Raw genomic sequence first — 72,089 nt, forward strand, 5'->3', positions numbered from 1 at the left:
TCTTGAGGACTTTTAACTGGCTTGTTTTACCCTTGTACAACTTCTTATTGTGCGTGTACATTGAGCTTAAAGTTACGTTAGCAGTGCCATTAATAAATGTCTGTAGGATGACAAGTTGATAAATCTTGCTCATCTCATTTCATGCATCTGAAACATGTTGTTCATTGTGCAAAGTAGTGTGTGTACTCATTTCAAACTCACACTGATTACTTGATTCATCCTGTATTCAAGGACTGAGTAATTGAAGAATATTATAAAAATTACCTTAACTCTCTCCCATTGCAGACTTTTCACTCTTCTTTTAATTTCATCATGTATTGACACAATCAAAACCTTAGACCTGACCTGCCTAAGATTCATCTTTCATCCTCTCTTTGTATAGAGATATCAGCCAACAATAGACTTGCAGTTCTTTTGCTGTCATCTTTACTGATCATCAAATGTAAGTGGTCTAGCTGGCATAAATATCGCCGTTCAAGAAATGTAGTTCTCCTGCCAGCCCTCACCCAGAGGGGAAATGACACAAGAGAGGATTAGACCAGAAGGGTAAAGGGCAGTGTCACGCTGCTTCACACATGATAACTGGGGAGACTAGAGTCTGAAAACGTGGCTGCTTGTAAGTCAGTGCTGGTTACACAGAAATGGCATACATGCATAGAGAGATTCAAATATATGTGCATTAATTCAATATGCATATGTATACACATATATATGAATCTCACTAGTGTAGGTATTTTATTAACAGTTTGTTTTGGATTTTATTTTTATTTTTTCCAAACTATGAAACCACTACTATGTTGCCCCACCCCATTTTATCAGTAGTATAACTTTATTTTTCTCTTTGCCTGTTACTCTTCAGACCACTCAGTACATTATTTGCCTTCACAAGAATGTTCATTATTATCCTAGAATGTATAGAAGATTAAGAATATAGTGTTTTTTTTTAGTCATTGTAAATTTAGTCATGGACACAATACACATGGCAAAAACATGGAAAAGCAATGTATAATGTAATGTTAGAAATTCAAGCAACTAGTGAGGTTTCAAATTTTGTCTATCTGTACATGTTTTTTTTTGTTTTGTTTTGTTTTTTGGCTTTTTTTGTTTGTTTGTTTGTTTTTGTTGGTTTTTTTTGTTTTTTTGTTTTTTTGTTTTTTTTATCCCCCCCTGGTGTTTGTTTGATTTATTTGTTTCTGTGGTAATCTGAATTTAACTGTGGTGGAAAATTTCAGTCCTTTTCTAAAATATAGGGTCTATATACTGACACAATTTCAGAGGTAAACTGTTGCAGGAAAAACTTCTTTGAAAGCAATTATTTCAAATTTTCATCATGGCCTAGTCTTAGTATAAAATATTAGAACATTCAATTCAATTTTTAAATGACCTTTCTTAGGAGAACACCACAGTAAATTTCTTATAAGCATCAAATTCAGTAATTCTCTGCATTGCTATGGCATGGATTTAATAGAAAGACAACATGTTAAAATAACCAGAAGTACAGAATTTGGATTAAACATATGTGAAATTCAGCTATACCATTTATAAGCTGTGTAATATGAAGTATGACACACAGACTGAACTGGCAATTAAAAAAATATATATCTATGATTGAGTTTTGGAAGAAAGAAAATATGTAAGAATTTTGTTTTCTGTGGTTTCACTAACTTCTAGGAGTAATTAAAAACAAACAAACAAAAAAAACTGTACTTCAGATATTTTCTAATTGTGGGATCAAATTGTTTAAAGCTGTTCCAAAGGGAAGAGCAAAAAGGAATACCGACATCTAGAAGAGATGCATAAGTACTTGAAAGAATTATTTAAAAGTATGCTCAGTAGGTAGCTATAAAAAATGACACAGAAAATATGGAAACAGCTTGAAATTAATCAGTGAGAATAAATCAAACAAAAACAGAAAATCCAGGAGATCTATGTAAATCAGGGCTGCAGGCAAAAAGGGAAAGTAAAGAGGGAAGAAATGCAAGCATGACATAAACACTAATAAGAGCTAGCATACACCTAGCAAAGGGAGGTGTGCTTTTACTGATGGAGGAAAACTGCTTCACAGTGAAAATTTAATTAATTATGGAGACCTAACAAGTGGCATCAATGCATTTTAAAAGATATAAAATAATAAAAATAGTATCAGTGTTCCTTTAAAGTACATTTTATATGTTACCACACAAAGGACACAGATACACATAATTAGAAGAATATGCATCTAGGAAATGATATGTAATGTAGAACAGAAAAAAGGAACAATCCTGAGAGCCTGTCAATCCCAGAGAGTAAGGTATTCTTAGTACCATAGGTAAGCATCTGAAAACCAGAAAATTCAGCTCTCAGGTCCAAACAAAATTATCTGGACCTAACTGTAGCCCTAAGTATATGATGTTCACAACATCCTAGTGTTTTTGAGATTGGGCTAGATCACTACATGTGAGTTAGTTATTTCTTCATTTGTCAAGTTAAATGATAGACCTTATGCCAGAATTTCCTGCTATCACTTTCTATATGTCATACATAAAAAAGTGTACTTACTTGAAACTGTCTTTGGAGAGTATATATTTTTCTGAACTTCCTGAGATGGCTGAGGTTTTATAACATACAATATAGTTTGTGCAAAAGTGTATGACCCCAAATTCAGTAAATTGCTGAATTCTCTTGAGTAGCTTCCTATTATACCTTAGTATCGAAAAACAAATCAGAGGATGTCTATACAGGTTCAGAATATTGTGTGGGTGTTTGAGGGACCATCAAAGTTTTAAGCACCGTTTAGACATGTTCGGTCAAGTATATTAATAGAATTATTCATATCTGCCTGGAATTAAGTAATAGTCCATTCCAAAGCACACTGGGAGCTTGAATCACCAAGTATACAGATTTTTTATTTAATTTTGTTTAAATATTGTTCAAATATGTTTTGTTGTTGTTGTTGTTGTTGTTTTTTGTTTTGTTTTTTTTCTATTTACACTTTTTTCCTTCCCCTGGTAGACATCTTAATTCTTTTAGATTGCTTTACTTAACTAATATACATACCAAAGCTCAAAGAAATGAGCTGCAGTATACGTCAGCTGATTTATACTGGATATATATCTGTTATGGTAATTTACTTATCTCTAACAAAAAGTAAAAATTGCTATATTTTCTTGAAGTATATGGAGAAATGTTAAATAAATAAATAAAAATACATCGATTGTAATGTATGCCTCTGCCTGGAGATCATCAGAGTGGCAAACTGATTAAAAATATCAAACTAGCTAAGTCTTAGATTATTGAAAAGGAAACTTCAGGTTTTGTATGAAATTATTAAATAGTAAAATGTAAGCTAAAAATAAGACGGTGAATACAGTATGAATAAATTGAAAATATTAATGAGCCAATGTAATAAAGGTGCATTCATTTTTAATGTTATTTTAAGTAAAAATATGAATACTTTATGTGTTCTTTTTAAGGTTTTCTTGAGGCAGCAGCTTCATTCCTATGTAAATTACAATGGAAACATTTTTCCAGGTCCTGTAGCAATAGATATGACTACAAATCTTTCTAATTCATATTGTAAATAATACTTCAGCATTTATCTTCACAATTTTTCTTTAAAACAAATCCTGCCTTAAGTATGTCAAGTATTTTATTGCTACTTAATACATAATAAAATATCATGTAATTAGTCCAGCAAAATCTTTCTGGGTCTGTGGAAATGTTAATTATGACTGTGTATACACTGTGAAGTTGTACATCCACTTATATCTATTCTGTAAGCTGAGATGGAAGAATAATAAAATTCAGCTTTTGGGGTCCCTTTTTTCTCTAAGAGGAAATGTATTTTAGATGAAATGTAATGAATGTAATGTGCTATCAGCTTACACTTTTCTCTGTCCTTCTTACATAGAAAAAGACATGTAGAATTTTTGAAGAAAAGTGCTTCTCTTTATCCTGTTACTGGAAACCTAAGCAGAGAATATTTCTTACCTTGATCTTTCCTTTCCTGTCACTTCGCAATGACAGTGCCACAAAGCTAATCCATTAGCTAATTTTGCTTTGCATTATGTTATTTTACTAGAAATCCAAAGCTGAATTCAAAGAAGTATTTCTTTATTTCATAAAAGGCAAAACTCTTCCAACTGTCTTCTCAGTCTGGCATAATCTAACAGTCCTTCTCTTAACCTTTTGTGGGAGAAATGTACTTAATTCTTTGGAAAGTCTGGCTTTTATATGTGGTGAGCAACATTTTGGAAGTGATACATATGCCAAAATAACAGATGCCCCAAGCCATTTTAGGAGTATTTTAGAAGGATCTGACGCTCCAGTACTGTATTGATTGTTGCCTGTGTGTCAGTTACATCATCTCCTATGAGTATCTCCAAATTGGTGCTAAAACTGTTGTTTATGAAACTTTATTCTCTCACCTTTACTTTCTTACAACTATTCTTTCTGAGTAAGAACGGCTCTTCTTGTAGTAGCTTTAAGATTTTATTTCCCGTGTTACTGTTATACCATGATCTGGTTGAAATTATGGAAGTTTTGTCATCACAGCTCCTTTGTATGCCTATCTTTTTTGTAGGCAGATGTGGATACAGTAAAGACTAGGATGACAGTAGTCTTCTAACTGCAGAAAAGGATAATAATCATCTCCTGCCAACAGACCAATGACCAACCAATCTCTTGAAATGTCTCCCCTAGTTGTTTTTTTGTTGTTGTTGTTTATTTGTTTGTTTGTTTTCTTTGTTTTGTTTTGTTTTTCTGAGAACAACATTGTATGGTACAGAGTACTCATTTTATCCACTAGGAAAAAATCTGTTTTGGTCGTGTCCCCTCCCAGCCTTTTGTCCACCCTTGCCTACTCATTGGGAAGCAGAGTGAGAAGTATATCTACAACAAACAAATTCAAAACACAACACAAAATGTCCTCCTAAGAAGATATTTAACTCCTTCCCAGTACACATGTAGGTATGTGGGGCAAAAATAATATAGAATGAATTGCAAGTGAGTATCATTTCTCTTACACCCCACTCTTTCCTGGCCTGATACTCAAGAGTTAAGCTATCAAACCTATAAGCTAGCCATCTCAGCCTCATGCACATTCATGATGAAGCACAAATGGAGAGACGTCTCCTCATTCCTTGATGATTCAATACGAATTGTGTAGAAGTAATAACATTTTTATATCTTGAATGAGTAGATTCATAGAATCCTAGAATATCCTACATTGAAATGAACTTACCTTGGTTATCAAACCCATCTGCTGGCTCTACATAAGACCACTCGAAAAACAAATTTTGTCTGAAAGAGCTGTCCAAATGCCTCTTGAATTCCAGCAGGCCTTGTACTATGACCATTGTCCTGGGGAGCATGTTCTAATGCCTGACTGCCTTATGGTGAAGAACTTTTTCTGAATATCCAACCTGATGCTGACCTGATGCAGCTCCATGCTATTTTCTCAGGTCCTACTGCTGGTTACCTGAGAGAAGGTATCAGCATCTCCTTCTCTTCTCCCCTTCTTTATCTCTGTACTCCTAGTAAATAAAAAACAGGCTTTATTTTACTTCACAAAATTCAAATCAGAAATACCAAGAGTAAAATTGTTAGGAAAATGCAAATATACTTTTGCTGTGACAAGTTTAGAAGCAAGTTAATGATTGTGTTTTAAATTATTATTATTATATCTATTTTTTACTTTTTTGTCCTGCTACCACTAATACTGGTAAATAAACTTGTTCTGAGATTGGGCTTTTCAAGGTAAAGAACTGAAAAATTACGTGTATATTTATATTAAAAAAATAAGAATTGAATTTTATCTTTCTGATGCTTCAACTCATATTGCTCTCAATCCTAAATGAATAAACTGACAGTTTTAGAATTATTAAAATATTAATTAAAAAAGGAAATATTAATTGATCTGTTTGTACATTATCTTTATTATTTTTATTTCTGCTTAGCTTAGTGGTTTACAATTTAGCTATGATTTTATAAGCCGTAAAGATACTCAAGGACCAAATATTTGCCTTGATATTATTTAAAAACTAATTATCTTTTCCCTCCCCTTGATAATCCATTGGAGTATGATTTCCTACTTGCCTAAGATGCATTATGGACTTGCATGTTATTAGCAGTTGTTGACAGCAAAAACTCTTGCTGAGTGAAGGTTCATGTAGAATAACTGCCAATATATGAAGGTCAAAAACATTGTCAGCGCTGTTACAAATGCATGATGAAGACCTAATTTGTCTTATATTTGCCAGTTTCCCATTTCCCCCATGATAACTACTTAAAGTAAAGTAAAATGGGATTATATTAACAGGGATCATGTAATGTCTGCCAAGCTGGACATTTCAGAAATCCTTCTGGACCAAAGAGAATGTTTAACACTAAGTGGCTTTTTTGTAACTACCACTTTTTTCCCTGTATTCCCACCTACCTCCAGAAAATTCATTCAATTACTAGATTTTTTTTTTTTTTTTTTTCCCCTTTCTGTGGATTTGTGCTGGCAAAAGACAAATGCCTCAGTTTGCTGGATGTGAAAAGTGAACTTTTGCTATACTGCACTGCAGTAGAAGTAAGTAAAATTAATTTAACTGCACTAACCCTTTGTCATATGGCTGGTCTGTCCTTTGTTTAAAGCCCTTGATTTCCTGGCTAGAATTAACTTTTGTCTGCACAGCAGAAAGTGACAGGATTTTTGTTGTTGAATAATCTGTAGATCAGCTGGATTTCCCAAATGAGCTTTACCTTCAACATTAGAGAGAGAAAGGAGATAAAAGAGAACCTTAAATCACTATATGTTTCCTGATAAATATTCAGTTAAGTAAGCTTCTTTTAAACCAGTGCATTTACTTCGTAATTTTAGCTTGTAAGGTAGAATCTGCTTTCTGATGTTTCAGGTCTTGTGAACCCTGACTTGGGAAGCGAATGAAGTAGAATAAAGTCTTAGGTATTCATAAGCTATTAAATTATTAGCTCTTGGCTTTGGCTTTCCTTCTGATACATAAAGAAAATGACAGTTGTAAATCACTCTAAATTACACCTAGGACATACATCACAACAGCTAAATGATGATCTGACAACTTAATACAATGTCACTGACACCATCCCAAGATGCATAACATCTCTGATTAGAGATCTCCATATTTGGTAATATTTAAGATAAAATATGTAAACCAATATCTCACATAGAGAATGTTGAAGGTTATAGTTATGTACCTGGCTTTACAAAGTGCTCTTGTTTAAGTTGATGGGCATCACAACACAGAAACTACTCACTAATTTGAATTCAGAAAGATCTCTATTGTTTTGGACTAACAGCACAGTACTTCAGTTTTTTTCTTCAAGTTATTGCATATTGTAGGGATACTTTTCTTACTGACAGGAAACAAAAAAATAAAGTCAGCACTTAGTAGCTGAATAAATGGCAAGGTTAGTGCCTCAAACTAGATTTAAATTAGTTCATATTTATTTAATAATTGCAGTTCTGCATTAAACTTATTTTAAAGATGAATATGTTTGATTCACAGTTCCTAAAGGCTAAGTTACAAGTGTTTGATGGAAGACTGTTATGCTTCAAAGCCTATAAACTCAGAAAAAAATTACCGTAACTTTGTAAGTTTTTTCAAAGGTCACTGAAGGGCTAGAAAGTTGCTTGATACCAGAAGAGCTATAAGCAAAATAAGTGGGACTGATAATAACCTTTAAACCAATGAAGAATGAAAATCATGAAATACTTATCCATGTGGAGGATAGGCTTCTCATTAAAAAAAAAAAAAAAAAAAAAAAAAAAAAAAAAAAAAAAAAACCTTCAATATATAAAGTAAAATATCTTATTATGACTGGAAATGATGGAGTAGAATTTCACCAAGGGAATAAATTGCTCTTAGGAATACTTTCTCTCTCCCACTCAAAATAAATAAATAAATAAATAAATAAATAAATAAATAAATAAATAAATAAATAAATAAAAAAGATAAAAAGGAAGGAAGGAAGGAAGGAAGGAAGGAAGGAAGGAAGGAAGGAAGGAAGGAAGGAAGGAAGGAAGGAAGGAAGGAAGGAAGGAAGGAAGGAAGGAAGGAAGGAAGGAAGGAAGGAAGGAAGGGGAAAAAAAAAAAGTCACTGAAGAGACAATGCATGTTTTCAGAATTCAGTTAAAATAATCTTTTTGAATTCTTCATGTTCTGATAGAAGGGTACATAAGAGGGGTAGCTTGAAAAGGTAATTCACTTTTAAGCAGACGATTATTGAATGTATGCTGAATAAAAACAAAAAAATGAAGAATTAATCACCTTGATTCTCAGTCATTCTAATTTTCTGTTGTTCCTTCAAAGGGAGAACAAATATAACGAAATATTCTGCTGGAATTTCATGCTCCTCCACTGCATGTTCTGAACAACCCGTGAAGAAATCTATAATTTTATTGCAATTTCATTTTAAGGCAGGCACCAATTTTTTTTTGGATTTTCAAAAAAAGAAGGTTGCTTGTTGAAAAGCAGCCATTAAAAAAACATTTAGATTTTACAGTTCCTTTCTCTCCTCCCACTCAAAAGTCACTTCCCATCTAATATATATGTGTATTTGGCTTTAAACTAGTCATTAATCAAATTCTTGCACTGTGGAGTATTATCAGATCATTTACAAGCTATTCCAGCATGGACAATCTAGTCCAACATGGCATGTGTCCTTGATGTGCAATTGTCTTTTCTGGGTACAGTCAGTTTCTCAAACTCTCATTATTTTATTAAAGTCTGCACTAGAAATTACAAATTATGCATTTCAAGAGAAGTGAACAGATGCTCTGGCACGTAATTTGTCCCAAATATAAGAATTCTGCTGCTTGATTAATGTATCAGAATAGCATCTAACTTGGTTGAAGGCTTATATGTAGGGGCACAGGTGCATATTTAATAGATTTTCTTATTTCATGAGTTTAATTCATCTCCAGGTGTCACCAGAATTGTGAGAGAGACATAAAATGTCCAGTAACTTTCATTCACAGTTTCACAAGTATTTGTTAGTATTTTTCCAATCCCCAATCAAGGACAGAGCAAAGTGTGTATATTTTCCACTAAGAAAAAAAAAGAAAAAAGGTGATACCCCAACTATATGATTACATTAATTGTTATGATGAAGTACAATGATTTAAAGGAAATCAAAGACTTTGTTTTTGTTTTCTTCCCCTATGAAGAACGGGAAGGACTGTGTAAAACAAAATAATTTTCATCTTATTCTTTATAGCAGAATGGGAAGTGTAATGATAAACCTGTGAGTTTCTGGTATTAAGAATAGTACAGAAAGGAACTTAAGGTAATGAGTTTTTTTCAGGAGGAGGGTTGACCAGATATAGATTAAATATGTATAGTATTCTTTGTTTTGCCATTTAAAAAATTAAAATTTAAAAAATTAAAAAAGTATAACTATACAAGAAACCTAACTCTGTAATCAACTATGTGTAGATTAAATAAGGTATTTAATCAGTTGAAAAAGAAGTTCTGTCTTTTTCACAGACGGAAGTTAAATATGTTTCAATATTAAATACTCAACTGTGAGACAGAAAAATCTAAATACAAATAGTTGCACATATTTACAACTGGGATGAATGAGGACCGGGGCACCTTCATCTAGTGGGTGGAAACCCTTTTAATGGCTGGGGAAAGCACTGGAACTGTATGTTCTCTAAAATCGCTTCCATTCAATAATCCTATGATCTGTGCATCTTTTATGGTTATAGAAATACGTGTACATATATATATATATATATACATTGGAACAATGTCTTAAATATTTTTTTCTCAAAGGGATGAAGCCTGAGCTATTGGCCAAGAAAAGATAATTTTTAAATCAATATATCTATAAAATGAATTGAAAAGGTTTATAAAACCATAATCAAATATTCATTTAAACATATTCCTTGGGCATAAGAGTGAATAAGATGATTACATTCTATAATCATTATCTTGATATCTTTAGCAGCATCACAAGATACCCTTATAAATATGTCTCTCTTAGAAAGGAAGGAAATTCATTATACTCACCCTCTGTAACCATTTTGTCTTTTTTAGAACTATTTTCACTGAGAACATAGAAACGTCTTTCATTTTCCTTTTTATGGACAGTTTGGTTCCAGCTCATGTAGAAGCAAGAATGTTGTTCAATTCTCTTCTCTCTGTCAGGTATTCACTTACCTTTGTCATTGCTCTTTATGAAGGTTTGCAGTAATATCCTGAGTATGTTACACAATAGTGTTATCTCTCACAAAAGGAATAGAGAAAACATTTTCTCACTAGCTGACACTACCATTGAGCAGGTAGCAGAATGGAAACACTAATCACTCCAACTGTAGTGGTTTTATATATTTTAGAAATTTTCAGAAAGATTACATGCAAATGTCATTATAAATGAGCAGTACACTTTAACACTTTAAGCATGTACACATTGCTGTAATTTTTTTTTTATTATTTTTTTTTTTCTTAAAGATCTTGGTTATAAGACCATTAAAAATAAATCTAGATTGTCATGGTTTTGCAATTTTGTAATTTTGCTATCAGTATTCCACATCATAACATCATGTTAAGCATAGATAATTTTGACGAATCTGCTGCTCACAGAAGGAAGACTGAATGTCCCAGGGAACACCACGGTCAGTCATATGACCAGGACTATATAATCTCACTTCAGTGCTGGACTCGCTCTCTCTTGGATCCTGCCAGCCATGGGGGAGTGTGTGGGAGCGTTCCAGCCATTTCGCCTAGAGTTACAGTAGGCCTCTCGGTTTCGGGACTCACTCTCTCTTATTTTACTTGATTCGTTAGCCTTAATTCCAATTATATTGTATTATATTGTGTTATTCTGTATTCCGATATAGTATTTAGTAAATAAGTGTGCCTCCTTAGATCGTTGCCGCTGTATTTATTTCCTTTTTCCCTGTTTTCTTTTCTTTTTGGGATAGCGGCCCTGCAGGACGTCTATACCCCTGTCATGGGTGCCGGTAGATTTTAGGTTAACCCTTGACACTAGATATAGTAATAAAAATACAGCATATCTTTTTCTGTATTGTAATTTGTTAAAATCTACCATTATTATTCGACAGCATTTCATTTGATCTCTTTGCTGTTAATAGAGATAGCACACTCTTGCCCTCTGCATAAGTGCTGACAGTGTATTCTGACCTATGATCTGTACTTAAATGTTGAGAATCTTCTTAGGAATTTTCATGGATACTGTATTAATCTACAATTAACTAAATTGTTCCATTTTATTTCATAGCTAAATACAAAACAATATAGAGGACAGAGAAGAACGGCCAAAATTATACCCGTTATATAATCACAACAAACAACATTTATCTTTCAATGCAAATGTAACTTGCAACACCATACAACTATGCAACAGATTCCTTCTGCTCTGAATATTAAAAACAAACAAACAAACAAACAAACAACAAAAAAAAAAAAAAGGTAGTTAACAAAGTCCCATATAGAAATGATTTTTTATTTTTGAAAGCCATTTGTCATAGCTGGAGTCTTGTCTTCCTTTTTATGATTAGTTTACCTCTGTTATATCCTGACTTTATCTGTAAAAACCTTGTCTCTTACATTTATATACCACTTTCTGTAATATTTGCAAGACAAACATATAAATCTACTCTGCAGACTAGAATATTAAAGTCTTAATCTATTTCATTTATGACACAGAGAACTGAGTTAAAGTAGAGGTCTAGGGGTCACTGTAACAACAACAACAAAAAAATAGAAATAACAATCTTAGTGTATTTTCACAGTAGAGATTAAACACCTGGGACAACATATGCATGAGCAGATAGGGGTAAATCTTAGTGCTTCAATAGCAATGAGTAGTGTGTGAAGTCTAATTCATGTGTGTTATTCCAGTCTGTACTCTTCTTCAAGAAACATAAACTTCAGTTTCAAGTATCTAAAATTAGAACATAACATGGTGTCCTATTCTAGTAAATAAACCACTTTAGTATCCTAATACAAAAGATGTGGTGTGTTTTATTTTATTACTCATTAATTATTAATAACGTAGACTGTCAAGAGCATATGCATGCTATTATGCATAATGTGTGGGGGTGTAAAGAAAACTCAAATGCTCAGAAAAAGATCTGTTTCTCTTTTGTTTATTTAATCCACTAATTCAAAGACAGAGTTTTTATCTCTGATCAGTGATTCTAATGCAAGCTCCAGCTTGTGGATTTTGCAGCTGCTCTTGAGGGACTTGCAATACATAAACTATTAGCATTATCACTTTTCATTTTCTAACACCTTTATCTCAGTATCTCAAAGCGCTTTTCAACTTCTGTGAAACACATTTTACAAGGGTTGCAAGCTGATATACATAAGGAATGCAATGGGAATTTGTTCAGTCTCCTATTCCCCACTGAAGTTAATATCTTATTGTTCTTTAAAGGTTTGTGGCAGTACTCTAGCAAAGTTCAATAGGCCACAGACTTGCCCCTCCTCTCATCTGTGTTCCAGTTTTGCAGCATATTCAATTGAAGTTGCTGGAATTCAAGAAAGCATGATGCAACTGAGATGAAATTGTGCAAAACACATGGACAATGTCCATAGCTGACAAAAAATGACATGAAATCTGAATTAAAAGAAATGGTCGGAAACCAAATTTTATATTTTTGCTGGAAGAAACATAAACAGATTAATCCAGGAGAGCAAATTAACTTAAAATTGTAATACACTGGGACCCTAGAGATGTTCCTTTGGGACAGACAGAAAGGTAGAAGATTAGCAGTTTTTCTAGTTCCTCTGGCAAATGTAATGTTTGTTTATTAAAATTCTTTTCACAAAGAAAAATCATATTTAAGTATATAGATGACTATCTGAATTTTGAAGTCCCATTTGTCCATGTAAGCATTCATGCACATTCAGCTATGTGTTTCTTAAAGAGAAAAGAAATAATGGAGTCTTTGACGTATTGTAGACATCATATACAGGTACACTCATAGGTGGTTCACAATGGAAATATACGGCTCTGAAATCCTTAGGTTTGAATTCTAATTACAAAATTTAAATCACTGATTTAAATATCATCTTGAAAGTAGACACATGATTATATGTCTATATATAAATATATATATAACACGTCAGTATTATAATGCTGCAGAAAGACAATCTTTTCTCCCCTGGTTCTCAGTTTTCTTCCAAGTTTACTGAGATCACATTAAAAAACTGAAAAGAATGCAATACAACACCGACTCATCTCTGAGTGAGCTGGCAAGCTAATGTGACACAGCTTATTATCATGAAGAGGTACTAACTGAGATAGTGGAAAAAGGTTACTTTGTGTTAATAAAATGACAATTTTAGCTCATTTAGTACTAAAGTGGAAACCTTGGCAATTTGTTACCTTCTACAATATAGACCTGACCAATTTATTTTGTTTAATTAATGGAATACAACATTAAATTTTCCCATTTGTATCCCTCTACAAGTCCATTTTTAACTGTCCTCAACACTGAAGTGCTGTTATAAGCAAAGGATATCACAATGCTGTCAGCTAGACATCAGTCTCTTCTTAATTACTCTGTACTAACATATTATTCCTGGTACAGAAATCATTAAGTACAAAGACACGATATTAATGCAAGTGACAATGGAAAACAAGATTTTATTTTCTTCTGGTTTGTGGTGTTTGTTTTTTGTTTGTTTATTTGTTAGTTTTCCTTCTATCATTCACAGCTCTCGGACAGATCTACTGCCTTTTATAGATTTTTGATCCCAAGCTTCCTGACCAAAGCCTTGAAATAAAAACAAACAAACAAATAAAAATCACAAAACAACCCATATATATTTCATTCAGCCTTTTAGGTAGTATAAGTGCATTCTTTGCATATATACTGAGAGCTATTTAAAAGTAGAGTTTTCAAGACTCTCTTTTCCCATATGTTAACAGTTAACCAACCAAATGCTAACCAATTATGATTGATTAATCTCTCCACTTCTTATGTAACCACCATGGTTTCCGGGATCTTCTTTCCAATATGAACAGTATTCTTTCCAGGACAAGAGAAAGCTGATCTGACTCCAAGGTTAACCCTGCTTTGAGCTAGGAACATCTTGTAGTCCCTTCCAACCCAATTTAATCTGAATCTTCGTGATTCTATGTTTATGTTTATTAGGAAATTTTGTTTAACAAAAGCAGACTCCAAATGTATATTCACATTTTAATAGCATCTATGGAAGTTATTCCAAGGAAAAGGGCAAATTACACCCATTTTTCAGAAGGATAAAAAGGATGACCCCGGGAACTACTGACCAATCAGTCTCACCTCTGTCCTGTGAAAGATCATGGAGCTTCCTCTTGGAAGCTATGCTAAGGCACATGGCAGGCAGGGAGGTGATACAGGAGAACCAGCATGGCTTCACCAAGGGAAAATCTGCTTGACCAATCTAATGGCCTTTTATAATGTTGTAACTGCATCAATAGGCAAGGTAAGAGTCAATGATGTCATCTATCTGGACTTCAGTAAGATCTTTGACATGGTACACCGCGATTTCCTTCTAAATTGGAAAGACATGGATTTGATGGGTGAATACAGAATGTGGTCATTAGTATTTGAGTGAAGATCAGTAACGAATGACATCTCCCAAGAGTCAGTGCTGGGTCTGATACTCTTTAGTAGCTTTATCAGTGATATCAACAGTGAGGGTTGAGTGCACTCTCAGAAAGTTTGCAGATGACACTAAGCCATGAGGTGCAGTCAACATACCAGAAAGATGAGATAGGACAAGCAGTAATGGCCTAAAACTTGACCATGAGAAAATTCCATGCTAACATGCTGTTTCAGTATATGCTTCTGAGATACAGGATGTCACGGGAGCAGAGCAAACTATGCACTCAAAGCAAGCAGACAGTTATTAGTTTTATTCAGTATACACACACACACACACACACACACATGTATCCATTTTAGATAATCTCAGAAAGCAGCAACCAGAAACTCCTTAAGCAAGTGCACTATTACTTACCAATCCTTGAGATGGCAAACCACCAAAGAGGAGAAAGAGGGAACATAAGATCATGCCAGTGGTGAATTCGATAGGTAGTGCCAGCAGGGCATCCCCTGCTTTAAAGTGCACTTTTCCTCTTACTCCTATGAAAGCCTCTCTCCTGTTTTTATTCTCCCAAGCTGGACATATTTCAGCAATGTGCCCTTGCAGCCCAGAAAGCCAGACATGTCCTGGGCTGTGTTAAAAGAGCCGTGGCCAGCAGATCAAGGGAGGTGGTCCTGCTCTGGTGAGTCCTCACCTGGAGTACTGTGTCCAGATGTGGAGTTCTCAGTACAGGAGAGACAAGGACCTGTTAGAGTGTGTGCAGAGGAGGACTGCAAAAATGATCAAATGGATGGAACACCTCTCCTACCAGGACAAGCTGAAAGAGCTGGGGCTGTTCAGCCTGCAGAAGAGAAGGCTCTGAGATAACTTGAAAGTGGCTTTTCAGTATCTAAAAGGGAACTATATGACAAGGGGAAATGGTTCCAAGTTTAAATAGGGTAGATTTAGTTTGGATGTAAGGAAAATTTCCTTTAAAAATGGGGTGATGAGGTGCAGGAGCAGATTGCCCAGAGATGTGGTGGATGCCCCATCTCTGGAGACTTTCAACTCAAAGCTGAATCAGTTCCTGGGCAACCTGATCTAGCTGTGGAAGTCCCTGTTCATTGCAGAGCGGATGAAATAGATGACCTTTAAAGTTTCCTTCCAACTCTAAGGATTCTATGTTTCTAAAAATATAGTGTAGATCAGATTGCATATACATAGTCAAAATAAATAGTTCCATAATTAATTTACTTCACATAAATAACTTTCCTCTTGGGTTAATATGGGGTTCTTTGCCTTGATTTGCTTGAAGAAAGATTTGTACAGGCTCCTTAGTTCATTTGAGAACAGTGTGAAGGAGATTTTTTTTCTTTTTTTTTTTTTTTTTTTTTTTTCTTTTTTCCTTAACTTTGATTTTTCAGTTTCTAGTGGTTTTTGTGTAATCTCTTTTAAAATGCTTTTTGTAGTACATTTGTGTTAACAACTTTAATCACTTTCCTCAGGGTCTTGGATCATAACTTTGTTAATCATTGCCAGGCTTGGGTTTACTAGATAGAATTAAAAATGTACCCATTATGTGACTTGTATGCTTTAACATTATCTGTACTCCTCATGGAGAAGCATTATTCCGTTAATTTTCATGTTTCTTCTGAGATCATGTAGCATTATTGAACTTGTACAAAATATACAGCATTTAGTTCCATAATTTGCTGGGCTGTACCATACCATCAAGGATTTGTCTACTACCATAAATACTCTCCTAGGTATAAATCCATATTTCAGATAAAGTGTGTTTATTAACAAATAATATTTTAAAAAGAAGGAATACAGATCCATTTTTGACAATGGTAATAATGAATTTGGGACAAATATGTACTGAATACACTAAAAGAGATACTAGCCTGCCTGTATCACTCTTTAATTAGACAAACACTTTGTTCCTAGTTTCACTATTCCTGTATTTTTCTTGTCGGCTTCTTTTCTTTTTTCTTTTTTTTTCTTACTTTCCCCCCCCCCCTATTGTTTGCTTGGGTTTATGTTGATTTGTTTTTTTATTTATTATTTACTTATTTTGAGGCAACTCTTTTTAGACATTTATTTATCCCCTAGTAGGTGTTAGAGAATCCCTACAAATGAAAAATATCACAAAATTTCCAACAAAGATATTAAATCACATCTCTTATTGTTATCTTTGGAGAACTTCTAAACAAAGCAGAAAACAGAAAATGATAGGAAATGAAGTATTATTCAGTTCTTCTCTTGACAGGTCTATGGCATATTTATTTGCTATCGTGGAATCTTAGGATTAGGGTTTTCAAGAATCATGTCTCTAATTACTCAAATATTTTAAGAAAATTGCTTATACATAGAAGGTATTTTAAAGTAGTAATAACCTCAGATGGCTATTTTGGCAGCTGTAAGACGGTTGGAAAATTAGCCGCTCATTTCTATTCTCTCTCAAAGAGATTTTGAAATCTACTTCAGCTATTTTTGTCCTTTCCTTCTCTACAGGTTGCATCATCTTGAAGACATCCTAAGCTTTTTAAAATATATCTTCACAGAATCACAGAACTGTAGAATCACAGAACTGTAGAATCACAGAATTGTAGGGGTTGGAAGGGACCTCTAGAGATCATCGAGTCCAACCCCCCTGACAAAGCAGGCTCCCTACACCACGTTGCACAGGTAGGCGTCCAGGCGGGTCTTGAATATCTCCAGAGAAGGAGACTCCACCACCTCCCTGGGCAGCCTGTTCCAGTGCTCCATCACCCTCACTGTAAAGAAGTTCTTGCGCACATTTGTGCGGAACTTCCTATGCTGAAGTTTCAGCCCATTGCCCCTAGTCCTGTCCCCACGCACTACTGAAAACAGAATAGCCTCGCCACTATGGCTCCCACACTTCAGGTATTTATAAACCTGGATCAGGTCCCCTCTCAGCCTTCTTTTCTCAAGGCTAAACAGACCCAGTTCCCTAAGTCTCTCCTCATAGGGGAGATGCTCCAGGCCCTTCACCATCTTTGTGTCCCTCCACTGGACTCTTTCCAAGAGATCCCTGTCTTTTTTGTACTGTGGGGCCCAGAACTGGACACAGTATTCCAGATGAGGCCTCACCAGGGCAGAGTAGAGGGGGAGGATCACCTCCCTCGACCTGCTGGCCATGCTCTTTTTAATGCACCCCAGTATGCCATTGGCCTTTTTGGCTACAAGGGCACACTGCTGGCTCATGGCCAACCTGTCGCCCACCAGAACGCCCAGGTCAAAATATCTTATTTTTCTGAAACAATTATCTATTTATTTATCTCCAATTGATAACTTACACACGTATAGAATGACAGAAGCAAAGAATATTCTAAATTAGAAGAAACCCATAAGGGTCACTGAATCCAAATCTTGGTTTCACACCGGACCACCTAAAAGTCAGACCACATGCCTGAGCGCATTGTCCAAGTTCTCCTTGAACTCCAGCAGCTCAGTGACATAACCACTGCCCTGAGGATCCTGGATGCCCAACCACCAACTGGAGAAGACATTTTCTGATATCCAACCTGACCCTCATCTGTCGCAACTTCACGTCACTACTGGTCACCAGAGAGCAGAGATCAGCGCCTGCCCCTCTGCTCCCTCATGAGGAGCAGTAAACTGTAATGAGGTCTTCTCTTCTCTGGACTGAACAAAACAAGGGGCTTTAGCCACTCCTCATACATCTTCCTCTCTAGACCTTGCACCATCTTTGCCACCCTCCTTTAGACACTTTTTAACAGTTTTATGTCTTTTTTAAACTGTGGTGCCCCACACTGCACACAGAACTTGAGATGAGGCCACACCAGTGCAGTATAGAGTAAGATAACCCACTTCAAATAAATTCTGAAAATATTAATGAGAACTGACTCTGAAATGGAGTCCTGAAGCACCCTACTGGTGACTCACCACCAGGCTGATGTAACCCCATTTACTAGTACATTTTGGGCCCAACTTGTCAGCCAGTTTCTCACCCATCACATTATGTTTTTGTCTAGCAGCATGATAATGCTAGATACTGTGGGAAATAGTACTGAAAGCTTTACTAAAATCCAAAAAGATAACAAAAGCTGGCTTCCCTTGGTCAACTAGACAGGTGACCTTATCAGAAAAGGAATTTAAGCATGGTAAACAGGATCTTCCCCTTATGAACCCATGTTGACTGTGACCAATGACCCTGTTGTCCTTCAAGCATTTTCAATAACTCTCAGCATAATTTTCTTCATAATTTTACCAGACAATGAAGTGAGACTGACAGGCTTGTAATTACCAGTCTTCTTTTTTGCCCTTTCTCAAAATTGGAACAATTTTTGCCAGCTTCCAGCCAACTCAGACCTGTCCAAAGTGTTGAAAAACACAGGTCTCAGAATGACATCAGCCAGCTCTCTGAGTATCATAGGATGAACTGAATCAGGCCCTAAAAACTTATATGCACTTATGTGGAACAGCAAATCTCACACAGGCTTGGGGTTGGCTGGGAGTTAATCATCACTGCAGTCATAGTGGTGGTGAGAGGGTAGGAAAACCCATGTTACTCGTGATGTGAGTGACTGATGAGTCTGAGTCAGGCTTGGTAATATGTGATTCCCAGGACATCTCCTTCTCCCTGATGCTCCTCAGCCTGCCCACCTCCTCCTGAAACTCTGACACCAGAGTGAGCTATTATAAAACCTTCCACAGGTGTACATTTAGGTACTTGCAGTGCAGAAGACCATCCTACACCACATTCTCTAAAAATATCTATTTACTTTCTCTATTAGTAGCTTTTATTTTGGGGACAGAAATAATATTTCCAACAGTGACTATTGGACTGCATCCAATTTAAAATGTCAAGATTATTTTTATCTTGGTGTTCTCTTTCTCTTCTGTTTCACCTTTCAGAAAACTCTCCAAAAAAAAAAAAAAGGAGAATTCATCTGTGCATGGAGTTCAGCTTTCTGTTTGTTTACACTGTGCATAGTGTTGCTGCCTTCAGAATTCTGGAAAACTGTATTCCTGTGCATCTCTGTGGAGAGCAACTTGTGTTTTTGTTTGCTTGTCTTTCTTCTATAATTGGTTGTCACACTGTAAGTACTTGTGCGCACCACTCCCTGATTTTGAGCTCAGATTTAGCTTGACCTTCTGCCTCCAGCTCTTTTTCATATGGTATTTGAAATCTCTGCAACAGAGTAACAGATGTTGGCTGCCCACAGCCCTGGAGATGGACTGAGAAACTTTTCGTGCTTGAGAAAGTCTAGTCACTAATGCTGTGTCTAACAAAATTGTCTTTCTTGGAGTTTTTTCTTTTCTTCTGATTTGTTGTTGTTGTTGTTGTTTGGTTGTTTTGGTTTTTTGTATTATTTGGTCCCAGACTCCAGTTCTAATATGCTCTTTCCTCAGGAATGAATAATGACACAGTCAGAGGACATGCTTCAGAGAATGAGTTCTGTGATGCATCATGGTCATATGTTAGTTGACTTCACACTCATACAGTGCTTTGGCACTCATTGTCCTTTAAGCCCTGCCTCCCATCCAGCAATGAGAAAAAGACCAGCTACGCTTGGTAGCAAGGGGCTTATTAAAGGGCTAGGATCGAGGCTTTGTCACACAGTAGCAAAAGTCACCTCAAAACTGTTTTCTTGGCTTCTCAGCTTCCACCATATACAGACTTTCCTATGAATGGTTTTACAGGGACCATTTTCTACTTGCACCCTGTGTGGACAGAAAGACCTGCAAACTTGCTTTAAAAGTCTCTTCAAGAATTTTAAGTTCTTGTAGAGAATTTTACAGCTCTGCTATCTCCTTTAGGAGGCAGGAATGAATAAGTGATTTTTGTCTCATAGCAACAGGTGTTTCTATGTGTAAAACAATAGGATATAAGATATTCAAAATAAGATTTTTTCCAGAACTTGGTTTAAATTAACAGTGTATTGCCTGAAGTCAGCACATGCAGTCAATAGAGGAGTTTTTTTTGTTTTTGTTTTTGTTTTTTTTTTGTGTGTGTGTGTGTTTTTTTTTTTTTAATTGTAATTTATTTATATATTTTTTAAGTTAAGTTAAATGCTCTCAACAGGGTTACTGACTGTTTTTACTCTCCCCCTTATTTTCCTCCTCTTGAACTTCTATTCTGACTTTACTTTGCATAAGATTATATTACACTATTTTTTCCCAGCTGTATAGTAGAACTTCAGGTACAGCACTCTGTCAGCTCCGATTCATATGACACTGTTATATGAGTAATCACAAGTTCTTGTCTTCGGGAGTTTCTGATAGCACTAAAGAGGGCCTTCTTTACTTGTGTTGTCTTAACAAAGATTAATATTGGAGGCAAAATCATTTATTTTTTTCCATGTATCTACCAAACCCAAAGGTGGGTCATTTTTGGCAAATTCTGAGTGTGATATGTAGCTGTCATTTAAAGGAGCAGTCTCCCCTCCTACTCATCTGATGATAATTCACAAGCTCAGGCACTCACTGTATTTTCAAGAGAGACAGTTCAGCTGAGAACTGCCAACAAAACAGCAAAGCATTGTTTTTTACCTGTTTTTTCCTCTGAATCAGTGTACTGTATGTGTAGATGAGCATCAGTGCTGAGACAAGAGAAGGAACTGATTTTGAGGAGCTAGATGGAGGGTGAATCTGCCCTTTTGGTTACTGCTCTGCTTTTCTTAGCACTGCTTTCTCGGTAATCTCTTCTCTCTTGGGTCTTTGACTCATACCCAGTTTTTTACTGTCTGTCTAACCTAATATTGGGACACATTTTTTCTTCAGTCTTTGCTCTTCTATTTTACAGGTTTGTTGTTGTTGTTTTTAAGCCAGGATGGCTGTCTGAATATAATTGATAGGTTCATCTGAAAACAGAGTCCGTGCCGTGGCTTATAACACTGTGTGTTAGAATGAATCACAGCTTTCTCTGTATTTTACTGCCTTCAATAGAGGTGATTTAGCCCACTAAAATTACATGTTAAATGATCCCAATAACAATGTTAATATCAAGTATCAATGAATTTTAAAACAGCCCCAATTTTGTCCCAACATGTAGCACTTGTCAGTGTGCGTCTATATAATATACAAACAAATAAACATTCTTCTTATGAAGGAACAACTCTTAAAAAAATGCAGTAGTATTCTAATATTTGGATAAGTTTTTGAGGAGTCTAAAATTATCCAGGAAAATAGTGTCAGGCGTCTGCATTCAAATGCCTTTGCTTATTTCTAAGAGGAAAGTGATATATTCTATAATATAGAATATTACAACATACCAGCGGCCTGGGTTTGAATCCCCCCTGTGGCACAAGTGGTAGTAGTGCCGCTCTGCTACACAGAAGGCTTGAATCCCGGGAGCTGGACTCGATGATCTCTAAGGTCCCTTCCAACTCGCACAATACTATGATACTATGATACAAATATAAAAAGAAGTCTTGAAGAGACAAGAATAATTTCCGATATAAAAATCGAAACCAAACTTTATAGCACAGTCCACTGCTCTAAGTGCTACAGCACTTAGTGAGCAAAAAGCTTAATAAAATTAACTCTATAGCAAATTGTTTTTGCCTTGGTGTGCTCTTCTATGTTCAGATTGCATGTGTATAATGAACCAACATTTTTTATGTGCATTATCTAAACAAGTTAAAATTTTCAGTACTGGTTAGTAAATGTTAGTTGAGGCGAAGAGTGTAGCCACCTCCTCCAGCCCAGGATCACTCTGCACAGCTGTTGGGGCCCAGCCCAGTTCCTGGATTCTCAGATGGAGGAAGCTGTTGTTATTTTCCCCTTTTAACATTTCAACCACTAGCAAAGCTGAGGAAATATCTTAGAGAAACCCAAAGACAGAACGTAGAGACAACCAGTCATACAGGCTGCCCAAGCCACAGCAGAGCCTTTGACAACATTTGATATGTAACACAAACACAGACACCCATATCTGGCTGTACACTTCTTGATGATAGAAACAGGAGTTCACTAGTACAAGCACACACATATATCACACTCTAGGTGCACACATGTATGTGGATCCCTCCAGTATCAGGCATGAGCCCCTTCCTCTGTCCGCCCCTCATCCCTGCTGCACTGAGGGTATGACTGCATTAGTTGCCACCAACCTTCACTCACATGCACAGATCTTTCAGGTAGCTGACACATAGTACTTCAGTACATGTACCTGCAAGAAAGAGTGCAAATATTCAGAGACAGAATTAAGAAAAGATTTAGAAAGAAAATATAAGAAGATAAGCTTATCAAGCAAAGGGCTCAGTCTGATGAGAGTACTGACAGCCTATTTTACATGCAGTCAACCTTTTACAGTTTTCTACCTGTCCCCACTTGTTCCTCTTGCACCCTCCCAATGGACTTGCAGAGCTCTGCAATCTCTGCATCCTCTCAGACTGGTGCCCCCGAGTTAATAATCTTACGAGCCGCAAGGCTCATCCTTCTTGATAATCCCTGTAGCTTGTTAGCCTTCAATTACTGAGGACTGGAGATTTGTTTCTCATGATTGTCTCACAATGTAGAAGCGCTCCATCAGGTAAATTTGCTGGCAAAACATTCCCACATTATCATACAGTCTCATTGATTAGTGTGATTGAGCAGGCTTGGCTCCTGTCTTTGCCTCTCGTTCTTATTATCCCTTGTGTTGGAAAATATACCCTCCAAGTAGCAGACACTTTTACATACCCTTGTACTATTGCCATCTAAAAGTAATATCAGAAGAATCTGCACCACTTGTCTCTTCTGTGGACCCTGAATGGGCCTCCTGTGGTAGGGGGGCACACAGTAGGAGAAACTTTTCTCCAGTGGATGTGAAGTTAAAGTTTTTGTCCCTGAACAGAGATTTTCTCTCTCCAACAGAGGTGACATTGCATACTGGGGCATATAAGATCAATACCACTTCTTTAAGACCAATTCACATAGAGGAGTCCAGGTGTTTTGTTGTTGGTGGTGTTTTGTTTTGTTCTGACATGTACATGTCTCCAGACACAGTGTCAGATATCTGTGGCAGTTTCTGTTTTGCTCTTCTACCAGGGCCGGGTGATCCATGTCAGTGTTAGCTCTGTGTTGGTTGCTGAATCACACTGCAGTATTGTAGAAGGTTAAGTTTCATTTTTAACTTTCAGGAATTAGTCTTAGTTTGCCTCTATGTTATGTTAGTCTATGGTATGCATTCTTTTTTTTTAGTAAGGTCAGCAGACTCCTCATGCTATCTCTTACCATTTAGAGTGTATCATGCTCAGGACCTGGGATTTAGAGGAATGTTGTGATTACAACTCCTATAGATTTCCTTATCTCCTCTAATCTTTTTAAGAATTGTGAAGAGTCAGAAATTGGAACTGAAGACGATCATAAGCCTCTTGATTTTCCACTATATTTTGTAGCTTTATACTTACTTGTTATCTTCTCCCCAACCATCATGGAGAAGCTATTCATTATTCATGTGTTGAGGGTTTGCACGGAATCATCATAAATATTAGATGATTATGGGATATTTTGCTAAACAAAGGACACAAGTACATTTTTAAAAATCATTTTTCTCCTTATGTTCTTATGTTCCTTCCCAGATAAAGTATTTATGAAGGCAAACTGTAACCATGTAGTTTTAGTTTTGAAACAGACAGGATTTATAATTTCATTTTAGCTATATTTAAACTCTTCCCTTCCTGCCCTAATGTTTCCCAGGGTGCATAAGGTTCTTGGAAACACTGTATGAAAACAAATAGTAAACAAATATCTTATGAATAATTAGTAGTATTTTGTGATTATCTGGACCCACACAAAATCTAAAAGATCATTTTAATAGTCTATTAGGATTTTAGGACCAGATCCTGTGCTAAATTGACTTGGAACTACAAAGTAATCTTAAATTAGTCCTATGGAAGCTGATGAAAATTCCGGTTATGCAACAAGGACATTGAGTTTTCAGCTTCACTGACTACTGAGTGTGTAGCCTTTACATTTGTCTAGTGCTGCACTTCTTAGTGCATTTAATTTAGTCATGCCTGCAAGAGCACCTTGCATTTACAATACTGAGTATATAATTAACGTTTGTTGGGAAGAGGGAAGGTGGCATTTTCTGAACTTTAAAGGGCCTATGTGACTTCATATTACTCATGCCTAAATATGCCAGAGTATGCCTGCACTCCAGGATTCACTGTAGTATAAAGCTATCTGAGTTTGCTTTAAAATAGGTTGAGCTGGTGCTTCTGGCAATGTAACTGTCACAGCATGGAGTCCAGCAGGGCCAATTCATGGTGCAGCCACAGTATTAAATAAAGATTGTTTGGAGTTAAACTGTTCAATTTTCTTTTCTTGAGAAACATAACTGTAACTCAACTAAAGCTAAAAGGGGAGAATTCAAGTAAATCGATTTTGGAGAATATTACCCATAGAGAGTTAGAGCCAACTACCCATAGCATGCAAACACACATTTTCAAGGACATACCCAGTTTTTTAGTTCATCAGAAAGTAACATCTCTCTATAAAAGATTCAAAATAAAGAAGGAGGATATCAGATCCTGTTTGCTATTTCTGAGAATGGTAACATCCTATGGCAGGTCTAGATTCTGACAAGATTACAACCTGTTACAAGCTTTAGGAAACACACACGGTCAGTATAAATTTCAGTAATTCTTTCTATCCTTCAGTCTTTGTACATTTACACACAAATGTGTTTTAAATGTATTAAAAAGCCTATGACATATCATATAGGGAAAACAAACGAACGAACAAAAACAATGTTATTTCCAGTATAGATCTTTTCAAGAAAAAAAATGCTTGTGTTAAGTTTAATGCAACATTGTACAATGTATCCTATTACATATTTTCAGTTAATTAATTTTAATTACAGTGGACTGCAATTCTCATAGAAATTTGAGGGGAAATGACATCATCTTACTGGATAAACTTTGGACCAAGTTGTAATAAACAGAGGATTTGGGTGATTCCTGGAAATACAGCTTGAATATCCCACATCCTATCTTTACTGCGTTTCCCCTTTATATGTATGTTAAATTAGGTGTCCTTTATGAATCTAGTCCAGGATTGAACTAGCTGTGTAGAAACATAATATAATAGCTTAGTAGAAATATGCTAGTTGTCCTTGTCCACTGATATGTGAAAACAATTGTTGCTTCTCTTCTTTTATGGGGAAAAAAAAAAAAAAAAGACTTTTAGGAGAGCTTCAGTTCAGAATTGTTATCAGATAAACAAAGCAGCTCCTAAGCAGCAGACAGTCACTGGCCAGAAGAATTGTGGCCCACAGGCTCTGCCTTAGGCTCTTCATTGTCTTAGTGTTTAACTTCCAGGAAGTGGCTGATTTAGAAGTCGTTATTATTCTTAAAATAAATGGTTAGAAATATGTCTAAGACTATGAAGGCAAAAATATACTGAGATGCACATTGTGATAAATGCAAGAAAATCAGTTTTGGTCTCTCACTAAACTTATGGTGCTGCAACTCCACTGATAACAGAAAAGTCATGTTTGATTTACAGTCTGTTTTGTTAGTATGCATTTTAACAGATTTTATTGTGATGTGCTAAGGACTCATTAGTATACAATAATTTGTTTGCATCTATCTTCACACTTTATCCAGGATCAGGGTCAAAGAAACCTAGAAAATTGTCATATATATAGAAAGATATATTGTTATGCAAAGTTTCATTTGTTTTGAACCATTCATTTTAATTTGAATATAATCAATAGAGGGGAAATTTAAAAAATTTAAAATTTAAAAAATTTAAAAAAAAAAAAAAGTAATTTCCTAATAGTTAACAGCAGATTCATGAACAAATAAGATAGTTGCTCAGATTGAAGTTCAGCTGTGCACAGTATGAAAAAGAAAGTCTTAGCCCTCATTGTTTGCTGCTGAACTGAAACACGAAGGAAACAAAACACTGGTAAAGTATAAAAGATGTTCATACTTCATGGAAACAGTCTGAACTGGAAGTGCAATTACTCTTCATGAAGGGAATAACTCTTGATTAACTTTTTCTTGATTCTGAAAAGATAATAAGTATATACTACTATGTCAGAGAGGAGGAAGCCTGTTACTTCTTTTTTTCCTTTTCAGTTATTTGAGGTATTTTCTTATTCTTTATTTTTCCTAAAAAAAAAAAAAAAAAAAAGCATATGCTCTGAGCTGAGCTTAAGTTTAGGAAATTATTGTGCTACCAATGAGGGCATTCTTAGTGATAGAATCATAGGAAGACTTGAACCTTAAAGACTATCTAGTCTCAACCAGGCAAAATTATTCAATTAATTTTTGATATGCTTTAAGCAGATATAGCCAAAATTTTCTTTGTCAGATAAACTTTAGCTAAAAACAAATCCATTATTGAAGGAGTAGTGACCAGGCATCTAATGTTGATTAAAAGGCTCTGAAAAGAAAGGATAGAACTGATAAAAAATTGCTTATCTCCTCATCAGATTCATGGAATTTATTAAGGATCCAAATTCAATTCAACTGGAAAGATTCTAATGAAACATAAATTACTGCAATCACATAGGTAAGTGATATTGCTGATCCTGTTACTGATGAAGACCTGGTCCCACTTTCCTGAAATAATCCCTTAGTATTAAGTTATTAAAATGTAAATAAAAATTTCAAAAAGTCTTTTGGCAGTTGACTATGTATATAGAGAGGATGGTATGCCTTGATGCTTTTACAATATTCTGGAATACTCTTGCTTCTATTTCAAGAGCTATTCTATTCCTATTTTCAGTGAATGAGAGTTCTATAATTTTAATCCTATTTTGCCTTATGTACCATAACAATAATATAGGTAAGTGAAAAGAGATGAACACATTAAATATTTTGTAGGGTTAGCATTTTCTGTGCATTTAATCTCATTCCTAGGATAGATTTTGTGCAAGAAAAGATGAAGTATGAAGTTGAAAAATGCTAGACTGTGCAAAAGGGACCTTTAACTGATAGAGACATTCATTTTCTTGTGCAATACTACTTATCAGTTCTGGAATCTACTTGTTTGAACTTGGAAGTCTGAGAAGAGACTATCTTCTGTTCTCTGTAACATATGTCAAAATGTAGCAGTAAGAAATATCTAAGAATCTTGCTGTTATAACTGAAACATTTTTATTTATTTATTTATTTATTTTATGGAACGGGAGAGACATCTTTAAATCTTAATGAAAACATAACCTGATTTTATTTATCTTGTTTTATTTTTAAGTGATTTGAGGGGTAAACCGAAACAACAAGTTATTTTCTAAAACACCAGAAAATCTGTGTAGAATATTTGTTTATTATAAAGGAAAAAAAAAAAAAAAAAAAAAAAAAAGTACAATCAATGCAACTTTCTTCTGCGCTGGAAATGAATTCAGTAATATAATGTGGCAAGCAGTGTGTACTGACACAGATACAGCATAGGAAGAATTAATGTAGATTTTTTGCATAGCTGTTATCTTTGTATGAGCTTTAAATATGCTGTAACAGAAAGGTGGTTCTTGGATATTCCCAAAACCTTTCTGTTCTAGATATAGTACCTGTTTGCTAACCATTGTCTGTCCAAAGAGTTTATATGTTAAATATGGAAAAGGTCTGAAAGCTAGTTTGTTTTGTTTTGTTTTGTTTTGTTTGTTTGTGTTTGTTTGTTTGTTTGTTTTTCCAGGGAGGCATGCTGCTTTTTTTGCTCTAGTTTCTCCAGTTAATTAATCCATATACCCCTCTGGCTTTTGTCTGATCATAATCAGGAATGCTCAGTTCCCAAGTAAGCAGTGATTCCTGGACTTTTTCTGGACTTCAAATCACGGAAAAAACTGTATTACTGTATTAGGACTCTCTTTTTCCATTCACCAACTCATCCATCACACACACACTGTATATTCTGAACAACTATCACTTTGGCTATCCCAAGGACCTTAGAGCATATATTTCAGTGTATTTCTGAAGGGCAAGATAGACGATGAGGTACAAGAATGTTTCATTAAGCCTGTTTTTTGTTTTGTTTTGTTTTAATATGAGACTAATGTAAACAGGCCTATTACTATCCATTATTATGTGAATTTAAAGTACAACAGTGTGTGATTTTTTTTTTATGATGACAGGAAGAAAAGTATTCACTACTGACTTGGAGCTTTTGTAAAAAGGACATCCAAACTTATTTCTCTTTTTCTGTGGTAATAACCTCAAAAGTAGCTTGTTTTGATTTATCTCTAACAGTGATTCTACTAATGAGAGAGTCATGAGATATCCTAAACTAAAAAACACTAATCACTTGTTTTTTTTGTTTTGTTTTTTGTTTTTTAATTATTATTTTTCCCTCAGTTCTTATCTTCAATATTGGATTTCAAATAATGGTACTTCTCTGACTTTTGTGGTCACATCAGTGCTGCATATCTCAGAAAAGAAATGCTATCGCTGGAGAAAATTCATAGAATCACAGAATGACTTGGTTTGGAAGGGATCTCAAACCCCATTCAGCTCTACCACAGTGCTATGGGCAGGGCTGCCCCATCCAACCTGGCCTTGAGCACTGCCAGGGATGGAGTATCACAGCTTCTCTGAGCAGATGTGCCAGCACCGCACCACCCTCTGAGTAACAAATTTCCTCCTAACATCTAACCTAAATATCCACTCTTTTAGTTTTGTTCAGTAGTCATTCTTCTTCTATTTATAAACACATCTTATGTACTGGAAGGCCTCAGTGAGGTATTCCTGGAGCCTTCCCTTCTTTAAGTTCAACAAGCCTAACTGCTTCAGCCATTCTTCTTAGGAGAGGTGCTCCACATCTATAGTTCTGGTGGCCCTAACCTTGGACACAGTAAAAAACGTTCACATTAAGTAAATAACAATGAAAAAGGAAGGAAAACAACAGAAAACAGAAAGCTGCAACAAGTGTTACTGAAAAACAAACAAACAAACAAACAAAAAACAGAAAGAATTGATTTTGGTATTATATAAATTAAATGTCTTTAGTATGTAGGGATCTCAAGGAAGAACTGGGGTTCATTATACTGGTATATGTTTGAGTGTAGTAAAATGTTACATATAAAGATTTTATTTTCCTTTTCCATGATAGTTAATCACAAAGTGATGAAGAAATTTGCCTTTGTAGGATCCTCCAGAGGGTTCAGAGAAAAAGATGTGATGAAACAAACTAACTGAAACCCCGCAGTAGGTAAAAAAGGGAGAACTCCCTCCGTTAACACTGTGGTATCCCACAGTCAAGATAATTCAGATGTACCGGAACAGTAGGAAAGAAAGCCAACACTGAATCCAGTTAACAAATACCAAATTTACTAAATGAAAGAAATGATAATAGTAGGAATGAAAGTAAGTAGAGAATTTAAAGCTAAATATATTTTATTTTCATTCTACAAGAAGCAAATTCCAAATGATGAGATATAACAGAATTTCATTTAGAAGATCCCATTATCTCCTTTTGTAAGTATTTTAAACTGATTTAACTTTTCAAAATGAACAAACAAACAAAAACAACCAAACAAACAACAGCAAACAAACAGAAAACTGTTGTATTGTAATATCAAGGTGATTGTGATCCAAAGCATCATTTAAAATTCAAGTACTAAACCAGTAAGAGAAATTCTAGCAAGAATATGCTACAGGCTAAATATGCTTCAATAAAAAACAAGAAATTTAATATAAATAATGGACACTTTAGTAGGAAGCTATTATAACTAATAATCAGTGTTTTCATGCATTCTCTTCCTCCCCTACCAAATAAATATAAAGATCTACATCTTGACAGGTAAAAATATATGTTTAAAGTAGGGAAATCATGTAACAATTAGGTAAAAATCAAGTCTGCATTTTGGTCATGACTCCCAGGATGCAATGACTGACATATCTATTATGTGAACCACTAGTGATAAACTATCTTTTTAATTCAGGTTTTGCACAAATCTGCTTTGATAGAATGGAACATGCTTACAAGGCATATAATTCTTTCTTTACACAGAGTATAATTACTAAAGGAATTACTGATCTAAATCTACATAGTCATTAATTGAAAAAGCTCATCTTTCAACAAAGAACATTCTAATAACCTTCAGATGCAGATGACAAACTTCTTTAACAGGTTTCTATTTATTTATTTATTTATAATACTTTGTAAGTTTAAGTTCTTTGGGCATATTTGCTGAAGTTGCCATACCTTTATTTAATGATAAACTTTTATCTCTTTGTTGTAAGGCACAGAGGGATTTTAAATACAATGTTTTATTCATTTTTCAAAGACCAAAGCTCCTTAAAAGCATCTGAAGGTGTGTTCTTTTGTTGTTCTTTTTTTTTTTTCTTTTCTTTTTTTTTTTTTTTTTTCTTTCCCCTTTCCTTCTTTCTTGCTCTCCCTTTCTAGCAGTCAGCAACAATAAGACTCTTGTGATCCAGTGTTAGAACAGAACAGCAGACTATCTATTCTTGTCTCCTATGAAGTTTTATAAAAGTTGGTTTTATTTGTTGTTGTTGTTTTTATGTACAACCTATCTAATACAAAATGGGAACTACTTAAAGGAAAGCTGCTAGAATGTATCATCTATCGCCCTACTTGAACAGGCTTGGAGGTTCAGCCCAACCAGCACAGTGCTGAACAATGATCCAGGAGAATACTAACTTTCTGGAAGATAATATCTCCCTTATGTCTATATGACCATCTCTAGTCTCAAAATAATTCAAATTGGGGAATCATTCTGGGGAATCACCTTTTTACATAGGTAGACAGTGATAGGAGAAGGGGGGAACTTAAAATGGTCAAGAAGGGAAGGTTTAGGTTGTATGTCAGAGGGAATTTTACATAGAGAGTGGTGAGGCACTGAAACAGGGTGTCTATAAAGGCTGTGGATGCCCCTTTCCTGGAACTATTCAAGACCAGGTTGGATGGGACCCTGGACAACCTGGTCTAGTACCAGATCTGGAGGTTGGTGGCCCTACCTGTGGCTGCGGGGTTGAAACTTGATGATCATTTCAGCCCAAGCCATTCTATGATTCTACGATTCTATGATGTGTCTACTTAATGAAGCATTAAACTCAAATGTGCTAGATTAAACAGGTTTTCCAAAATCCATAATGCTAGCCTTAATACTACAAGAACTAAATTACATGTCCTACACAAGAGGTACTGTACAGGTCATATCTGAATATTTCCCCAGGAATTAGAAATATTCAAGACAGTGAAAAATCATCTTCCTGCTTAGGAGAACTGATCAAAAGGTACAAATAAATGGAATTCAAGTTTGCAGCAAGGATGTTAGAAAAGACTAGTAGAAACTCAAACATCAAAGAAAACTAATTCACTTTTGCATTAAGTAAGTCTAATCAAGTTGACAGAAGTGTTTGTATGGTGAGATTACTTCAACTCCAAGCACTGGTTCATAGATGTGTGCATAATTTATGGCAGGTAGAGGGGTGATTGAAAAAAGTATGGTGGCAGAGGAGCACTGAGATCAATAAGACCTTTGTAAAAATAGATTATAAATACAAAAATTTTGAGTTCAAAAACAGTTTTAGAGACAAAATTCTCAGCATTATAAAGAAATACTCTGCTTTGTTATAATACAGTAACTAGACTTATCTCCCATATTAAATAATTTCATGTTGTCTGTGAATCTAACATGAAACACTTTACTGAAATTTTGTTTACTTCAGTGGACCTGTACAGGTCCAAGGGCATGTTTACATACATATACATAAGTTTCAAAGGTGGAGTGTATTTTTGCAAGGATTTATAACTGATTCTCTATTTCACCTGTGTAAATAGGATTAATATCTGAACATAGCAGTCTATGCATTCAGAACTCAATCATATCCACATCTTAAGACTCAGACATAGGAACTGTTTTGCCTGGAGATGCTACTCAGTCCTTCCTGATGGAAACTGTTAGAGGAAAATACATGATTTTAGAACTGATGTTCTAAGGGAAGTGAAGCTGCCTAAGCTCCATACTCTGTATCAAATCAGTAGCAAAGCATCAAGTAGATTTCCAGAAGGCACATATACATAGAGCACATGTATACAATAGATGCATATACATGGCCAGGCACATAGATAACAGATGGACATATAAAGCACTCAACATGCACAGCTCTTCACTCACAAAATTAGTTAGAAATGGAGCAATGGAACAATGGATCCATCAGACTGGAGAGGCTGTGCTGACCAGATACTGGCTGTGGGCAGTCAAACATACAGACCAATTAAATATTTACTTGTCACCAGTCCTTTTAATTCTCTTATCCCTATCTCCTATGCTTGTTCCCCTGAAAATCACTAAAAGCCATCTCCTACCATATAAATTTCCTTTACATTCACATCCCTTCCAAAGAAAAGCAAATCTTCTGCCATTTATTATATTTGTTTTTATAGATAGATACAAACCAGTAACCAATATAATATTAAAAGAATGAGATACTTGAAAGAGGAAAGCCTTGAAGAAATGGTCTGTAGTCAAAGGAAAGGATTCTATGATATTGCATTCCATTTCTCCTGCTCCTTACTTCCTCCCTTTCAGAACTCATTTTCTTCCATAGTGCTGCTGATAATAATGGAGCAGAATAACTCAGGCCCTTTGTTTGCCTGTTTTATGTCATTAAAAGTACAAAATATTCACATTGCTTGTGTTAATAGTCTCTTGGGGTAATAAAATCTTACATACAATTCTATTTTCTCATAAGATAGAAATATTAGTCTTCGGTTTTATCAAGCATTTTCCTGATGTATGGAAAAAAGGATATGGAAGACTGATTAGTCTTCATGTGCGTTCCTAAAAATTTTCACCAACCTCACTCAGATTCCCTCTAGCTCTTGTCCTTTCAAATAATCCATGTCTTCACAGTTTCATGACAGGATGAACTGATGAAGAAAATACATTTTATTTAAATAGCTTCAATTATATAATGACCTATTTGCATTTTAATAGAGATTTTGAGAAGAACACCTGAGACTTCCAATAAAATAGGGATTTAAATTTGAAGGTAATTAAGGATAGAGCAGATTGTGAAATTTCTGTTTGATCTATTTAATAAACCTGTTTACTGTCATAGACAATAATGTTGCTGACCCCAACTTGTCCCAAGCTGTCAACAGAAAAAAATCTTCCTTTGACTGTACTAATTACTCAGAAAGTGAGTGTTATCCATGTTACGAATATCCTCTTTTAATGGAGATGCTATTTTAGCAATGATATCTGTAGTTGCTGATGAGCTTAGCAGAATAATAATTGAAGATATACATCCACAAAAATGCTGAATGTATCATAACCCTAAAACTGTATATAAGATCCTATATCCTTTGGGCCAGCACTTATTTATTCTGGTCATCTAACAGTGCCTAGAGACTAACCCTACATACATTCCATTTACATTAATAAACTTTGTCCCCAAAATCCCATGAGCACTGATAGCAGATTGAAACTCTGCACGATAATTAGAAATGGGTCAAAAAAGAGAAAATTCTAAGGCAGAATCTCTCCCAGAGCATGATGGAAGTGCAAATAATGTCCTTTTCTTTAGACATGCCTAGAAAAGAAAAGATAGTTTTATATTAATGGACCCAGAAAAGTCAAATTGCTCTAGCATGTAGTTAGGTCTCTGAAATTTACTGGGATTTGTACCTAACTGGCATACCCATAGTCCACATCTCTCTGCTTAAGACTGCAGTCTGTACATTTCATACAGGTAGCTTTCCCAGCTTCATTTCCAATGGAAGGTAGTAAAAGTTCCACAGTAGTAAAAGCATAGCTCAGAACAGCAATGAGATCAGTGAGAAAACTTATGCAGACAAAAGCATTGTTACAATAATGTTGTTTCCCCACTATGTCCATGAAAATATACTATTGTATTCTAACCACTGTTAATCTCTACTCAAAACATAAAAGATCTCGAGAATAAAGCTTGTGGCATGTACCTTTAACTGTGAATGGGAATTAACCCTTGGGAGGCAAGGAATTTTACTGAACTTCATCAGGAACAAAGTGCTTTGCCTAAGGAAAACAATACAGAAGTTTATATCATCCCCTCTAAATATTTTTTAACTTGTAAGAGAAGCACTCAGTTAAGCTAGAACTCAAAACTGACTTCAGAGTGACATACTAGTTTTTACATAGGTAAAAGTTAGCTTACAATAGATACGACATAATTAAATTTCTGCTAAGATCTGCTTAGAAAAACGTGAACATTTAATAACTTACCGAATTTAGTATTAAGAATGAAAAAAAATGATCTTTAGAATTTCTCATCAATTCTTATTCACAACTGCTTGAGTAATCTCATACAAGTCTTTTCCTTAAACCTTTCAGCATTAACTGTAACAAAATTTGACATGTAGCTTTTCAAAAATAAAAGAATATACATTATATCTATATATGCTTATACCTGCCTGTATTTCAGTATATAGACATACTTTCTTCTCTACTTTGTCAGTCCAAAACTTTTTTTTTTTTTTTCTAACTTGTTTCACTTTAAAAAAATACAGTAACTGTATATCAAAGATAATTTTTTCATCTTCTTCCTCATCCAGATTTTCAGTAAAGCTTTGGATGCCCATTATACAAAAGTCCTAGGAACATATTGTCGATCATTGTGAAGTCCCAGTTCAAAGATGATTTTATTCATAACACAAAAGAAATCTTTCATCAAAACAAAACAAAACAAAGCTGCACAAAAATACCATCATCCACCACCATCAACAAAAATCACTAAACACATTTTTGGATTCCTTTTAACTAAAGAAAATAGAACTAAAAAGAAAGGTAGTTGAAAAAGGCTATTTAAAAAAAAAAAAAAAAAAAAAAAAAAAGGAAAAAAATACATAGAGAATGAAATATCTATCGACAGTCTCCACTTCAATATTTTAGAAGTTTGGAGATAAAAGGTTGTTCTTCCTTTTACAGCAATCATTGTTCAGGCTGTTATCAACCAAATCAGAAATTTCATCACAGCAAATGCATAATTAATTAAATAAATAAATAAATGGGGAGGGGGGGGGGGGGGGGAAAGGGAATGCAGATGAATCACATTCTTCAGAGTTGAGGGTGTTTCTAGTATAATTGCAGCTAATGCAGATAATACCTCACAGTAAAAGAAGATAATGCTTACAGAAGCAAAGTTTAAAATGTCCTGAATGAGAGCAGCTTATAAGTAGCATTCACAAACTAGTAAAGTCATGGAAAATATTGGTAAAGTTATTGAAAGCTAAATTTGTTTTTATTTATTTTTAATGCTTAAGAAAATTTAGATTCCAAATGTTTAGCAGCCACTGACGGGCAGGAAAAGAGACAGATCTGAAAACAGTGAAAATATTCGTAATTTTTAAAATGCATTTATGTAATATCCTCCATGTCAGTTACAGTTTAAGTGGCTTGGTATTTCTCTTACTGGATTATTCCTCAATCTTTTCACACAGGCTACTGGGTTCTTGCATCTTGTAAGGAGATACTAACTGCACCCTACTGCCATGGCTTCCCACCTAGGCAGCTTCCTACACACAGCTGTACTGATGAGATTTACATAGTCTGTTCTTCCTGTCAATCATTTTTTCCTCTCTAGACATTTTGGGTAGTCTATAATGTACTCTAATTATAACTGGACAACCTTTGAATTTTGATTCACATAAGATCCTTTGACATTCCCTGCTACAATTATTTCCTAATTTCAAAATGATGTGAAATTAGCTAGGAAGATATCAGAAGTCTGATTTCACAAGAGCTCCATTTTTATGTGTGTATCTATGACCTCAGAAAACATCCCCATGAAGTTTAATTCCTTCTCTTATCAGATTTCCCATTTTTTTCTCTATCTCTTTTCTTAGAGACTGATAGTTTAATGGAGTTAGAAATGAGTTTTTGTCTTTTTGCCATCACATTGTTTGTCCAACTGAGCTTTGGTAATGCTGATATCAGAGGTGAACGATTAACCACAGTATAAAATTGCTATCTATAATTAATTACCACAGTGCTTAAGAGAGTGTCATTGAAGTTCAAATGTGATAGTAATGATTCATAGGGGAAATCTGGATATATTCTCTCAATCTTGCTTTTTCGAAAGACCATAAGATAGTTATTTTATAGTACAGTGACCTGTCAGTCAAGTCTTCTTACAGGTCTTTCAGAGCTGACTGATGTTTTCTGACCATTCATTTCCAATAGAAAGAGGTAGTGATCTGTATGGAAGAAACTCCAAAAAGTAGTTGAAATTTTCAATTTCCACTTCTTTGTTTGTTTGTTTGTTTTGTTTTGTTTAATATAGATAAGTCGGTAAAATGATGAAATAGGATCATAGAATTTTTATTAACATGAAAGGTAAGGAAACATACTTTTCAAGTGAACATTGAGGTAGATGTCTTCTTTTTCCCAAACAGCTGTGGTAGAGGACTCAGAAAATCTGCTTAATTCTTGTCTTTGCTGAATATTATCTTATCTCCATATTATCTTAGGTTGTTCTGTGTAACTTACACCCTTAGATTCTCCTGCAGTTCTCTGATTTGGAAGGATACAAATCTAAGCTGATTTGAAAGTCAATCAACTAACATTAGTAGTGTTCAAAGAAAGTTTCAACCTCACAACCATGACTCTTTGCTAGCATGTTGTATGGGAGATTGGTAATCACAGCCTGAACCTCTGATTAATCAGCTGAGGCAAGTATGGGGTCAGCTGTGGGAGCACAGGTGAGAGTGATGTAGCTGTGCTCCTGGAAGGGGTGGAGCTCGACTCCATCCCCTCTGAGACCTCATTTAAGGGCTGACTCCCACTGAGGCAGCATCTCTTGGAGACTGCTCACCAGTGAGGACTGCCCCAGCTTCTTCAGCCAAGGCACCACCACTGGTGAGTTTTCCTTTTTTTATTCCTTCTGTACATTTGCTACCATCTGTATACTAACAACCAATACACGTGTCCTGCCTAAAACTGAGGCAAAGATATAACTTCTTTCTCTGTCCTACCAGTTTCAGATGGTGAAACTTCTAAGACAGGACCACAATTTCTTACATTCATTAAAAAATGCATAAATTGAGGTACACTGATATTGCAGATGGTAAGAGTCCAGATCCAGTAACACTGAACTTTAACCATGGACCGTTGACCATTACCTACCTAGAATCAAGATCACTGTAATTTCCTTAGGCCTAACTTCAACAGAAATAAGATTGGATCACATATAACTTGTAAGAATTTATGAAGATTTCTATAATGAAAAATTATAATTATCTACATGTTATAATGAAGTTATAATTAGAACATTATAGTGTTTCAGAGTCCTACGGTACATTGTGAAAAACATGCACAACAGTTAGATGACTTTCAGGTTTCTCAATTCTTCCATCCTTTAGATAGATAAAAGGTTAATTGATTTGTATTTAACTCCTAATTGGTTGTTAAAAACTGATGAAATCATGTCTTAAATTTGTTTATCTACCATGTTTGATCTGTTTTCACACACTGTATTCAAGCTAGATAAACAGTTACCTTTTGAAAAGTGTTTGGTTTTTTTTGTTGTTTTGTTTTTCTTCCTCCTGTTAATGGAGATGGTGATCTACATGTCTAGTCAAGAAACTGCATAAAAAGATTGAAAATTATTAAAAGGTATGTCTCAAATTAATATATTCCAGGTAAAGAAGAACAAGGTAAAACATGTTTTGTAATTAGGTGCTTTTTTAGTTTTGTTTTTCTTTTGTTTTCTGCTGGCTCCAGATTATGCTTATTAACAGTATCTTGAATATTAAGAAGGATATTGTGAAAAGAACAGTAAATTGAATTTCTACCTAGCTCAATTTAGAACAGCCTTTGATTAATCTGTCAGATGTTCTTAAGCCCTTACACACTTGTTAAGTGCATTCAGCTGATAAGAGAGATTATTTATTGCTTTGAATATTTCACAGTTAAAGGAACTGTTGTTGAGATGAAACTTTTAATGATCTTAATTAAATGCATGTTCTGCACTACAAATTTAATTAATGATCTGAATTTAAAATGCACTGAAATTTATTTTGACACGATTGTGTGTTTGTGTCGGAATATTTCAGAAGTGTTAGTCTCTCTGTTACTCTGTTGTTATTTGACTGAATTCCAGTGGAAAATAAATAAATAAATAAATCAAAATCCTTCAAATTCATTGGCTAATAAAACAGAACAAACAACCACCAAAAATAGGATTTTTCTGATTATTTTCTATGATCTAAAAGCTTAAAAGGTAACTACTTGAAAATCAGTGGTGAAAATATTTTTCTTTTGGAAGGCACAAATTAATTAGAGTGCTTTTTATTTTCTATAGAGTAAACTAATATCACACCCTCCCCAGATCTGCCGATTCTGTACACAGACACACAAAACTTGTGGCTTCTTAATACACATTTATGTTATGGGGAAATTTGCACAGAATAAAATATACACATTCTGCAAGATCTCCTGCATTTTATATTTTAATGCATGAAGAAAACAGTTCTAAGGATTCTAAATAAACTATGCAGATATTTCCAGACTCTATGAAGCATGTTTCATCACATTGTTCCTGGCTCCAATATTAGCATCTTTCCATACCCTCTCAAAACAATCTATGTGAATCTGTAGACAGAGAAAATCCACAGCAAAAACTCCACAGGAAACTACCTCAGGTATTTTTTTCTTTCAAACTAGAAATGTCTGAACATAGTCACCCACTTGAGAGATAAATTACATTAATTCTGGGCATTAATTGGGTGGGGGGGGAGGGGTGTAAATGGATGGACACTGTCTGTAAAGAAATATGATATGCTGTGGTTTGTTTAAGCATCTCGAATTCTCTGCGTAGTCAGATCAACACTACAGAAATTGTAGACTGACCTGTGAATGGGGTAAATTAGAAGAGCCATGCTCTGGGCTCCATGAAAGCTTGCTTGATAAGCATCATGATAAGCATCATAATGTTAGAATAACATTCTGTGGATTCTAAAAACTCCATTGATCTCCTTTTCTAGCATAGCAAGGGAAAGATATAAAACCACTTATTTCTCTAACTTAAAAGAAAATGTCAGCAAATTTTCTTCACTTATTCAATGGTATTATTAGGTTTTGAGTATTTTAAACATGTAAAGGTTCATACTTAAAGATGTCTATGCATATTGTTGGTTTAAAGTGCGAGAGAGTGTGACTATCAAACCTTATTCATTTATTTATTCATTTATCAATTCCCCGTGGAGAATCTCATGGTTGTAGGTTTTCCAAAGGGATGAAGTGTCAGACAATATAGATAAGCTGACAGGATCTTGCTCTTCCTGAAGTGTTTTGTACTTGTAAAACTACTTTAAAATTGATAATGCTTGCTGCCTGGAAACCTTCACCAGGGAAATAATCATTTATCTTTTGAAATATATCTAAGGTCAGTGTTCACCCATGGCAACCCATGTGTAAGATAAAACAGACTTTTTACGAAGATGCTTCCCAACAAATAGAAGATAGCACTACTGAGGTTGTCTGCAAACAGGAATGAAAATGTTTTGGTTACTGTTTTCCTTGTCTCAATTATTTTGTCAGTCTTTATTTGAAATCTAGAAGATTTTCTGAACTACAAAGCAGTATGGAAAGTATTATCAGAAGAGAAGGAGAAATTTAGGTAGATTGTAGGGAGTATTATTATATTAACATAATTTAATTGATGATTCTATTTTCATTTATTTCCTTTTATGTTTTATGTCTGACTTGAGAATAAAAAATCAGCTTCTCCTGCAATCTCTGTTGGGGAATCTGAGATGCAGGCCGTAGTGCAGAAAAATACTGATAATGTAGGATCGGTGAAGTGAGGAAAAGGAGTCTGGTTTGGGAAATCTATATTGCCTGAACTTCTGATTGCTTCTCTGCCTAAAATGATGCTTCTGTTTCCAATTTGAATTTAACTTCAGGAAAAGAGAAAGAAAAAATAAAATAAATTATTTTATCTTCAAAGTGAGTAACCTGAAGACTTTCTAAAGATAGACTTCAGGCCTTTAGCTTTTGCAATAGCAGGAACAAGGCCAAAGGCCCAAGAGTGATAGGTTAATGAAGTGATGCAGGTTGCAGTTGTTGGAATTGCTTTATTAGTGCATTGCAGTAAACATATTTATGGTGTGAGACTTTGATTAGTGAATGCATACATTTTATGTTCTTCTGCAGTTGTGAAAGGCCAGTCAATATGATAATTAAAAGAAATTGTCCTGTAGGTGACTGGAGGAAACAATAACTATCAGTAAAATCTCAGTTTTATGAAGTGCCCTGTTTATCCTTTTTTTTTTTTTTTTTTTTTTGCTTAATTTAATGACCTTTACCTTTTATCAGACAATGAGAAACATAACTCTCCAATGCAAGGAAGCATTTCTATTTGACAGAAGCTTAATAAGTATTATAACTTAGAATGCTATATATGCCAAATGCATATCTTTATTACTCCTATGAATAAAGTATTAATTTTGTTTGTGAGATGCAGTTTTCAAACATGTAGATTTCATAGACTGCTGGGGAAAAGTCACCAAATTTTATCTACAAATATGGCAACAATGATACACAAGTACCTGTAGATCCTAAATTGCCCTTGTGAATGAATGAAGAATCACAGATTGTTAGACTTTATCTTGAAAAGCCAAATTGGTTCACAGGATATTTTCTCAGATTCACTTAGGTAAAATATTTTATCCAGAGATTAATGTGGAGCTATTTGTCTGTGTGAAAATTAAAGCCAAAAGCAATAGAGCCTTCTTAATACAAATATATATACATATATGTATTTTCTTACATTTTCTACATCATTTTCGATATTTTGCTTTTGCATTAGAAGTACATAGGACACTTACAGATAGCTCTGAATTTTACAAAATGTTGATAATTTCCTTAGTTAAATCAAATTTCCGTAGGATTCAAACTAATATTAAATTAGTTACTGGAATTTTGTGGCATTAAAATAAAATAGTAGACCATCTCAACAGAAAAACCAAATTCCCCTCAAACACTCATTCAAAACAAGCATTCCTTTTTAGCTTAACTACTTACTTTGACTCAGGTCTTTTATTGTGGTCTTCAAATATCAAGTTAAAGTCACAACGAAGCTGCAGCCAGACAGAGATGCACAGTGTGTGAGTCAATGGACACAAACATTAAAGAGGGAAGTTCTAACCAGATATTAGGGGAGGAAAACAATTACTATGGATGTGATCAAATTTCTGTGCAGGAAGTCTTACCAAAGAGGTACTAGAATATCAGCACACTCACTTTTAAACTAACTAATCATATTCATATCAGAAGATCCAGTCTGAAGGTTAATATTCAACCAACATAAAATTAATTTTGTTCTTCCCTTTACAGTGGATACATGCAAATCCTTTCCCTCCCCCATCCCCCCCGACACTAATTAGTACCTACACTAATATTAGTGTAATGTTTGAATTGAGAATAAATTTGAAAATATGAGAATGTTCTCAAATTATATGAAAATATTCTAAAATGAAATATGAGAAAATGAAAGATTTGAGAATAAATCCATGACATACACTATACATGGCGTAAATAGACAAAGCCATAAATGTTATATAACATGATCATCAGCAGTCTACCATTAGCAAATGTTAGCTTATTTTCTTATACCTTAAAAAAGCAGAACAAGAGTTCCTTTTATGGTTTTCTGAAGACGAGGAAGGCTTTGGAATGGAAAGTGTGAGAAATGATGAATGTGAAAAAGGAGATGTGAAATGCAAGAGCATCCACCATTCATTTGCCAATTCACAAGCTGCATCACTTAAACTTCATTAAGATAACTGGATTTTTGGTTACAGCATGCACATAAATGTGTTTGTTTTATTTTTTTTACATAATGAATAAATAAAGAAACAAAAAATACTGAACAAGCATTTTAGAAATACTGACAGAAAGAAGTGAATGCTAGCATCAAACAGTTCAACCCAATTGCAACTGGCATAGACCAAAACTCAAAAATGTGTAACCACCTGATATAAGTGAATAAGAAAGACCACATACACATCACACCAGAACATCAGAAATTAGACAGAAGCAGGAATCGTTAAATCGCTGTCTTACATAATGAAAATGATGCAGTGAGGCATGACTTAGTGAAGAAATTTATAATAGATAGTTGTGTTGAAATCTTACAGGAATCATAGTCTTTACCCAATCATACCTCAATAAGGTATAATTATGAAAAACATGCTATGGCAAAGCTTAGTGAATAAATAAGTATTTCATTCTTTTTGTTTAAAATATGATACCTCTGAGTCAAATAAATAATTACAAAATAGAAACTCATCTCTGAGAAAACAATAGCATATAAATATCAGCAGTTAAACCTTTAGACTAGAATCAGTTATTCCAAATGACAGTCAGATCCAATGCTCCTACTCCTGAATAGTAAGCATTGAAGTAGTTATTTTCTGTGAGAGTTTCTATGAGATTTCTGTTTTATAAATCCAAACTGGGAATGTAATTGTTGGCTTTTCATTTTGTTTGTTTGTTTTTGCTAGAAAGTGCATGGAATCTCTTACCTGAGGTTGATGGCATTCAAGAAGCTAAAATTAGAAATAATATGTGTCAGTAGAAAGGAGATGAAAAATTACCGACAGCAATGTCATAAAGAGGCCCCTCACGTGGACAATGCAACTTTCATTAAACCATTAGTATTATTCTGTACACGTAATAAAATCACAGATCATTTTTTGGTAATTAAATTACTTACAGTGGAGTTAATGTTACAAATAGCATTACCTATTTCCCGTCATTTTAATGGCAACAAAATGAGAAAAACAATTCTTTCATGCTTATTGGCTATGGAACAGAAGGAAATCAATTGCCTACCATTTTGTTTAGATACTTGCCAGTAATTAGGTTTGTAAACTGCTTTTTAAAATCAAACTTATTAAGTCTCTTCTTGCTTAAACAACAGCATTGTGGTTAGTGCCATCTGTTAAAAGAGGTCCTTAATTTTGTTCTAAATGGTGTTCTTTAGAATTTCAAGAAAAATTACATCAGCAAAAAGTTTTGTAGGATGCTACGATTTCAGCATTCATATAGTAGAATGACTTTTGCTTAAGAAGTTTAAAACAAGCTGAAATTAAACAAAGACTACAACATTAGCAATTTGGGTAATATATAACAAAAAAAGAAATGATAGTTTTGAAACACCACTGTAATAAACAGATGCAAACAGTACGAATTAATGAGTGTCAGTGGAATGATATTATGAGCAAATAGAAAACCTCCATATCCGACAGTGTCATTGATGTCCAGGAATAATGTAAAATTTATATCCAAGTCATTGTTAGAGCTAATTACTTAAGTTAAATATTACACCATTTCAAAATATTTCAGAGTGATGTTACATAGACTTTCACAGAAATCTTCTCTATTTAACAATATTTCAACAATGACTCTTTTTTTAAATTATTATTATTTTTTCTTTTTTTAGTTAAAATCAGTAGAATAGTAGAGAACTAACAGAAAAAAAATGTTTAGAGTACACTAGATGTAAAATAATCTTTACTTTTAGCTACTTATACTGTCAAAACATGTATCTCATGCTTCTAGTTGTTCCTGCAGAGAAGACAGAATAGTTTTGAAAGTTTCATTTTTAATGGACAGGTATGATTTTAAAGACTTGGCTATGTACAGAATCAGTCTATTGGAAGTGAAGCAATAGGTGACAGACAGACAAACTACTATGCCAAAAATAAAGTCTATGGAAGCTATTCTTGTTACTATCTCTATACTCTCTCTGCACAACATTTGGATTTTAAAGAATAAAATTGGTTTTGAATAATAAATAATCAACCCCTTGTTTGATCCTCCATTCAAATTATCCAGAGGTTATGGACAAGTTAAACCACTCCACAACAGACATAAAAATAATTTTTAAGAATACTTTAATGAATGGATCTTGTAGAAGCACCAACTGAATTACTCCAAACACTCATATGGTGTGTAAAAATATGGAGATGCAACATCTTACTCCAGCTGTTTTCTCAAATAGAGTGCCAGTTTTCTTAGATAAGAAAGCCACTGACTTATAATAGAAGCCTGTGAAGAAGACAGAGATGGTAAGCCATGTGAAATAGAGTAGGATTTGCAAAAGAAAGCATGAATTATTATTCTGCTAGAGGCGATTAAGGTAGATAGATTAATTATTAACAGATCATAGAGCAAATTGAGCAATCTGAAGAAATTTGCAGTGCAGTTCACAACTGATATTACGTATGACCAAAAATATTGACCCCCACCCCCCCAAAAAAGCAAAATTTTACAACTTCAAGTACTAAGTATAAGAACAAGCTGCTATAAGACCTTATTTATTTATTTATCAGTGAGCACTCTGTCATGGTAAGCGGGCTCCATTAATCTTCCTGAATTTTCTCACAAGCTTCATAACTCACTATTATTATGGCACAGATTTAACTGCATGGGACTGAATATATACACATGATAGGCTTAGTAATGCGTAGGAGCAAAGCTTTTGAGAGCTATTGCATAGACAGTGTTATTCCTCATAAGCACCTTACTGTGTGCCTGCAATTACAAGTCTGTCTTGCTGAAGAAAGGAAAAGAGAACTATGTTTGAAATGTGTGAACTTAGCCACACTACATAGACTCCTCAAAAATATATTCCTTGACAAGCACATGGCTTTCATCTTCCTTGGCTACTGAGAAACAAGTATTTTGGTTCTTTTACTGTCTAGGAGAGACATTTTAAACATAACAATGAAAATATATAAGATGTTCAAGTGAAATGCAACCCCACAATCATTTCAAGTTCAAGACATCACTGCTCAGAAAGTCATTTTGTACATGTATTACAGAACTTCTATGGAAATTGCAAGTAGTTTATGAAGCATGAGAGTATGTTCATTTCATCTGAAATTTCTTTACCTTGTGTAAGGTTCAGCTATGGAATGACACAGTATATAGACAACTGTATGCAGAAATTGCTGGATTTTCATGGGTGCAGATAAAAATTCTACATAGAAAGAAAAAATAATTAAAGAAAACGTTAATTATTTTTATTACACAAAAAGCAAAACAGAAACATTTCTCAAAGTTAATTATCCTCTGCTTATTCAATTCACCATTATCTAGAACAGTCATGTCTATAAATGGTTCTGATGATGCTAAGTTTGTGACTGTTTGTCCCTTTGTATATATGTATATAAACACAATATAATTATAAAATAAATTCTAAATTTCTTATACTTCTAAAAAAAACTGACAATGGTTTGTAGAACTATACTTAAAAGACAAGAGTTTATATTTCAGATCTCTAATGAAGTTGATAAATTACACATTTAAATTATGAACTACTAATTTCTGAGTATCTGCCATTAGAAAAACAGAATGTAGCATTTCTTATCTATCTCTTTATAATTAGAATTCTCTAAATGGATTCTTTGCTTTGCATAGGGAAAAAAAAAAAAAAAGAAAAAGAAAATCAGACATGCAAGTATAATTTATATGAAAAGAAAAATTAAACCCACAAAATTTATAACAATGTATATATTGACTGGATGTAGCAAAATGAAAGCTTTATTTTGCCACCATTAGGTGCACTAATAATAACAGATTTTGGTGGAGAATATGAAATTACTGACTATGAAGCTTAGTAATCTTAATGTTAATGAAGAATCCTTATAAGCAAGAGTGACAGATTTAGATTTTTAAGTTATATGTTTGCAAATGTAGTGTGAAATTCAAATGAACACAACTAAGGAAAAATATATTCTCAAATGTATTCATGGATGAGCCTGAGGCATGTTTTCATAACATAGTCTTATGTTACAAAATATTCAGTGTAATCATTTGAATTAGTTTTCAAAGGAAAAAAAAAAAAAAAAAAAAAAAAAAAAAAAGTAAAAGCAAGAAAAGAAAAAAGAAAATCAATCAACCAACCAAAAACCCAAAACAAAGTCTTTTCATGGTTTAGGTGCTTTTGTTTAGATGTATTCTGCTGTTTCTGACAGGTAGTTTTCTATTTTGAATACATCTTTGCCTTCGTCTTGGAAAGTCTGACAAAAACAGCCTCTGCCTCACTGAAAATCCCTGAAGAACTTACAGTAAAACTAAGATTTTCACAATGAAGAAGTATGGAGATAAGGGACTGAAATTGTGAAAAGAAGACAAGCAATAAAACTCCACTGCTCTTATCTACTCTAAATATCATACAAAAATTAAACTAAAGAACAACAAAATGTGCGAAGGGAGAAAAATATAATCACACAATCACATAATTGGAAGGGATTTTTAAAGGCCATCTGGTCTAGCCCCTCTGCAATGAACAGGGACATCCATAGCTATATCAGGTTGCTCAGAGCTTGGCTCAGCCGCACCTTGAAAGTCTACAGAAATGGGGTATCCATCAACCCTCTGGGCAATCTGTTCTAGTGCCTCACCACCCTCACTGAAAAATACTGTTTCCTTATAACTAATCTTTTTCAGACAGCCAAACTGTGAAGGGCTTTCACATCTCAAAAGCAAAAACAATCACGATTCTCTTCCTTCTGGGGTAAGAAAGCTTTGCAGTTTATGAAATGTGGCTACCAGATAGCTTCACCTTGAAGTTTGTAACTCTAAAAGAAAAAATACTGAATAACTCCTTATGTCTGTCATGCTTCTTGATGCTCCAGGCAGGACACTGATAAGCATTTTGACATCATCTGTTCTTGTTTTGTCTCAAATCATAATTTTGAAGATTTTTGATGTTTTCTAGTAATTTGTTAGAGACAGTAAATTCTGTATCTTGTAATACTAATCATTATGGAATTTTCCCATTTACCTTTCTAGACATAAATGACTACATCAATCTTTCCATATCTTAGTAACACAGTAGAATTTTGCATAAACTAGATTCTACCCCCACCCAGATTGGTATGTGACTCACTCACAGGAATAATCTTTCCAGGGCTTAACTAGACCTGTTAGTGCAAAATTCCTGTAATTAAGTTACAATTTTGTTGAAAATATTTACTTCTTATTAAGGGGAGTAATTTCCATTGCAAATTTGTAAAAAGAGATACCTAGATAGTTCTCCTGGCAGCAGTGTTTGTTTGCTTTGCATGTGCTATACAAGTGCTGGGATGATTAATATTCAAAGAACTTCCAGAGCAGAATTTGACTGACTGAACTGGAAAATGTCACCTTCAGAAATATGGAGATATTTTTGTTCAGTTCCACTCTCATATACCTTTTGTTTTATAACATACATAATATAGTTATTTTTAAATTTTCAATGATAAGTAATGAGGACTTTAAGAAGTATTGCCAAAGCTCAAAAATCAGCTGCAGTTAAACTTTTAGCTACATCCATTTTTTTTCAAGCCTATAACCACCTAAGTTTTCAATACATTTTTACAAGTTAAAATAATGCTAATTGAAAGTAAGTGTTTAAATAATCTGAACAAAGTGAAAATCTTTTGGAGACTGAGATTTATCTGGTGGACAGATCACATTTTTTTTTAGTTGCTTTTGCTGTGATCAAACCAAGCAAATGATGATATATGAAAACAAAGAATTGAAAGAAGTGTCAGATGTTTTAATTTGAATCAGACTGTTCTCCATCTCATTAGAAACATTTTTGTTACATTAAACAGTTCTGCTCTTTTCTTATGTTTAGAGATTCAGTCGACTGTTAGCCTATCATTCATCTTCAGACATCTTAACTTTCTTACTCCAATTTGAACTTCCTCTTCCTTATACTTTCAGAGTAAAACCAACATTTACAGTGATGGTTTCAGTAATTTGCAAATCCATTCTCTTTTTGTATCTTCAGTTCACCTTTCCTGTAAAGCTTCATTAACCCTAACATTATTTATGATGTTTCCAATTAATTACTAGACACTTGGAGACTCAGTGTAATCATTCGTTTTTTCTAATTCCTGGTATGTTTTCGCAGAAATGTTAGTAAGATTATGAAATCTATTTTCAGTAAGCGAAATAAAATCTTTTTCAGAAAGAGACATAGCCCTCAGGAAAAGGACCTCCTCAAGAAAGAAACTTCCTTCCCTAGTTCGGCCCTCAAATTACTAACCCCTTCTGTTGTTTCTGGTAGGCAGCGATGAACTTCCCTAAAGACTTTGAAAAAGGACTTCTCAGCCTTGGGGTGACAGGTAAAGGGTTCAGGAGAACAAGTTGTGTTCTTCTCCATCCCTCCAGTTATAGGGAATGATGAAGGTCCAAATATTATGGGACAGAGGATTAATAACTGGCTCTGAGCCTGGTGTGCCTGGCAGGGTTTTGGGTTCTTTGACCTCTTGTTCTGTTTGCACGAGACCAGGCCTGCTGGCAGCCAGTAAGAGTATCTTATATCACCAGTGGAAAGGGGTCTTAAGACAGAAGTTGGGAAGGTTCATTGACAGAGATTTAAATGATGTATGAAGGGGGGTAGGGTTGTAACTGGGTTCATTAGAATGAAGCCTGTATGTAACATGCCAGTGCTTGTAGGAGAGATGGGATGAGCTAGTAAGATCCTTCAGTCTTGTATCTTCATGAAGGAGGATGACTCACCTTTTTTTAGGAAAAACACAAGGGTTAGTGTGAGGTTGGTGGCTCTGGAAACACTGGAGGATGGTCATGAGGGAATTAGGGCCACTGCCACTCAAAAAGAGGCCCACCTCGGGTGCTTTTAAACTAATGCAGAAAGCATGGGTAATAAACAGAAGGAGCTGGAGGCCATTGTGTGGTCAGAAAGCTATGACATAGTTGCCGTCACAGAAATATAGTGGAATGCATCACACAGCTGGAGTGCTGTGATGGATGGCCACTGACTTTTCAAAAGAGATAGGAAAGGCAGGAAAGGCAGTGGTGTAGCCCTCTGTGTGAAGAAAGAATGTGAATGTATGGGAATTAATGATGGTGATGAGCTTGGTGATGGTTGACAGCTTGTAGATCAGAATAAACGTAAAGGCAAACAAGACCGATATGATCATGGGTGTCTGCTATAGCCCACCCAACCAGGATGAAGAGGTGAACAAGAAACTTCATAGACAGTTGGGTGAGAGCACAAGGTCTCTCCCCGTTGTTCTTGTGGAGTACTTCAACTTCCCAGACATCTGCTGGATTGATAATACAGCAGATAGGGAACAGTCCCAGAGGTTCCTAGAGTGTGTGGGGGATGACATCTTGACACAGCTGGTGAAGGAGCCAATGAGGGGAAGCAAAATCCTGGACCTAATGTTTGTTAACAGAGAAGGTTCTGTTGGGGATGTGAGGGTTGGAGGCCATCTGCGACACAGTGATGAGAATGCTACATTTGTCAGTCCTTGTTGAACCATGGAGGGAAGCCAGCAGAACTGCCACCATGGGCTTCTGAAGGGCAGACTTTAACCTCTTTATGACTATGGTTGAAAGGGTCCCTTGGGAAGTAACTTTGGAGAGTGTGGATGCTCAGGAAGGCTGGGAATACTTCAAGGAAGTAATTTTAAAGCAGGAGCTGACCATCCCTAAGTCATGGAAGATGAGCTAATGGGCAAGGAGGCCGGACTGGATGAACAGAGACCATTGTCTGGAACTCAAGACCAAAAGGAAAGTTTATGGTCTCTGGAAGAGTGGGCAAGTTGCTTATGATGATTACAGGTACATAGTGAAGATGTGCAGGGAGAAAATTAAAGAAAACCAAAGCCCAGACAGAACTGAACTTGGCCACTAAGTTAAAGGACAATAAGAAATACATCATACATCAAGAAGAGGGATAAGGCTGAGATTCTTAACACCTTCTTTGCCTCCATCTTTAATAGTAAGACTTGTTACTCCCTGGGAACACAGCCCTCTGCTCTTGTAGATAGGGATGAGGAACAGAACAGGCTCTGCATGACCTACAATGAGATGGTTTTGGCTCTGCTCCAGAAGCTGGATGCTCACAAGTCCATGAGTCTGGATGGACTGCAACCAAGAGTGCTGAGAGAGCTGGTGAATGTGGTTGCCAAGCCATTCTCCATCATCCTTCAGCAGTTGTACTGATTTCTTGAAGTTGAAAATACTGTTCAAGTTTACAAAGAGTTTGGTAACGAACAGATGCTAATGTAATATGACAGGTCTAGTAAGGTCTGGTTATGAATGAGAATTTAAATCTGCCTTTGGGGTACATTCATAAAAAAAGAAAATAAAAAGTAGAACATGTAGTTGGAAATGGTCCTTATATGGTGAAAAACAAAACAAAAGAAAACAAAGAAACCCTGTGAGTCTCACAGTATGCAGTGTTTTCTGAGTATTATGCTCAACTTTGCGCATAGGAAAAGAATATTGTGATACTTAGTTTGCCACTCACTCTATGCTACTTAAAACTTTTTTTGTTTCCTTTTTTTTTTTTTTCTGATAAGACACTTTCTATTGCATGAACAAATAAACAAATGCAGTGATATATTAAAGGATTTGGAAATACAGTTAAATAAAAAGATGATGTTGTTCATGGCAGTACTCGAATCTGATTCCTTGATGTTTTAGCTTTTGTAAGAAGTAAAAAGCTGAGAGGGAGAAGATTGTAGCACAAAGCACTGAATATATTATTTTCTGAAAATCTCTTCACCGGTTGGTGCCATTTTGTGGCAGCTGTAACAATGTTTGACTAAATAGTTTTCTGATGTGATTCCAGCTGTGACAGCATTTATTCTTTTCAGGACTTACACTGAGAACTGGTTTAGTTTCCTAGGTATTTCTGCATGCTATGAAGCATCTATTCAAAGCTAGTCTTTATTTATTTATTTATTAGCTATAAGTATGTACTATATTTTACATCCTATCATTAACAAAATTACACAATGTCCGGTTGGAAAGATATTTTTCAATTAAAGGGTATGCAAATGGTTTCTTGGTGTAAATAATTGAAGCACCTTTAAGGACAGTCAATCAGCTTCATTTTTTTCAGATAAAACATTATATACATACATACATACATACACATACATATATGTAATATATGTATAACTACTTAATAGGATGTATAGGTGTTATGGTTCATAACATACATATAAGGTAAATATATTTTAAAATGAAACAAACAAAAATATGATTGAATAAATGCAGCTATACTAAATTTATTTCAGAGTACTCAAAATATTATACAACGCTTAGTGCTTCTGTATTCATAGAAAGACATACTCATGGCCTACTCCTCATTTAATCCCTGTATTCAAAACCTAATTCTTTAATGAACAAGATTATGTTAGAACTAGATATAAAAATCAGTCAAAATGACAGCAGCAAGAAATCTGTGGGGTCAAATATCTATAACTTAGCATAATTCTAGGTAATTCCTGAATGCATTATGGGCTATACAGACTCGCAGTGAAGTTGACGTGGCATATTTTTTACTGAATGCTTGTATTCATAATTGTGCATAGTAATATATATTCACAGATGAATATATTAATATGATAACACTGTATAGTGTGTAACATTTAGAATAAATAACATAATTCAGAAAAATCAGATGAGTTTCATTCTACTTAGTTTTAAAATCTGCAAAAGTATTATTGTTCTAATGAGGTGAGCATATATCTACAACATCTACTTTGTGTATATAAAGCCGCTTAGTTACAAATCATCACTCTGTACTTTATATATAAATTGTATCTTATTTATTTACTGTCCTTACTACGCTGGTTCAACACAGGCAGATTCTCTTGAATGGCAATCAGTGTCAGTCCGCTTACATTTTAGACATCATAGTTTTCTTAGCAAACTCATTTCTTGGTATTAAGATTGGAATAATAATAATAATCAAAAGTGTCTGCAGAATGATTTTGCAGCTTAATTGTTCATATTTACAGATAATGTTGCCTGTGAGCTTAAATTAATTGTTACTCTTATGCTGGAAATTGAATTGTGAATACAAATCCATTATATGTAATGCTGTAAGTATTGGCACCTTTTACTGAGTCAGGAGAAACACAGCAGTAATAATACTGCTTATTAGTATAAACACAAGTATATGTTAACATTTTACCAGCATATTTCTTGTTTTGTCAAGAATATTTCTTTTTCTTTTTCTTACATTTAGAAGGTATGCATTAAGATAGCTCTTTGTTACTGAATACTTCATTTACTCTTCCCCTCTCCAAGCTGAGTGATTATCTAAGAATAAATTGTTCTGCCACGAGACTTGATAGAGAATCCCTTCTCCTTTAAGTCATAGTGCATGTCTACATCCTATAATTCAGAATGCTAAGTATGATCACTTTAGGTCTCACTTGATACTATGGAACCATTAGTTATATATGAACTAGTTGACTTTACTGACAGATGCAAAGCTTGCCTAGCTATGACAAGTATGCTCATTTTTGCACAATGAGGAAATTAGTAATTCATTATTTATAAAAAATAAAAATAAAAAAAAAATGCAATAAATAAAATCTTGAAAATATCTTACATTCACAAAGGATCTGAGGTCCCTAGGTAACTGTACTGTGCATAGGATATGCAAGAAGTGGATGCTGGTACAAACAGCCCATAATGGAGAACATGAGTTTCCATGTTTCAGGTGGAACTGAGAGTCCTGAGTATACAAGGTCAAGGTGTTAGAAGTTTTGCTTTTCATTTCTGTCAGAGGAGGGGGGAAGAAAAGAAAAAAAATATATATAAAAAAGTAAAAAGAAAAAAAAAAAAAAGGAAGAAACTAAACTAAAATACTAAAATATATGAAATGCTTTCTTGTTTACATGTCACAACTACTTTCTTAGCCAAAATAAATTCTATAGATCAGAATGTAATGTCAGTGGCTTCAGAGGCAGCACAATAATAGAACACGTAGAGTGGAGCAAACAGTGATGCAGCTGGTTATTCTGAAGTAAAACTGAATTCAAATGTTTCACTTCATTTTGTAAATAAATTTTATTTATTTTTTCTAATAACATGTCATGCATATATTTCTCCCTCTATTGCCACAAGAAGTGAAAAATTAATTTTAGATTATGTCAAAATCCTGTTTATACTCAAACAATGTTAAAAATTTGAGTATTTTTGAAATGAAAACATTCCAAATACTGCTTTTCCTAGATAAATTTTCAGGCATAACCCAGCATAGAATTGTCATCAAAGCTGCTAAAGTTCTGAAACAAGAGAAAAGAGAACAGCAAAAAGGAACCATTACATTCTGTTGTTTTTTTGTTTCTTGGTTGGTTGGTCAGTTGGTTGGTTGGATGGATGGTTGTGAGGGTTTTTTTGTGTGTGTATGTGTTGATGTTAAATCTCTAGTTTGATAATTGCAAATTGTGCCATATTGCAGTTTTGTACTTTGAGTTGGTCTGCTTTCCAAAAAGCAAGGGAAGAATTATATTGTTTACAGGAATCTACTTACAATGATTAATTCATAGCTCTGGCTGAAGTAAGACTTCAGGCTTTCCTTGGAAATAGTGGTTAGATTGTGTCAGCTTTTTCCTGCAGCAGTCTGCTGAGAGTTGTATTAACAGAGGTTTTAGTTAACTCTTTTGTACCAGGGGCCTTTTCACATTGATATCTTATTTTCTTACCCATCTATCCTTTCTTCAAAAATTACTGTATGTGTTTTCAATTACTTTCAGCTAGACTTCAAACTCTGCAATTTTTTTTTGTGTATATTTACCTTTGTTATGTTAATCACATAGCTTTTACCACTTTAAATACCATCACCTAATTGCAATGTACACAGCTCTTCATTCCTAGTTTCAACAGCTCTTTTCTTGTCTTCCTTGTTCACCCTGATAAATTTCAAAATTCCATTGCCTTTTCATGTACTGCTCCTAATCCCACTTGACTCTTATTGTGCTATCTGCTATCCTCTATGTTACTTACATTACCAAATACATAACCCCAACACAATTTGCTATTAAATGATAATTCTTGGAAAGATGTGTAGGTACTTTTCCCCATGTGTGAAAATCTCTATAGTACTGAACATGGTAATATTAAGCCTGCTAATTCTGTAGAATTCACTGGTAAAACTGTTTAACTTAGCCACATACTCATTTATTAATGAGCGTAATCGAATGTCAACATATTTTTAGCAAGACTAATTTTGAGAGTAAAGCATGGTTGCTCCATGAGTATTAAATATACAAACATTTAAGATTTACATATACATCTGCTTGCTCTAGTTTACCTTTCTATATATACATCCATAGAAAAAGAAGTTTACACTAAATGATTCCTCAGTTAAACAAAATTGTTAATAATACATCCTTCCAACAGATAGATGTAAACAGTTACAGATAATCCACCTTTTATTCTGTTTCCTGTTTCCATTTGTTTCTCCCTTGTTCCCATTTACCTCTTCTATTTCTTCCCTTGCCCTTCTTCCCTGCTTCTTGAATACAAACAAAGCCACAAAAGATATGGAAATAGCCTTGTCTTCATGTCTGAAGGAGTAAAAAGTGAAAATTGCGGAGGTGGTACCTGAAGCCTCAAGGAAATGATCATTTGCATTATGCTGTGACATTCAGGATTTGAGACACTTAAGGCCAGATGGGTTTTCTGACAGACAGGAAAGCATATATACCTGAAGATAGCTTGAGGATGGATCAGGAGCACAGCACTTTAACCTGGCTCAAATTGCATCAGAACCAGTTTGTGGATCCCAGACAGTTAGAATATCAACATTAGTGTCTCAGGATGCTAAGCACATGGGCAGCTTTACTAAGCTATGTTTCATAAGTGTAATATATTCAATTCATCCCCTTTTCCAGCATGACAAACTGCAGTACTCAGAGGCCTTTTCTATCACTCTGGGAGTAATGCTCAGCTCCCTCTTTGCTCTGTGGAAGCTAGTGAGGCACTGATGTTTCCACAGGGTACTTCAACCATCTTACTTTGGCAATCTTTTCCTCATTACTTAATGCAGTGTCACTAAATCCTTATAGAGACTTTGCAGCTGTGGTCTCTGTCACAGTAAGAGGAAGAGCATAAGAGATATTCATCAGATGATGAATCACACTATTCACAGTTCTTATTTGGTCATCCCTGGAGATTATCAACAAAGGAATATGTCTATGTCTACAGAAATCTTTGCCCTTGAGAGTCAGGGGGCTGTGGAGAGTCTGTCATACAATTAACAAAGCAATTAATTGTGTCTTCACAGATCTTTAAGACTTTTAATCTCTTCACATATTTTTCTGGTGATTTAGGAACTGCTGCAGTGCTCTTCTCATCCAATCTCCTTCCTGCTGGAAGAGAAATTGGAAAGAAAAGCCAGTTAAGCCATCTGTCTTCTGTCTGCCCTGGAACACAGAAGAGAGAAACAAATGCCAAAACAACAACAACAACAACAACAACAAAGACAGTTCCACTAGAGCAACAACTAAAGATGCTGAGCAGATAGGAATTTTTCTAGAGGACCACTGTGTTGGCCAGATAGAAAATTGACAGAAATATTCCAGACTGTGTATGAGTTATAGATTCTGATACTTACTTTCTGATTTATACCAAGATCTACTTCCACTTCTGATGTTATTTTGTGTGTATCTTGTGTGTGTGGGCATCACGTTTTCATAAGGTATGTTGTGTAAGGAGTACTAAACCCTGTATTAGTGCTAGTATATATGTCTTCATGCACAGTTTTCTGGCTTCTACTCATAACTTCATGTTTCCATCCTTAGCAGTAGAGATGAAGAATCTTGGCCATTCATGACCTCACAATTGCAGAATGGCTATTTTTGAAGTAGGCCCAAGCTGGCAGTGTGGATCAGCTATGTCCAAGGCATAAAAACAAGTAATCTGCATGATGGTATTAGATACTTCAATAGCCACTAACTGGGAAGGAATTTTACTGTGCAAGGGGGATGAGTTGGCTGAAGGGACACAAAAAGCAACCAGAAGTCACCAACATTCTTTTTAGATGTTATTTGTGCCTGGAACTCTATACAATAGTGCGACAGGTGAGTGGGTTTTTTGTTTGTTTGTTTTGTATTTTTCCCCAGAAGTTTTCTATGGTCTTATCTGCATGAAAATTTTGCTCTTGTTGCTGCTTATTCTAATTATTATCTGACAAGACAATATTGTTTCAATAGTCATTTATGCATGCCATAATATTTTTTGAAAGATTGATTAAGGTTGTCCTAGGAAAACATGTTTTCTTCTATCACATCCAGTAACTACAAATTAACTATAGTGGCTGTTTTAGCTTTTGATCCACTGGGGTAAACTGGTGTAGTTTGATCTGTCATTAGATCTGGCCTGGCAGAATTCACAAAATTGTAGGGGTTGGAAAAGACCTTAGAAATATCAAGTTCAAACCCACTGGAAAAAAGTTTCCCTAAAGCAGGTTACACAGGTAGGCATCCAGACAGATCTTGAGTATACTCCATAGAATAAAACACTACAACCTTTCTGGACAGCCTCTTCCAGTGTTCTGTCATCCTCACAGTAAAGAAGTTCTCCCTCATGTTCACGAGAAGCTTCCTTTGTTCGAGACTGTGCCTGTTGCCCCTTGACCTGTTGCTGGGCACCCCTGAGAAGAGCCTGACCCCATCAATTTAACTCTTGCACTTCAGATATTTATAACCATTGATAAGATCTGTCCTCAGCCTTCTCCAGGCTGAACAGTTCCAGGCCTCTCAGACCTCATGTTGGAGTTGTTCCAGGACCTCAATCATCTTCGTCGCCCTCTGCTGGACTCTCTCTAGAAGTTCCTTATCTTGACATGAGAATCCCAGAACTGAACATTCAGCGTGTTTAACTCTGTGCTCTCAGGAAAGCATGTAGATAATTATTTGTATTCAACTTTTATTCTACTTGTTACTCATGCACAACATACAAAGAACAGGTGATAAATAAATACCAAATGAGTGATCACAATTAAACTTTTAACAGCTATTTGTGTGATAATCCTTCATTGCACTAGTTTAATGTGACTGTGACATCACTGGAAATGGAAACTGAAGCTCTTCAGGCTGAGCATTTGTTTTGTTACATTTGAGTAAGTTCAGGCAAGCAATACCCTTTCAAATTACTTAAGTGCAGGCATTGAGCCAACACAACAAATAGAGAAATGATTAAATCTGTTACTTGTTGTTTTGCTATATTTTCTTTACTCAGCAGAGAGAGTGGTTTATAAAGAGCACCACACTTATTATAAATCTACTAAATGATGAGAAGATCTCATTGCAGAACCAACTCCCCTAGGCCTAAAATCACTCCTGCACCTACTAAGATTTTCATTCTCGTTTCAACACAAGCAAAACTTTCTACCATTCTAAAATCTCTAAGGGCAAGAAAGATAGCAATGAGAATGAAAATCTACTACAACTCTGTCAGAAATGAATGATCTACAAATGACAGAGAGGGCTTAAGAACCGGATGAGACTGACAAGGATTGCTTTCATGAGAGGATGGGCTCAAATTGTCAGGAAAGCAGGAAGATCCTAATGAGTTCATAAAGCCTGTAGGAAAAAAAAACAAAACAAACAAACAAAAAAAAAACTGCAAGAAAAGATAGGTAGTTGCACTATTCATCTTTCCTGCATGCTCAATTCCAGAGGCTGTGGGAAGTGTAATATTTATTTCCTGGTACCAAAGTAGAAATTAGTGGCCTAGAGCTTATTATGTTTCTCTTTACAAGACTAGATTTCCACTGAACTAGAAGAATAAGAAATGCTTCAAACCATGATGCTTCTAATAATGATTGACTGGATTTTATTGCTAAGCATTCATAGTTTAAACTCCCAATTATTCTGAAGTTCTTATAAAATGTAAATAAAGTATGATATTCCCAACATGCTATAAAATATTTTCACATATGCTTATTTTCCTAACAGCACAAAGTTGTGCAGCAATTACACATGAAATTATAACCAGAATGAAGAAAGGGTGGAAAGACTAGAACTCATTATCATAAGAAAGTGGACTTCACAATTAGACTGTTCGACCATAGCCAACACTTCACTACTAACGGAGTTATATACAAATGTATTTCTGCTGAATTATTTTATAATTGATCACCCAATTTTATTTTTCCAGACTTTTTCCTACATCAACCCAGCACAGAATCCATCTTTTGTTATTATTATTATTTTTTTTTTATTTTTTAAAATACCTAAGATATGTATATAAGCAAATACACATGCGTGTACATAGAATGAAATTACAGAATCATAGAAAGTCCTGGGTTGAAAAGAACCTCAGTGATCATCCAGTTTCAACTCCCCTGCTATGTACAGGACTGCCAGCCATTAGACCAGGCTGCCCAGTGCCACATCAAGCCTGGCCTTAAATGCCTCCAAGGATGGGGCATCCACAACCTTCCTGGGCAAACATGTGTTACCACCCTCTGGGTGAAAAACTTCCTCCTAATATCTAACCTAAACCTCCCCCGTCTCAGTTTAAAACCATTTCCCCTTGTCCTATCACTATCCACACTTATAAACAGCTGTTCCCCCTCCTGCTTATAAGCTCCCTTCAAGTACTGGAAGGCCACAATGAGGCCTCCTCAAAGCTAAACAAGCCCATATCCCTCAACGTTTCTTCATAGGAGAGGTGTTCCAGCCCTCTGATCATCTTAGAGGCCATTCTCTGGACCCATTCAAGAGCTCCATATACATGAATGTTTATGTGTGAGTATGTATGTGTATGTCTGAATAACTGTATACATATACATACATACACATATATATACTCAACCATACATGTGTGCTTACAAATGAAACTGATACTCACTGCTCACTTAATTTGGAAAGCACTCTTTCTAAAGGGTCACAGTGACTTCTTTTTCATTATTTTATGTGATGTTCCAAAGTGGTTTTTTAAATGGATATATAGCAAGAAGAACTGATTCATAAAGATGAAACTTGGACGTATGTCACTATATCATTCTGTCTCTTTCTACCTCATTTGTCAGGTGTTAAATGCAACTTTTAACCTAGGAACATATGAATGTCTATCTGAGTATAAATACAAAGACTGAAACTGTGTGTCCCAAGTCACTTAACCTAACCAATATTTAATATCATGCAGTCATGAAATAGTAACATAAGACTTGAGTGCCAAGTGGAATATGTTTTTCTAAGTGTAAAACTCTGTTATGTAGTTTTTCTGTGATTTTTCTACAAATAGATACATTTATGCACATGTAATATATATATTTCTTATTTGTATGCATACACATAATAAATTAGTCTCGCTTTTTTTTTTTTTTAATAGGAAAATAATACAATTTAAAAACATTTTTACATATGTCCACTTCGCCATTTGTAATGACATAAACTAATTCCTACAAAATCAGAAATTGTTTCAATACATAAATTTCTGTTTTTTTTTTTTTTTTTTTTTTAAACTATCAAATCAAAGCCAATTTAAGCACAGAAAACAAACAAACAAACAAAGAAAACCACAACCAACCAAACAACTAAACAAACTTAAATTAGTGCTTACTTTTATATGGCATACAGTAAGTAGAGAATAACTTTATTCCGTATCATGGCATAATATTTTTGGCTTTTTAAAATTTTTATTTTAGTATAATCTCAATAAAATAGCATCAAGGATAAAACGAGAAGTGTCAGGTCATTCTAGACGAAGGATTATTTCTCTACATGCTGCTGTTGTGTCTCTGGAGGCTGCAGACTATTAAACTGAACTGATTATACCTGTTACTCTAATGCATTATTCATGAAACTGGCACCACAGTATCTTCAAACGGTTTGTCATTTTCCATTACTTTCCATCAAAGAAACCATATGCTGTTCTCACAGTATATTGATATCAAGACATACACAAAGCAGACAGGCCCATGGAAACACTATCTGTTTTCAGATGAGCTTTTATTATTAAGCACCACTTTTAATGGCCTGTTTGATTATTCAGTACTTAAACTATGAAACTTCAACAAGGAGAGCAACTGATGACTGTTTTCTCTGCAGTGAAAATGATGTAATTCTCATGATAAACAGCTTGCCATTCAGTGGAACTGCACTACAAGATATTTTTATCAAGGGTGCTGTACACTGGAATTTGTTTTGAAGCTGTGTTCTTTGAGTATCTCTCAATTACAGTTTGAATATCTTAGAAGCATGCTTCATTATAAGAAGTCAGGCTTGTTTCCCACCCTACCCTACTGTGAATTAAATCATGTTTTTGACCAGCAAACCACCTAGGTGTCTCTGAAAGCAATGCCTCCAATTTATTTCCATAAAAACTGCAACAGATACAAAGAACACAATAAATCTATTTGATAGAACAAATTCTCAGCTACAAAACACTATTTTTTTTTTTTTTTAGCATAGTCACTACCGTTAGTTTTGCATTTTCACCTGCAAAGAACAAGAGCCTGCATGCTGCTCTTGTAAAAATCTACAGTAGCTGAAGAGACCCATTGTTTCACAGCTGCTACAATGGCATTATCACTAGGAAAATGTATTCCATGCAGACTATTTTTTGTTAGCCTAAACAGATGGAAATCAGAAGGCACCAAATCTGAACTATGCAGTGAGGGTGGTAAGACAACTGGTTTGGGGCCTGAAATCATGCTGCAAGAGGGGCCAGGCCCAAAGAGCTGTGGGGAGTGGAGTCAAATCCAGTTGACGGCCAGTCATGAGCAGTGTCCCCCAGAGCTTGGTACTGGCGCTGCTTCTATTTAACATCTTTATTAATGATCTTGATAAGGGAATTGAGTGCACCCTCAGTAAATTTGCAGATGACACCAATTTGGGAAGGAGTGTTGATATACCTGAGGGGAGAAAGGCACTACAGCGGGACCTGGACAGACTGGATTGATGGGCCAAGGTTAACAAGATGAGTTTCAGCCAGGCCAAGTGTTGAGTCCTGCATTTTGTCACAACTATCCCTGGCAATCCTGCAGGCTTGGGGAGGAGAGGCTAGAAAGCTGCCTGGTGGAAAGGGACCCTGGTGTACTTACAGTTGGCTGAATATGAGCCAGCATGTGCCCAGGTGGCCAAGAAGGCCAATGGCATTCTGGCTTGTATTGGGAATGGCAAGCAGGACTAGGGAAGTAATCCTGCCCCTGTACTTCGCGTTGGGGTGAGGCTCACCTTGAGTACTGTGTTCAGTTTTGGGCACCTCAGTACAGATGAGGTGCTGGATCAGGTCCAAAGAAGGGCAACAAGGCTTGTGAAGGACTTGGAGAATATGCCCTACAAGGAATGACTGAAGAAACTGGGGCTGTTTAGTCTGGGGAAAAGGAGGCTGAGGGGAGACCTTATTGCTCTCTTCCAATATCTGGATGGTGCTTACATTGAGAGCGGGGTTGGTCTCTTCTCACTGGGTGATAGGGCAAGGGGAAATGGCCTTAAGTTTCGCCAGGGTAATTTTAGGTTGGATATCAGGAAAAACTTCCTCACAGATAGGGTTGTTAAGCCCTGGAATAGGCTCTCCAGGGAGCTGGTTGACTCACCACCCCTGGATGTTTTTAAAACTGTTTGGATGTGGTGCTCAGGGACATGATGTGTTAGGATAGTATGGTTAGATTGTGTTTGGACTTGATGATCTTTAAGGTCTTTTCCAACCTGAGAAATTCTATGATTCTATGAATTTGGGAATTTAATGAATATATAATATATGTGGAAATATAAGCTGTTCATGAACATCAACTGGTGGAGCACTCTTGGAGAATTATCTTGATGCTACCCTAGCACTGCCAATAGAGAATACCTTGCTTAATGGTATCACTACTTTACTGTTAGGTTTCTACTCATCAATTTCTTAATATCTGTATCACCCACCACCTCACTGTGCTCACATCCACTATTTCATCACCATAAAGGTACACCAAGTGCCAATGGATGTCAATGAGTACTATTTTTTCCATATGGAGAAATTCAGTTCTACACTTCTGCTTCATCTGCACTTCTGTATCTGATGCCATTTTGTCAGACTGCCCCTCTGCTGCCATCTGTCACATGGGAACAAAATGTAACAGATAATTGGCAGGAGGATTTAGCCTCTACTGCCATACCACCACCACCTGCCTCAGGTATTTTGGCCCAAAATAATACAATAGGAAGTATTACTTTCACAGTAGTCCTCATATTTTTTTCTTAGTCATTTTTAAGCTAATCAATAGTTGCCTGATTGTGTGCATTAACTTATAAGCTTTTCTTAAAATTTTGTGAAACTTTTCCTACTTCATACATGATCAAGAACATTACCCACTATACCTTGGAAGTATTTCATTCTTATAGATGTTTGATAATTACACTAAACAATATATCTGTAGACCCTTATTTATTTATTTTGTAAAACATTACAAAATATATTATTTTATAAATAAAATTATTTCTTAAAAACTTTAATTTGTTGCTATTTTATATTATTATTTTACTGAATTTCAGTCAACATATAAATCATATAAATCTGTTGTCATCCATGTCATCAGTCATATATAAAGATTTTATGGGCTTAAAAAAGGAGGAATAAAATACTGATGTACAAAAGGTGTTTGAAATTAAGTGCTGATTCAATTATTCAGTGGATTCTTTTTATTCGTTTGATATCCCTAAATTACAATTGAACTGAAAACTTGACCAGTTGTCTATGCACACTGGGAATAAATGAGGTGTATTCTGTAGAAATTCATGTACATGTGATCTGTGAAACAGAATTTGGACCCAAATTTCTATACTAGGGCTTGCCAGTAACAGACATTGTAGGCACTTGGGAAAAGTGCTGTGGTGGATACAACAAATCATTCTTAGTGAAGCTGTGTCTGGTCTATTCTTGAACACAGTAAAATAGTTGATATCCCAAAAGCACACTTCAATTACATCAAGATAAAATTATAAATAAATTGAATAAGCAACCTGTTATGTTAGATGCAACAGATTAGTCATCATTTCATATTTAATACAGTTGATTTTCAAGCCATCTAATTTTCTCTTCTTGCTTTCTCTTTATTGGGTATTCTTAGGGATATAAATTTTTATATAGTGGAGGGAGACAGTAGTATTGCTTAACCTTTTATAGTCTCCACAGTCTTATTACATGAAGGTACAGATTTTATGTGAAACAATAATCTGATTCTCACTCACTGGATTCATGAAGTCATACATAGTCATATCTACTTTCTGCTTACAGTAATGCAGAATATCATCCTGTCTGTAAACTCCTTTAAAAAAAGAACAATAATAATAATTTGGCATTGAAGTGAAGATTCAAGTCTCAGGTAGGTCACGTCTGGGTCCTGAATTGCATATGAATTACACATTGCAACCTCTTCCACTCTCCTGCTTTTGGGATGTGGATTGTAGAGGTGGCTCTGAAGTCTGGTGGTGACCTGGGCTAGGGTCTGGAAGCTGTCTCCACAGGGGCCTCTTCTCCTCCCATGAAGACTGCATTAGAGTTCAGGCCCTCACCAGGCCTGCACCGTAGAAATGCCTGTGCCATACTATCTTCCTTTTGGCTCAGACCCTAACCTTGTTGCCTTGGATACTTCTGTCTATAACCTGTCCACAGGACCCTGCCCATCCATTCTGCAGATTTTTTTTTTTACCCTGGTTACTGCTAATGGTTTTCTTCTGCTCTTCTATGTCAATTACTGTGGGACTACACGTCTTTTCAATGAGGTCCCTGCCTTCCTTGCCTCATGGAGCTGCCCACCCTCACACCTCCCTGGCACCATGTAACATCACACGTGTACAACAGAGATGGAGAATTTGAAATGGAGATCAGTCCTTGGGTCCCCAGAAGATTTCAAAGCCATCAAAAACTGTGACAACTAACATTTTCAAACATACATGAAAGTGATGAAAAAGTTTCCACACATACAAACAATCTATTTTCTGTCTCTTAAAAGCCATCTCTTCATTTCAGTGCCAAGATAAATTCACAAAGCAATTTTCTCTAGAGAAAACTGACATCAAAAGTGTTTGAGATTTGTGGGAAGCCTCATTAAGGATTCTTGCAGCTAAGTAAGTATTATATATATAGTATTTATGAAATAATTACTATTTTATTTATTTCATTTGTTTGTTTGGATAGCATGCAGTGTTGATAGAGAAACTAGCATTTGAGTACTTGGTAAGGTATGTATACAGATAGCATATTTTATGCTGTCAAAAATGTATCCTGTCAACTTAATAAATGAGCAGTTGTTTTGTGTTTTTTTTTAGGACACACACAGCTACAGATATAACGTGTAGCTTCCGACATACAATACTCTTTGTTATTTTGTTGCATTTTACTAGCGTAATTTTCCTTTTTTTCCCCCATATGTTTGATAATATCAGCATATGTTCTCTGATATAGCAGATGACCTTTAATTATATCTAATTTTGTGAAGCTGATGCTACATGACTGGAGATTTACCTTAAAAATTTCTCAGTAATGTTTAATGGGTCAATCTTAACCATTCATTGTATTTAAACTATCCACACAAAATTCTTATGGATGGTTGACTATCTGATATATGTGCCAGATGTCTAGTACAGCTCAGTGCACACAGGCACTGCTTTGATACTAACCATAGGCAGTACTCTAAGACTCAGCATTCAAGACTTTTAACTACTAGCATGAAGACAGCTGATGAGTGACTGCTCAAATCATTTGATGTGACAGCTCTGAAAAAAGATACAAAAATACAGAGGACTGATAAGAACAACTGTACAGTACTCACTTTTGCTTGAAGCAAGAATTTTCCATTCCTAGCATTCTGCTTTCCCAGTCACTATACCAGCATTTGTTGTCCTATGTGACTCCATTTTTAGGCATGTCTCCTTCAACATGCACTGCTAAAATTTTAGAAGTGTCCTCAGATTTCAGTGTGTACTACTGATTTCACACATATTTCACCAATGCCATGATAAACACTTTAAATGTAAAATTGTTTGTAGCGTGCTTTCAGATGCATACATTGGAGACCCATGTATTAACCTCTGCAACAGGCATGAAAGCATGGCTTGCAATATGGTCCATTCCTTGTTCTGCAACAAAATGGCAGCAGCCAGTACACACACGTCACTGAGCAACAATCAAACAATGGTGCTTTACTAACCTTATCTGGGCTGAAACTCAGACAAGAAGGGTGAACAGTGCAGTGCTGACTGAAGTTATGGCAAAGAGTCTAATACATTTTATTACACTGGCTGAACACAGTCCCATGAAAAGCAGAAAATATATAGTCATGCTCTCCATTGTGATAAAGAAATTTGAGAACAAGCTTCAAGACTGAAAAATAATTAATATATATATATATTTTTTTTTTCCTATTTTTGTGACTTCATTTTCAGCCTGATCACATCTCTCTACTGGACCTTTGTAAGCCAGAGAGAAATATCCTTCACAGTCACAATTTATTAATGTCATCATTTTTTGGCAGTCTGTGTATTTGTGAATAAGTGTTTTCAAAGGTGAAGCAAAAGAAAAATAAATGTTCATAAAAATTCTCCAGTGAATGCCTTGAGACCCCACTAAGAACTGCACATCAGCCCACAGTATCAGAGAACAATGTTGCAATGTTGGTGTTATGGCAGTATGGGCTGAGTCTTCCTGCTAGTAAGGGGGACTGACTGTCTGACATGGAAGTGTGTATGGGGCAAAGGTGTGTCATTGATAATAATAATTAATAATAATAATAATAATAATAAAGGCATTTGCTGACATTCAACACTTGGTGAATGTTTACGGAGACTGAATGGTGGGTGAAAGCACAGTGAGGAGGTGGGTGGTGCTTTTCAGCAGTGGCAACAACAGTTGGTAACCTTCACAGGCTTTTCTGGGCACAGCATGCAGGCTTTTGTTCATCATTCACAAAAATGCATAGTGAATGGTGGTAATTACGTTGAAAGATTGTGATAACTTAAGTCAGTGAATAAATACTGCCTTGCCAGGTGTCATTTTAGGTAACAATGGTTCTGACATTTCACCCATGCTATCAAAATTTTCAGTCTTAAAATGAATAGATATAGACTAACTTGGACAGAATTCTCTGTAGGTGTTTTTACAGATGCCAATGTTTACGTCTTCTGATAAAAGCAAGAAGCATACATAGACATTGATTTTATTCTCAGTGCTTTCTTTGATTTTGAAAATCGGGTATTTTTGTTGTTGTTGTTTGTTTGTTTGTTTGTTTGTTTGTTTGTTTCCTTGATCAGAAAATCACATCAATGTCGTCTTTGCCAGACAGATTGCCTTTGGGAAGGACTCTTCCTAACACATTCTGTTGCCTGTTATTCTGTCAAGGACGTTTTCCAGGAGCTGAGAGAAACAACAAACTACAGTAGTTTTCACAGCCACTATCATGTTTGCAGGGATGAATGACATTTCCACTTTAAAGACCCAATCTATTGTCTCTTTATTCCATATGGGTATTGCCAGTCACTCTGGTATGAAAACAAAAAAAAATAAAAGACACTTGTATTTGAACATTTAGTCAGAGCTATCACTGACTTTACTGGCAGATCTCTTACCCTGAAGTATCATCTTCTGTAATGATTCCAAGACTTATTGTTACAGCACTCCCAGCCAATCCTGATCTGGTTGATGTAGAACACTAATGCTTTTCTAGTTACAGCAGATTGACAGTTTAATAAATAATATGCACTACAGCTGAAACCTCTGATGCGATGCTAAACATCACAGCTCAGGTCTTTACATTCCAACTCACTTCAGCTTTGTTCATTTATTGAATTGTAGCTGTTCCTAGCTATCAAGCTAGACATTTACTGTTTCAAATATTTCAGTATTTAATCCTATTAGGAATACGATTTAACTTGTTTTGAAACCGTTAGACAGTTGATGATATATAACTCTTAATTAATCAAAGATTAAACCCCAAATCTTCACCATTTATAACTTCTCACAGAACAAATATCAAAGTGATCATGTCACCATGTGCTCATTCATATTCTTGTCGGCATGCACCTGTAAGGCCAAGTTGAAGATCTGAGCAACATTAAGTGAATAAGAAAGATGTCATTTGACTTCTCTATGCCACTAACATAACAACTGATCTACTTGTACATTAAGACTTGTCATGTCATGCAATTCATTTAACAGTGCTACTCTGTAGACATCGACAGGTTGCTTTTAACCTCACCTGTGCAAGTCTCAGGTCCCAGACTGGAACTTCCCAGTTCAGGAAATACAAGTTACAAACCTCAAAGCATGATGGCTTTTAAGCTTCAATAGAAGCAAATAACATCAGCAAAGAAAATGGCCTTAATTTAATATCTCTTCAGAGCCGTTCCATACCGGCATATTTGTGCCTGAGTTCCCTCTGCTCAACGTGAGTAACACACCTCAGCTAAACAATTGCTGTAAATACATGCTTGGTTACCTGTTTTTTCTCCTTTTTTATAAGCAGAGTTGGTGAATATTTTATCCTATTTTGGAACCACAGAAAAAAAGTAATAATAACACTATATGTCATAGTTTTAGAATACTAGTCTGGATACTGGGAACTGGAAGCCTGCAATGCACTTTGAAGACAATGTAAGAAAATACAAAACTGGACATTATTCAGCTGACCAGTCCTTTTTTTAGGATTCATCATATACTTAACAAATGTAAATACATAAGTAAATGCATAAATGAATATATAAATAAATAAAATACCCTGTGTTGCGTAACCCAGGCAAGGGAGATAAGGTAAAGTATGGGTTTCATTGGAGAAAAATTGTGCTAATAAATGGTGGATTTTCTTCACTGCACTCAAGCAGATCTTATAGATGTTTTTTGTTTTTGCTTTTGTTTTTTTTTATATATTTTTTTTTTCTTTCAAATTTCTTGGGGCAGGTATTTTTTTGTTTGGCATCCACTGAGATTAATATTGCTGAAAAATTATCACTTTATTAACAAAATTACTTTTTTTCTGCTTTCATCTTTAAACTGTTATAGAATAAATGTTTTCCATTAGCAAAATTGGTAATCTTATTTTTTCAGCCTCTCTAGTAAAGAACTTATGCTAAATTTAAATGATGGCCTTTCATTTTTTTACAAATTGCTTTGTAAAAACAGAATACTGATATTAATGTGGCAAAATTTTCATTATTTACCAAAGCCTAGGACTAATATGGTAGTTAAATTATTAACCCCATTAGTACTGTTTATACTCATTTATTTAATAAAATTAAAATAATAAACTATTTGCATTAATTGGATAACAATTAGCAAGCTTCTGTCTAGGAATAAGACATTAATATTTATTTAACTGCAAGGCTCTTCTTGAAGTTCAATTATATTTTGTAAGAAAATAGTTTTGGAGGCCACTGTGATGGCCATTATGACAGCTGAAGATGTATGCTTTTAGAAACAGTCCATAATGGGAGTGGAGGGTCTCATGGTAGAAGAAGGTGGAAGGCTGGGGGACTGAGGACCCCTTTCCTGGGGGTGGCTGCCCTGTGCCATTTTACTAGCCAGAAAGAAAGGCTGTAAATAAATGTATTCTCTCTCACAACAACAATGAAAAGTTAACTCCTTTTAGTAAACACACACACACACACACACACACATACACACACAAAAAATACCTGCTATTTACTTAGTATATTTATAATTACAGAAGACACTCTGCTTTAAAAAGAGCATAGAAAATCTATCTTGTCTAGAGAGATACCATGTTTATTTTAGTTTTAAACTCTATTAAAAAACAAAACAAAACGAAAAACATCAACAACAATGATAAAAACAACAAAAACACAAAAAAGAATGCAAACTGATGATCAAAATTCTATTTGTTTCATTCTCTGAGATGCTGATTTCTTCCTTTCTGCTATCATTTGGGAAAGAAAACGTTTAACAATGCTATTTACTTATCAGTATTCAGATGATAAGTAATTCAGATTGCTCCTTATTCAGTATTCAGATGATAAGGTTCAGATTACCTCTTATTTCAAAGTCACAGTACAGGGAATTTTCTCTGTAATCTTTAAATATTATTTCTCTGCCCTGACCTATGGAGTGCTCATGGGGATGAAGACATCCCCAGAAAAAAAAAATAAATAAATAAAACTAAAATGCTGTATCAGGCTGCAAAGTATCAAGCTGTAAAAGTGTGAAAAAAAGGTTACAAATCCCTTTCTTCTGGCAGAGGCATACAATCTAGATGTGTTACTTTGGGGAACTACTGAATGCCAAATGTTAAAAGCACTTTTTCCTGTTCAACATCTTATTGAGTATAATAAGTTTTAAAGTGTCATATGAGTAGAGAAGTAAGACAGAGAAGCCTGGAAAAATGCTATAGCCTCTAAGAAGGCTTGCTTATATCCCAGATACAGTTATACCAGTCCCAGGAAACCCATGGTAGAACTGATTTTTTTTAATGGGTCAATAAAGGTATTTAACTCAAGTCTTCACATAAATATACTGTTTGCATCTGTCTCTGTGTTTTCAGCAATATACAGAATCTGCATGAAGGATATTTGTCCAAATATATACAATGTTATGATAAAAATTTTCATATCCTTTTTTGTAGCTTTCAGTGTGCAGCTGTGCCCCTCTTTGCACCTCTTCCCCTGCAAAATTTCTACACCAATATATGCTGAAAGACTGATATAGGGATAACTCACATTTGCTCATGGTGTTGCCAGTTTCAACGCAGACAGAAAGATGGCCAGCATTTCTGTGTTTCTATGAGGGCAGTTGTATGTAGACCATCCAAAAAGTATGGTGATTCTTGTGTTTGCCCAAAAAGTTAGGGCATTAATAGTGTTCAAAATGTATTTGTTATGAGAAGATGATACTTCATGAAACCTGCCTGTTAAATTGAGTTACCCATGTGGGAGAGCCATAATAATGAAACAGAATCAGCAACTAATGTCATTTGCCATATCTTACTGCTGATGTGCCTGTGAATAGAATAGATAGAAGAGGGTAAGAAGTAACTTAACCTTGCCCTTTCTGTTATTGAGCACACTTGGTCTTTGTTGTTGTATAATGTAGTACTTACAGAAAACTTGAAATTTTCCAACTTTTATATATATATTATATATATATATATATATATATTTTTATTTTTTTTTTTTCTGATAGGAATTTCCTATCCTCTAGTTTACAGAAGAAAATTGCTTTTATTTCCCTAACAATTGACTAAGTCCTTTTTAAACTGAGTTAGTATGTATTATTCTTGAGTCTCTACAAATACCTGTAATAGCAGAAAAAAACTGAAGAATTACTATTCCAGAAAGAATTACTATGATATCTGGACAATGGACCAACACTGAAGAAAATATGAATTTTCCACTCCTATATCTCAAGCACAGGAAAAAACCTAGCCAATAATATTTGAAGAATGCTTTGTGTTTTAACAAAAAGTGGAAAAGAGAAAGACATTAACAACAGATAAATGTTGTAAGGGTTTACAAAGTTCATTTTCCCAGAAATTTTGAAGCAAATTAATCTGTAATTCCAGTATTACAGTAACCCATTTATTCTGAACCCAACAGGAAACAGAGTATTTATCACTTAGATATTTTTAAACTGCCTCCCATAATACATTACTGATAAATGAGGCCAAGCTAAAATGGGGAAAGAGCACTACAAGTGAAAGCACTATTATCCTTGCACTACCTTTATTCTCATACTGAGGATGCACAGATAGTCTTTGTTGCTTGGAAAGAAAGGTTTCTTTTTTACTATGTTCAATTCATTTACTTTGAATAGGACAAATACATTCACACATATTTTTTTCTCTGAGTTTTTCATCAAAGCACACGTCAAAGTAAAGAGGCATTGAGCTTGTGATCCTTTATCGTTTTGCCCACATTGAGTCACTACCTAAATAATGCTGTATTTTGTCTTTGCTCTCATTTATAACCATATTTGGTAAAAAAAAAAAAACACCCTGTCAAATTGTTTTTTTTTTTTTTTTTTTTTTTTTTTTTTAACTGGAGAAAAGCTAATGAGTGTTTAAGTCAATAACTGAGATATTAAGGATAAAAATTTCAAAGTCTTCTATTGGGTAAGATAAAATTTAGCATTGATTTTGATTTAATTATGAATTTTAGCAACTAGTTTTGAAGTTTGGGTGGTCAAAGTGCAAACAGAAAACATTTGTTGTGAGCCACAGTTTAACAAAGAGACTTCAGTCAATGAAGCAAAAGAGACTTCAGTCAATGAAGCAAAAAACACTTCAGCATGAAGAACTATCAAATTTCATTCTTAATAACTGTAGAAATCACTCCTTCATGAAAATAACCTTCAATCGCTTTAGATGCACAGATCTGAAGGAGGACAAAACTGCCCTGCTTGACATTAAACCCAGCCTTCACTCTGTCTTAAAAAAATGATATATTTCAAAATTGAATTTCTTTATTAGGAAACAATAGAATTACAAAGAATTTTGGAAGATTAAAGATGTACTTTGATTAGATTGAGGAACTCATGAATGCTTTCCAATTATATATCAAAGTACTTCTCTATTACCATAATATTCAGTCATGACATGAATTCACAAGTGACACACACGTTGAAGTTAAAATATTTGAAGAATGTTGATTGGTCTCTAGACACAAGAGTGTATTTTTTTCAGGCAAAAGTAGAATGTATGTCACACAAACAGAAAAATCTTTTTCTTTTCATACTCACCCCTTCAAAAATAATCAAACATCATCAACAAATAACCTGTTATAAAAGTAAAATAATTAGTGTAAATGTTTGAGTCAACTAGCTTTAATAGCATAATCATCCAAAATGTACAGTGCTGCAAATACGATTGCTGCACATGTTCATGCATAGAGTTTTCTAAT

The sequence above is a fragment of the Excalfactoria chinensis genome, chromosome 2 (assembly GCF_039878825.1).
Source record: "Excalfactoria chinensis isolate bCotChi1 chromosome 2, bCotChi1.hap2, whole genome shotgun sequence".
NCBI lineage: Eukaryota > Metazoa > Chordata > Aves > Galliformes > Phasianidae > Excalfactoria > Excalfactoria chinensis.